The following is a 72,089-nucleotide window of genomic DNA, read 5'->3' as shown; positions in this document are numbered from 1 at the left end:
GTATCACTTTAGATTTACTTTCTTCCTTGATAATCCAAGTAAAGATATTTACTTATCATATCTTATGACAATCAAATACACTGACTGTGTTTTTATATCAAATCAGGATGATCATTTGATGCGTCACATGACTGACCACCATTACATCAGATATATATATTCGTATCAAGACAAAAGGCAAAAGTGACGAGTTCTCAGACTTCCAAGGATGTATGATTGTCGACACTGACTTACTAGCAATTTGTAAACTGAATACTGTTTATATGTTTCACTATTCAAAGAAATCTGTAATTAGTGTCTAAATGAACTACAAACGAAAGAGAATATATTGGAAAACTATCGGTAACAATTCAAAGGTAAAGTACATGGACGGTCTTTTTGTTGTAAACAAATCTAAAACTCTGCTCTACTCAACCAGTTTTTATAAAATAGTCAAGGTTTAAATAATACAACAATACTAGAAGGAGGAAAATACTTATGACATGCAGTTACTGGTCCAAAAACTTACTTCAGACAACAGAAAAGCTCAAACTGTGAACAGTGAATTAGTGGGAATGATAGACGTGGTTTGGTGAATCATGTTTTACCTAAGTTGCTATGAGTGGTGAAATAGTAAGAGATTTATTATTTAGAATAGAAAATAATGTCCACAATGCACTGGAATATTATAAGAGATCGGGTTTTCACACATTACTACATTTTTACCTTCATGAATAAGGGATTCAAGAAATTTAACAGGAAGAAAGAACAACACGCGTCAACACAAACATCGTCACAGTAATATTTTTCCATCACGACATTTTGTCACCAACCTTTCCACACTTATTGTCTCACGTTAAAGGTACGTTTTACGTAATCTTAAATGTAGCATAACGTACTTTTCCTTGGAGAAGGAACGTATGTTTCTTCCACCGTTCCTGGTTGACTTGGATCTAAGAAAAAAGCTTGAAATGTTTACAATATAAACTTTGACAATTAAAAATAAAATAATGGATGAAGTATGTACTAACTAATTTACTGCTTAGTTTGTTCAAAACAGTTTTTCCTCTTTTTCGATTTATTTAAAAATTATAATTCACAAATACTGATACAAATACTGCGGTATTAAACCACTAATTCTCCTGTTTCGTCCCTTTCCTTCAACACCCGGAGATATATCAAGTCAGGTTATCGCCCGGAATTGTTACTCGGTGGAACAATGGTAAATTTAAAGACTTACAATGCTAAAATTAGGGATTAGATTCCTGGTGTTAGGCACAGCGTATCACTCACTGTGATTTTGCTCTGTAACAAAAAGCAGCAAGTACTTCAAAAGCGTATGTGTTATTTTTAAAACTCAATAACATGTATGAGCAAATTCTTCATTAAATCACGTTCAACAGAGGGCGGTGCATGCGTTTTATGAAGAGTTGAAATCTGAAATTATAAATATGTACTTTATTACAACTTTTAATTATGTTTTCCCACGTATGATGAACAATGTCACCTAAGCCTACTGGAGCATGCTTTAAAATATCATTTAGGTCTGAGCATTTAAGAATGCGTCTTCCTTGGCCTAAAATCCTAGTGACTATATCTCATCTGAAAACTTAGTTTAAGGTACCTACAACATTAACACCTCTCCCCAATATTTGTTATGTTCACTTCCAGAACAAACTAACTGATCACTCGTAGCGTTAAGAATAAGAAACACTTTGATCCATTATGGATGTTTCTAATGCTTGCTTACGGTTTAAAGAGATATCTGATGTCTTGGATTTTACTTTAGGAGCTGAAAAAAAATCGCAATCCGCTTCTTAGAAATTTACAGCGGAGTAGCCGGTGTTGGATTAACTACAAAATCCACATTTTCAATGTCGGCTGGCGCTGCTTGTGGCTATGCTACCCAGGCGATTACACATTACTGTATGAGATTATTTCGGGTTTCAGTGTATTTATCTGTATCGTATAGGATATTATATTCATCCGATAACACACGTGTACACTATTTTTTTCTAATCCTATCAGCAACATAACGTGTAATTATTACAGAAAATAGAAAAGAATTAGGAGGGAAGAAAAAAACCAACTACGTTAATCTTAAATCTAAAAATTTTATTTCAGAAACACAGAGAGAGAATAAAATGGCCATAAAAAATATACGTAGGAAAGGACAAAAAACACGTAAAATTTTATTTAGAAAAAGTGTTATTGTGAGAAAATAAGAATTGTATTATCCCAAATAGTAACAGTAAATATCTTACTTTACGCGGATGGCGAGTTCTCAACCATTCACCATACTTACATGCCCTTTTATCTATAACAGTGTAGTAATGTGACGGACTATCCAAGTATTTGATTAGAGGACCTCAAGAGTCTGCATTGGGTGCTATTGAATATCGCCCTCTAGTGTATTAATTGTAAATTAGAATAAACTCGAGAAGCTGTCGACAAAATTCGGAAACAAATAATCGCACTATAATAGACACAAGATGGCATCTAACTACAAAATCCAGACGTAATAACAATGGAGTTGAAATAAGTACTACATAGAATAATTTTGTTTTCTATATTTGCCATAATTTATTCTGTTTCATTCGGTTATACGTTATTACGATAGGCCTTGTTCTTTCATTAATTTATCAAGTATTTGCCGCAGTGTACATTTTAGTAAAAAATATTTCTTAACAGTCGATATGGATAGACAGCTTAATTTATTTATTAACAACGAATAAGCAAAACAATTACATAGAAAGAGGGAGACAAGTAAACTATGATATTAATTATAAAAAAATATATACCAAATTTGTAGCAGACAAAAATTCTGTATCAATCGCTACAACTTAAAGAAGAAATACTGGAACATTTTGAAACCCCTGTTCACGTGATTTCATCCTGATCAGGCTACTTTAGTAGAACGGAAGAGATGCTTGCAAAGGTAAATCAATACCCTTCGAATTGATCTTTGACAACCGAATAACCACAACACGTCCCCATGTTTTCACATTGTTTTTTTACTTAGTCTTATTAGTAAATCAATGTTCACCGAGTTTATTAGTAAATAAATGTTTACCATGCCCTGAAAACATGTTTGTCTGACGCTATTTCTTACTTACTCGGGCTCACACAGTGCTACCCAATTTATTTATATTCACACTCATTCTCGCCCGCCATGGCCAGGTGGATAAAGCGCTCCACACATAATCCAAGGGACGCAGGTTCGAATCCCCGTAACACCAAACATGATCATCCTTTCAGTCGTGGAGGCGTTATAAGGTTACAGTCAATCCTACTATTCGTATGTAAAAGACTAGCCCTAGAGTTGGCGGTGAATGGGGATAACTAGCTGCCTTCCCACTGCTAAATTACGAACGGCTAGCGCAGATAGCCCTCAAGTAACTTTGCACGAAATTCAAAATCAACCCAATTCTCAGGTTTATTATGCTTTGAACTGTCGACACACGCCTTTGTCGAAATGAAAGTCAACAACTCAAACGTGATATTTAGGATAGAAAATTCTGTAACGTTCGTTCGTACATAATCAATAAAACAAATCGACTGGTTTCAGGTATTTTATTAAGACAAGCGTGTTTTGTTCTTTTATTATAAATAACATCATTAGTTTTATTACTATATTCTTTTGCAATTATTCGAGTCTACAAGGCTATCAAAGAATTAGAAAATGATTTAGACTCACTAATTTCACATTACTATGAATTAGGTTTGCTTGCCAGTAAATAAAAAGCTTAATGCTGTTAACATGAAGCTAATGGCAATCAATTATTAAGGATTCTTGGCGTTCTCTTCTTTATTAACACACAAAAAAAGGTCTGATAGTGTAATATATCACCACTAGATGGTAGGAGCATCAAATTTCATGCAGTCTTCGTGGTGGTTGTGTAATGATAAATATATATCACAGCCTGGTAATACCACTGTTGCATCCATACTGATATTTATCCATACATCATAGCTTTACCCTTTCTTGGCGTTCTGAGGAAATGTCACGATGCCTGCGGTCAAAGTTGGCAAAACTAATTTGACCCAAAGCTGTCGAAAACTTACCTCCGGATGTTTGCATCGAAAAGGCGAAATAAAGCAACTATTCGTTGGTAAAACAGAATGAGACCAAGAGTTTGAGATGTTTGTTGTTGATTCGATGTATTTCTCTCCAGTCTGTCACTTCAACATTACAGATGGTTGGAACACATGACACTGCAGTAACTGCCCTTATTACCTCGTAGGTTCTGTCTACATTTCTTGTATTGATTTGTTCATTACATCACAGGTTCTGTCAATATTTCTTTTATTGATTTACTCAGTACGTAGTTCAATCTGTCAACATTCTATCCATTTTACCTGTTTTCATCGTGACTTATCCTTCTCTGTAATTGACTTCCTAAGCTTAATTTATTCTACAGTTGATTTATTCTCTGTTCGTGGTTTTATCACATATTGAGATCTTAATTCATTTCGCTGTCAACTTTCCATGTGTTCATATACAACGTTCTTTCTTAAATATCGGAACTTTTAATGTATCCAGATACAACACCCCTTCTTCTTACGTATCAAAACTTTAACACGTAACAGACGAGTGGCTTTACTCGATGTTCAGCAGAATATTTAGGCTAAAGTTTTCTACTGAAAGTGATGGAGACAAAATGATCTTTACTAAAAAGTTTATGAATGTTGGTTTTTCATAAAATTCCCTATAAGAAACATAAAACTACTACAATAAAGTATATACAAACAAAACGAGTTAATCTATACCAGATGGATACATTTCACCATAAGTCCAACCCCTCCTTCACTTATTGGCAAATATAAACTGCTTCATTTAGTTACATGCGTCGCAGTGCTAACTAATATGCGCCCTCTGTTGGCAAATAAAGAAATATCTAAAATAAGAATTTTAACCAAACATATGTACATGTTTTTGTTCTAGTAACAAATACTCCTACTGATTTCAAACGAATATTTTAATTTTAATTTTAGCTTAAAGGGGAGGTCAATAAAGTTCAAATGGTTCTTCCTGCACGATACAAGAACCCTAGTATACTAGACCAATGTTAAGAGGACGTTTCAGAACCCACGCTTTCCAGCGTCACCCCGAATTATTGGATGAGCACACGATTGAAGACCACATGACAGGGTCAGAGTAATTAATAAGGGTCACATCGTACAGATCGCAGGCTACAAAGTATGAGACGATTTTGAACTTTTATTGAGAAAAAAACAAGTGCAGATAGTACAGAATTGTAAGATATTACAAAATAGAAACAAAATCAAATGATACAGCAAGTATAAATTAAGAATATAATGAGCAAACAAATTAATACATCAAAACCAAAATTACATAATGAAATTATACACTACTCTACGAAAATACATTAAAATTAAAATATTAATAAGATGGTTACTGGTCAAAGTGAAAAGTAGCGAAGTCAATTGTGATAAAATGCAAAACGATCCAGAGGCTGAAAGTCAGCCTCCTGATACAAGAGAAAGCAAACATGGCCGGCTGGAAGACATTAAGACGTTTGTCTCGAGACCTATCATATAGTATCTATTTCATATTAGCCAAATTGCACATCCGAATAGAATTAAACAATATTGAAAGGAAAACACAAGGTGGTTGGACACAATTAATGGAATATATTAAAAAACAAAAGTAGGTGGAATAAACGAAATGCAAAATAAAATTGAAAAAAAAACGCCAAACCTAGACTGAGATAAAAACCAAAGGATTCATAATTGACTCAACACGAGCGTGACAGAGTGGGCAGCACCCAAACGTACTGGTACCATGAAGATACAGATGCTTCCATACATGTAAAATATTGTGAATAATGCACTAACAGAAAACCTACAGGTACAGGTCAAATGATGTAAAGCGACACGAATCCAAATATAATCCCAAAAGAGATAAAGTTGATGTTGTCCAGTTTAGTGAAAATGTTGAGGGAATAGTAAATGATAAAGAGAATGAGGCTACAATGACAAAATATCAAAACCATTAACCTCTCACTGACAATAATGAACAGCAGGTAATACTAGAAAAGAGAATCCAAGTACATGGGAAACAACAAGGAACGTAGAGAGCTAAAAACCCTGAGTTCCACACCCAACGAGTCGCGAGAGAAAGGACAACAGGGATTGCTATCCCAAATCAGATATTACACAGGTAAGATATAACAGTAATGATAAACATTTTATCCTAATACACGGAATCTCAAGATATCCATTATCAGAAGATAAATGTAGAGAGAGCCACGAGACTAGCTCAATCCTATCCATTCTCAAATAAAATGATAAGACGATCAATAATCCATATACAACTTTTCTCCAGGGGAAATGCAACACCTACATACTGCATAAGAGGTAAGACCTGTTGATAATGAAATTACAAATTAGATATAATATAAGCAGGACTGGAACAAAAAATCGTTCATAATATAATGGAGAACACAAAAACATCAAACCAAAGAACGTCAAGAGAGAAAAGGAACCAAACCACAAAGCATTTTAAACCAGACATTGCTAATGTCAAGTCAAACGGAATATTAAAGAAAGATGCAAGATGACCCAGTCATCTGGCCTTGAGAAGATTCGTTTGAGCTTTACTAATCTGAGAGTAACGTCTCCATCACAGCAAAAGCAGGACCAATGGAAGAAGGCCAGATGTAAAGATGTTGACATCATGTGTTTGGCTACACAAGTCCAACAGGAACATCATGAGATAACTGGATACTTTGAAGCGTGATAAAAATAAAAAAGAAACATTCTCAGTGGTCAAGGTATGCAGCAGAAGAAACAATTGGCAATCTTAACACGAACCTTGATGGACGGAGAAATAAGGTGTCAAAAACTCATTCAACACAAGTTTACTGGAAGCAGTAAAATAGAAAGAAAAAAAATAACAAAGAAATACAGGAAGACACCCACATCTTACCAAAGCAAGCCACAAAATATAGTGGTTAAAATGATTAAATGTCTTACTGTTATCATGGGAACGATTACTACAAGGATATTCCTGTTATCAGTGTAATGAAAGAGGTCACACAGAAACATAAGGTTTCACTGCATACTACGACCTCTGACACCACAGGAATGAGTACTACCTTCCCCAGTAATAATCCACTAAAAATAGGTTCACAGAAAAATACCTGGACAAAAATATGACAATATATAATGAAAAACCACTTACAAGTCCAAAGAAGCCTACAAAGTTCAAGAAGGGGCATCGAAAGGTAGGTCAGGAGGACAGGGGGACAGTTATGTTCCTGGACCCCTTTTTGAAGTCTTCATAAATTCGTGGTACATTTATTGGGGTATAATTTTTTTATTCTGGTGGTGGAAGCCAGATGTGTTGACAATTTCCATTTTTTGAGGCAAAGCGATTTTCCGCAGCATCGCTGTATTGCGTTAAGTACATTATTAAAATACGAATGTATTACTTTTTATCCCATATTTCTCCGGGCCCCAGGACTTTAATACCTTTGACCCCCTCCTCGTCAGGACTCAGTCCAACACACACGATTGTCAAATACCGCACATATAATTTCAGGTTTGGGTCTACTGAAGAGTTGAAAAAAGACAACCAGTATAGAACGCATTACTTCGATTATTAAGAAACTGGAGTTATTAAAATTAGACATCAGTAACACAAACACAGACCATTCAGTTGATTGTATGCTTCAACTGCCTAGTAGTTTCAACATCAATTTAAACATTTATTTATTGATAGAAAAATTATTTTGTAACATATGTTCCTGCAATGAAATGTTCCAAGACCTAATGTTCGAAAATTTTGTGCTTTCCCTAGCGACATAAAATTTAACTATTATGAAATACGGAAAGAATATATTTTTAGTTTCATTCTTAGTTTTAAGGCTTTAGTTTCATATGAAATCCCTAACGTCTTTCTTTTACAAAAATATTCTTTACCCTTTTCTCGTAATCTAGGGGTCGATGGGTTCGGATCCCCGTCGCACCAAACATGCTCGCCCTTTCAACCATGGAATCATTATAATGTGACTGATAGTTCTAGTATTCGTTGGTAAATTAGTGGCACAAGAATTGGCGGTCACCTGTGGTGACTAGTTGCCTTCCCTCTAGTCTTACACTTTTAAATTTAGGACGGCTAGCACATATAATCCTCATGTAGTTTTGCGCGAAATTCTAAAACAACAAAACAAATCACTGTTTTAGTAATTAATATCCAGAAATGAATATTTTTGTCATACATCCAGGATCATTTTATCATTTTACAATTATATTAAGAACTTTAATGTTTCATAATCTAATTATATCAAATCCCATAGTAAAATTTATCTTTAAAAAATTATTGTATACGAGACATATCTATACCAATACTGAATAGTATTTCATGAGTGTAAGTAGTTTTACTATACAAAATATCAAGAAAACCTTTAGATATGGGATTGAGAATGAATTTTCAGCTCCATTTATAACAAGATATTATGAAAATGTATTTATTTTTATCTTTTAACACGTTTAATTATTTGCATATCGACCCATCTCTTTGTACAGTTCATCTGTGTCTTTCACACATTGCAGGCTAGTCCTAGAAAGAACAAAGTCAACAATAGACAAGAGGTAATACTTTTCTCACATTCCTCGCATCTCTGTTTATTGTTCAAATAACAAGGTCAGTGGTACTTTACTTAGTGACTGATAAAAGAATTATACAAATAATTCACAACACAAGTATAATAATGTGTTTTACATTTTAAAACTACTAAATAGAACACTATGTTTCTCTTCCCATTTATTCAAATGATATACGAACAATGTGAAATATTATATCGTGGTCAATGTTGCTTACTTACACCATATAGTTAAACATGAAACAGTGTAAGAAAACTGTACTTTTGAAAACAAGTGTTGGTCACAATGAAGAACATTGTAAAATGTCTTAAGTATTACATCTTTATCCAATTATGAATATTATACTTTAACCTGTAAGATTTTACATAATTAATTTATGTTATGTAAATTGTGCTGAATAGCACATTTCATATATTATAGTAAATGATCCAGAAAGACAATAAACATAAAATTGTGTTCAAAATATAATAACATTATACTTTTATAATATTATTAAAGTTATTTGTAAAAATAAAATAAATAACAAATGTCCACACAATAATTTAACAGCTGGTGTTCTAATAGTTAATAATCTTATTTACTGAATGTAATTCACATTTCACTAGATGTCAGAGCAGATTAGATGTATGATGTCACCCTTATAGTGTTTTCAATACATAAATAATTTATGTACAACTTGACTTTAATAACAAGAAGTAAATAATAAAACAATTAAAATGATTTTTATCAAACAATCTGAAACTTTAGGCAATTAAAAAAGGTTTGTGAAACAGGAATTGATCTATAAATTTAGTTAACACCACTGTGTTCTTTAGTAGCAAATCATATATTAAGATGTTCTTTTGGTTAAAGTTTTCAGTGGGGTCCACCCCAACCACTGTGTGGGTATGCGTGGTACTATACTTCATGGCCTAGAATCCGTATAGTGTCCTCCCTATTAAGTGTATGACCCTGGCATGTGGTCATCAATTGTATGCACACACACTGAGTTGGGGTGAAGTGGAGGGGGAGAGCGTGGGTTCTCGAAATGTCCACTTAACGTTGGTTCACTGCTCCGGGGTACTTGTACCGTCCAGGAGGAACCATTCCACCTTCACTGACATCCAAATAATCAAAAAGTAGAAAGTAAAACATATATTTTATTTATTAACTTCATGTGTTAAAAGTGCGATAAAATTTATTCTTGTTGAAATTGGTATTTTAGGACTTTCGTTATCTACCACAAGAGGGGGAACAGTTTTTTAACTGGTTATTTCTCATTGACTACGAAGCTACGGAACGGGGCTATCTGTGTTTAGCCCACATTTAGTATCTAAACTTGTTTTCAAGCATTGTAAGTCTGCAGACATACCACTGTGCTACTGGGAAGACTGGTTTCCTCAATGAACAAGTCTAATATGATAAACTATGCCACAAGAAACAACGAAAACGCTTGTGAATTTTCGTTCCAAACAAACGTGATGTCAAAGAGTCATTTTACATGTACTTGTGTGTATTGCATGATAAATTAATTATAAAACACGAAGTACAAGTTCATGACAGGAATAAGAAACGTTCTTCCACTGTCACCATTATATTTAACAAAATGTTTTCAAACGAAACTTACTGGTTTATATCAACTTACTTTAGTTGAAAAGAAAATCTCTATAAGGTCCAGCATGACCAGGTGGGTTAAGGTGTTCGACTCGTAAACCACGGGTTCGAATCCTCGTCGCACCAAATATACTAACCCTTACAGCCGTGTGGGCGTTATAAAGTGCAGTCAATCCCGCTATTCGTTGGTAAAAAGTAGCCCAAGAGTTGGTGTTGGATGGTGATGGCTAGCTGCCTTGCCTCTACCCTTACACTGCACAATTACGGACGGCTGGCGCAGATAACCATCGAATAGCTTTGCGCAAAATTTATAAACAAACAAAACTTCTACGTCCTTCAATTCACGTTTTGTGAAACAAATAAGTAGAAGAAAATGAGAAAAAAAGGTTAAAAATACAAAATCCCATGTATGGTATTATACCCAGACGTACTCCTATGCCACTAGGGGGAGTTACTTAACATTAAGAAAATCATTTGTTTTAAACATTTATACCAGGCCAGTTCATGAGATTAATAAACCTAATAATAAACCTCACTCGTGTATCACCTGTTGTGGTGGACACAGAACACTAGATTTCCTACCCTTGTGATAACGTTTGTCCATAGTTATTCTGTATTCGACAGTCTCTCTCGCACCTTCTAAGCCTGATATGCATACACCTACCCCACAGCGAAGCTTTGTGATGTGTTTTCTGGCGCCGCCTACCTGTAGCTGAGGGAATTCCTTCCAAATCTGAGCTCTCAACAACACGAGTGTTGAAAATAGTTTCTATTTACTGGTGTTTGTGGATATTTTTCAGACACTAAAGTAACTCTTGGCATATTGTCCATTGTGATGATTCACTCCTAACTACAACTAGGCTCCAAGACCTTTATTCTGAGACGCATATCAACAATACAATAAAAAATACTTTGGCGTAGAGGTCGCACCTACTAAAACGAGAAATCTGTAACCCAGAAATTCATGTTAACACTTGAATATATTATAATGGTATTATTATTGTTACTATTGTAGTTATTTCTTGGTAATCGCAGAGCTATACAGTAGGCTATCTATTCTGTGTTCATCGAGGGGACTGGAACTCCGAATTTTAGACTATAAACCTCATATTTTTCTACTACCCAGCGAGAAATATAATACATGCATTCAACTAATATTTATAACAACAGATAAAAACTAAATGCTCTTTGAAGAGTTTCTTTTTGTGAAAGTATTGAAAATAAACATTCTTTACAAGTTCCCCTGGTGGGACAGAGGTACAATTATAGACTTACAACGCAAAATCCGAGGTTAAATTCTCTGCAGTAAATACAGTAGAAAGTTCATTAGAACTTTGCTTAATTATCCAATCAAATGCCACACTAGTCAAAAAATTCTTGTGGATCTAAATATGTTTCAGGAGCTTACGTTTCTCAATTTTTCTATCTACTCTAGTCCTCTGAACATTCTGACTCTGATGATTTACTTTCCTGAAACAAATCTCGCAGTTCTTTGAAGTAAACAGGTCTCATTGATTTATATTTCGTAAATTTTTTGTGACGTCTACAATGTGAAGGTACCTTTTTCCTTTCAGTTAACAGAGTTTCTGATATATATGAGATTATTGGTTTATATTTATGAGGCTGTGTTGGTATAAAATATTTGGCATGTGATCCTTCCAGACTTGTGATAATGTTTGTTATTTCACTTGAGGCATTGCAATTTTGGATGACCTTCCTATTGGTGAAAACATACGCCTTTGTTTCTTTCTAAAAATAACAAGAATCAGGATAGGTTGATGCTAGTTATCATTATATCGAAATTACCTCTTGGAAATTAATACAATAAAACTACCGATACCTGTGCTATATAAATTTAGTGAATATCAATTAAAATACGTTTTCGAACAACACTAATTGACTCTATAAATTGATTTCTAATAAGTAAAAAGGGAAAGGAATGTTAATCTTATGCATATTGAAATATTTACATCTTTACTTCGGGGAAAAACTCTGTAGAAAGTATCATATTTCTCTAGTACTAAACAGAAGAAAATGTAAACAATTACTAACAAGCGTTATTAGAAAATTGAGAATTTCAAAAATAATCAAACTAAAAAAGAAATTGAAATAAAAAAACGTTGGTACTAACAACTATACTTTTGAGAATGATAAATTGCGTGATGAATATTTTAATTTAGTTGCTGCAATTATCGAGAATTTCACTCTACGTTGATTTTGTTGTTTTTTTTATCAGAAAACATCAAAACGGACTATCTGTGTCTGCTCACCAAGAGCATTAATACCAGACTTTTAGAGTTATAAGTCTTCGGCCGTATTACTGAGCTCCACCAGATGTCCTTAATCTATGAGTGCCTTTGTACTTAAAATTCGAATATTTTAATATTTGTTTGGAAGCAGTTTAACGTCGAGATGGCGCTGCGAAATTCATCAATATCGATTTGAACTAAAGCGCAAGGAGAATACAAACACGATAATAATGATGCTTCATAAAAAGTAAAATAAAATACATTTTAACTCTATGTGGTGCGTGAATGAGTTTTTATTTTATACCTCTTTAAAATTAGCTTCAGTTTCTATATTTAAAAAATCGAAATTTTATTTTTGGAAACCAAGTTTCTTTCTCTACACTGTAAATTAGACATTTATTCACTTTCGAATGGAAACAAAAATTAGTAAATCGTAAATATCGCAAAAACGAAAGACAATTCCAGAATAATATTATACTGAAACTCTTCGCAATTTGATTGCAAGGAATAAAATAAGATAGAATACGGTATCAAAAGCTAAGACTAAATGTACTTTCGTTAATAAGAGAACTTCAAAAGTTTCCGATAGAGGGCAGCAGTCACTCTGGTCATATTCTAAAATATACGTTTGTTTGTTCGGAATTTCGCGCAAAACTACGCCAGAAATTTATATGCAAAAACGGCTCGTTTGGGCTGAGAAAACACTTTACATAGAAGAGCGAACAACGTTTCGACCTTCTTCGGTCATCGTCAGGTTCACAAAGAAAGAGGTAATTGAATATATTATATATTCAAACATCTAATACCGCCCTCTACATTTCGACACACAGTTACACAACCCCTTTCAAACATGTGGTCAGCTTCCGGTCAGTTACCTCTTTCTTTGTGAACCTGACGATGACCGAAGAAGGTCGAAACGTTGTTCGCTCTTCTATGTAAAGTGTTTTCTCAGCCCAAACGAGCCGTTTTTGCATATAAATTTCTCAACAAGTGGGTTTCTCGTCATCACTGATTAAAACTACGCCAGTATTGTCTACGCTAGCTGTCCCGAATTTAGCAATGAAACACAGCTACGGAAGGTAGATAGTTCTCACTACCCATCGCCAGCTTTGACTTACTTTTTTACCAACGAGTAATGAAATTTAGTACAACATTATAGCGTCCCCATTATAATGGCTGAAAAGGGCAAGCATGTTTGGCTGGGACAAGATTTGGAGCCCGTGACCTTCACATAAGGAGCCACGTGCTCTAACTACCTCGCCATCATTTTAATACATTTTACAATTATTAGACTCCATGACATGTTCCATACGGAAGTGAAAATGCACAACCTGTGTGTATGGTATTAAAAGTTTCGTTTTCAATTCTTGGGTACAAATACTTTTTTTTAAAATATCAGTTCCCATAAAACGTGATATTAATAACCAATGATTGAAATAGATAGCTCAGAAATTTTATTGTGTTCTTGGAGTTAGCTCAGAAGTTCTTTTGTAATCCTTCATGAAACTAAATGAAAAGTTTTGCTATATTCTCCAATTAGGTTTGCTTGTTTTGAATTTTCGCGCAAAGCTACACGAGGGCTATCTGCGCTAGTTATTCTTAATTTAGCAGCGTAAGACTAGAGGGAAGGCAGCTAGTCATCACCACCCACCGCCAACTCTTGGGCTACTCTTTTACCAACGAATAGTGGGATTGACCGTCACTTTATAACGCCCCCACGGGTGAAAGGGCGAGCATGTTTGGTACGACGGGGATGCGAACCCGCGACCCTCAGATTACGAGTCGAACGCCATAACACGCGCAAAGCATAACGTAATTAAAGAAACTTTTTCGTAACAAAACAAACAGCAGATGGTTGAATTACGCTTCGGATAATGACAGAAACTTTCACAGGCGCATCATGTTTTTGGAAACTTGACATTCCCACAGGTTAGTTAATTACGATACAATAAATATTAGAGAGTTTAAAAAGTAGAACAAATAATGTGCTGCAGAAAGATTATGATTGGGTGAACTAATCTCTACGTATTTATTGATGTTGATGACGTCTTTACAGGGTATGAATGTATAAGTTTCAGAATGAAGCTATTATAGTCTCTGAGCATGCTAACATTCACAAAGATTGGATGTTGTCTTTATAGTTTTTCCATCTCAATTTCTGTGGTCCTCTCTTCTATCATATGTGCTAAATCTTGATATCCTACATTGAGTGACGGGATTCGAACCTTCAACTTGCACATTGTGAGTTGAGAGCCACAATCATCAGTCCACGACAGCCCTTGATGCAAAAACAATCGTAATCAAATCACTAACTTGTATCGTTAGAAAGTTGACGATTATTTAACCTGTTATTTATTTTCGTCAGCTTTTTCTATGTTCTAATTGACTGACTTACTGAAATAGTTACGTGGAACTTGAGAACAAATCGTTGTTGTTAACTCTACCCTTAGCAACAACTCATGCTTGGTTTGTTTCTCTGTAAGGTCGTTTACTCTCGACAAGAAAACCATGACGTCATAAGTTAAACAACTTTGACAGACTGCTGCACGTGGGATTTGGTGCCGGTTTTGATGCCCAGTGGCCTAAGGGGGACAGTGAAAAGGAAAAAGGATTGAAGTAAACAGCAGAAACAGAAACAGTGGATATGTAAGTAAGGATCGTCCGGAGTTGCTGTTCAAAACCTGGAATGTTTCTTGTTTGTGACTTAAACTTATTTATTATTACATGACGAGCTTTTCAAATAAAAAGTGCTAACGGGTGTACAACAATATCTTGGAAACACATCTAATAACAAATAAACGTAAAAAACATAACAGACTATTGGATTGTTTATTTCTGTTTGCTAGAACTGATGTTTAAAGTGGAAATATGTGTGTGTGTTATTATATGTAAGCATACTCTATATCCTTTGAACTTCTAATTTTGAAAAAAATACTCTATAACTCTTGACTTCGTAACACCTAAAAAGACGCCTTGTGACTTTTGACCTTATAGATCTGGAGAAGTACTCTATAACCTCTGTCCTTCTAAGACATGAGAGAAATGCTCTGTGATACGTTATCTCTACATCTGAAGAAACTATTTATAACCCTTAACCACTTAGACCTGGAAATATATTCTTATGACCTTTGAGTTTCATGTCTGGAGAAAAAATATGACCATAAAATCAGCTTTATATTTTTCATAACAGCGTTTTATGCAAGACTGTGTATGAATATTCTAATTCCAATTTTCCTTTTAGTTTGTTATTCAAGTTTACAGGGGTATTATTACTAGTTCTTATAGTAATAAAAATGCGTTTTCTCCCGATACCATCTGTACTGTCTTGTTTTCAGAATGTGTTTGTTTTGAATTTCGCTAAAGCTACACGACAGCTATCTGCACTAACCGTCCCTAATTTAACAGTTTAAGACAAGAGGGAAGGCATCTAATCATCACCACTGGTCGCCAACTCTTGGGCTACTCTTTTACCAACGAATAGTGAGATTGACCGTATCATTATAACGCCCTCACGGCTGAAAGGGCGAGCATCTTTGGTGCGACCGGGATTCGAACCCGCGACCCTCGGATTATGAGTTGAGTGCCTAAATCCCATGTCCTTGTCGGGGCCCTGAGAAGTATTTCATGCGCACCTAAATTAAGTTGCTTCATTGTTTGTTGTTAAGCAATGGGCTTCCTTTGTAGAGCCCAACCCAGGTATAGAAACCATGTTTTTGGTCTTATATGTTTTTAAACAGCTTATCTAATCAATAATTCATAAAACTAACTTAGCAGCACCAATGCTACATGTCTTTTAAATGCCATATAAACACATGTTCAGAGTGTTAAATAAAAAAACATATATAACACACATAGTGTTGTTTCTTATATCGGAGTTCAGGTCATAACAGTGAAAAATACATAGACTTAGTTGGCTGCTATCTGCTTTTAGTTTCTTTCTATTTTAATATTGGTCAAATAGTAGACCTCTAGCGGTACACTGTGTTAAAAATCTACATAGGAATTGGAAGCATCCAAACGGTAAGTTGTATTAATAATAGAAGAATAAATAGCTAGCCTCGAAACGGTAAGTAGTGTTAACAATACAGGAAGTGATTAGCTCTGAAAGAGAAGTATCCTAGAGAAGGTTTCACAGTAGTCACACTAACCACACATTACATAACTCTAGAACTGTTTCACATTAGTCACACTAACTACACATTACATAACTCTAGAACTGTTTCACATTAGTCACACTAACTACACATTACATAACTCTAGAACTGTTTCACATTAGTCACACTAACTACACATTACATAACTCTAGAACTGTTTCACATTAGTCACACTAACTACACATTACATAACTCTAGAATTGTTTCACATAGGTCACACTAACTACACATTACATAACTCTAGAACTGTTTCACATTAGTCACACTAACTACACATTACATAACTCTAGAACTGTTTCACATTAGTCACACTAACTACACATTACATAACTCTAGAACTGTTTCACATTAGTCACACTAACTACACATTACATAACTCTAGAACTGTTTCACATTAGTCACACTAACTACACATTACATAACTCTAGAATTGTTTCACATAGGTCACACTAACTACACATTACATAACTCTAGAACTGTTTCACATTAGTCACACTAACTACACATTACATAACTCTAGAATTGTTTCACATTAGTCACACTAACTACACATTACATAACTCTAGAACTGTTTCACATTAGTCACACTAACTACACATTACATAACTCTAGAACTGTTTCACATTAGTCACACTAACTACACATTACATAACTCTAGAACTGTTTCACATTAGTCACACTAACTACACATTACATAACTCTAGAATTGTTTCACATAGGTCACACTAACTACACATTACATAACTCTAGAACTGTTTCACATTAGTCACACTAACTACACATTACATAACTCTAGAACTGTTTCACATTAGTCACACTAACTACACATTACATAACTCTAGAATTGTTTCACATAGGTCACACTAACTACACATTACATAACTCTAGAACTGTTTCACATTAGTCACACTAACTACACATTACATAACTCTAGAATTGTTTCACATGGGTCACACTAACTACACATTACATAACTCTAGAATTGTTTCACATAGGTCACACTAACTACACATTACATAACTCTAGAACTGTTTCACATTAGTCACACTAACTACACATTACATAACTCTAGAATTGTTTCACATAGGTCACACTAACTACACATTACATAACTCTAGAACTGTTTCACATTAGTCACACTAACTACACATTACATAACTCTAGAATTGTTTCACATAGGTCACACTAACTACACATTACATAACTCTAGAATTGTTTCACATAGGTCACACTAACTACACATTACATAACTCTAGAACTGTTTCACATTAGTCACACTAACTACACATTACATAACTCTAGAACTGTTTCACATTAGTCACACTAACTACACATTACATAACTCTAGAATTGTTTCACATAGGTCACACTAACTACACATTACATAACTCTAGAACTGTTTCTAATTAGTCACACTAACTACACATTACATAACTCTAGAACTGTTTCACATTAGTCACACTAACTACACATTACATAACTCTAGAACTGTTTCACATTAGTCACACTAACTACACATTACATAACTCTAGAACTGTTTCACATTAGTCACACTAACTACACATTACATAACTCTAGAACTGTTTCACATTAGTCACACTAACTACACAGTACATAACTCCAGAACTGTTTCACATTAGTCACACTAACCACACATTACATAACTCTAGAACGGTTTCACATTAGTCACACTAACTACACATTACATAACTCTAGAACTGTTTCACATTAGTCACACTAACTACACATTACATAACTCTAGAACTGTTTCTCATTAGTCACACTAACCACACAGTACATAACTCTATAACTATTTTACATTAGTCACACTAACTACACATTACATAACTCTAGAACTGTTTCACATTAGTCACACTAACTACACATTACATAACTCTAGAACTGTTTCACATTAGTCACACTAACTACACATTACATAACTCTAGAACTGTTTCACATTAGTCACACTAACTACACAGTACATAACTCCAGAACTGTTTCACATTAGTCACACTAACCACACATTACATAACTCTAGAACGGTTTCACATTAGTCACACTAACTACACATTACATAACTCTAGAACTGTTTCACATTAGTCACACTAACTACACATTACATAACTCTAGAACTGTTTCTCATTAGTCACACTAACCACACAGTACATAACTCTATAACTATTTCACATTAGTCACACTAACTACACATTACATAACTCTAGAACTGTTTCACATTAGTCACACTAACTACACATTACATAACTCTAGAACTGTTTCACATTAGTCACACTAACTACACATTACATAAGTCTAGAACTGTTTCACATTAGTCACACTAACTACACATTACATAACTCTAGAACTGTTTCACATTAGTCACACCAACTACACATTACATAACTCTAGAACTGTTTCACATTAGTCACACTAACTACACATTACATAATTCTAGAACTGTTTCACATTAGTCACACTAACCACACATTACATAACTCTAGAACGGTTTCACATTAGTCACACTAACCACACATTACATAACTCTAGAACTGTTTCACATTAGTCACACTAACCACACAGTACGTAAGACTGGAACTGTTTCACATTAATGACACTAACTACACAGTACATAAGTCTGGAACTGTTTCACATTAATCACACTAACTACACAGTACATAAGTCTGGAACTGTTTCACATTAATCACACTAATTATATATTACGTACCTCTAGAACTGTTTCACATTAATGACACCAACTATACAGTACATAAGTCTGGAATTGTTTTATATTAATGGCACCAACTATACAGTGCATAACTTTCGAAATGTTTCACATTAATGACACTAACTATACAGTACGTAACTCTAGAACAGTTTCACATTAGTCAAACTAATTATATATTACGTAACTCTAGAACAGTTTCACATTAGTCACACTAATTATATATTACGTAACTCTAGAACTGTTTCACATTTATGGCACCAACTATACAGTACATAAGTCTGGAACTGTTTCACATTAATCACACCAACTATACAGTGCATAACTTTCGAACTGTTTGACATTAATGACACTAAGTATACAGTACATAACTCTAGAACAGTTTCACATTAGTCACACTAACTACACATTACATAACTCTAGAACTGTTTCACATTAGTCACACTAACTACACAGTACATAACTCCAGAACTAATTCACATTAGTCACACTAACCACACATTACATAACTCTAGAACGGTTTCACATTAGTCACACTAACTACACATTACATAACTCTAGAACTGTTTCACATTAGTCACACTAACTACACATTACATAACTCTAGAACTGTTTCTCATTAGTCACACTAACCACACAGTACATAACTCTATAACTATTTCACATTAGTCACACTAACTACACATTACATAACTCTAGAACTGTTTCACATTAGTCACACTAACTACACATTACATAACTCTAGAACTGTTTCACATTAGTCACACTAACTACACATTACATAAGTCTAGAACTGTTTCACATTAGTCACACTAACTACACATTACATAACTCTAGAACTGTTTCACATTAGTCACACCAACTACACATTACATAACTCTAGAACTGTTTCACATTAGTCACACTAACTACACATTACATAATTCTAGAACTGTTTCACATTAGTCACACTAACCACACATTACATAACTCTAGAACGGTTTCACATTAGTCACACTAACCACACATTACATAACTCTAGAACTGTTTCACATTAGTCACACTAACCACACAGTACGTAAGACTGGAACTGTTTCACATTAATGACACTAACTACACAGTACATAAGTCTGGAACTGTTTCACATTAATCACACTAATTATATATTACGTACCTCTAGAACTGTTTCACATTAATGACACCAACTATACAGTACATAAGTCTGGAATTGTTTTATATTAATGGCACCAACTATACAGTGCATAACTTTCGAAATGTTTCACATTAATGACACTAACTATACAGTACGTAACTCTAGAACAGTTTCACATTAGTCAAACTAATTATATATTACGTAACTCTAGAACAGTTTCACATTAGTCACACTAATTATATATTACGTAACTCTAGAACTGTTTCACATTTATGGCACCAACTATACAGTACATAAGTCTGGAACTGTTTCACATTAATCACACCAACTATACAGTGCATAACTTTCGAACTGTTTGACATTAATGACACTAAGTATACAGTACATAACTCTAGAACAGTTTCACATTAGTCACACTAATTATATATTACGTAACTCTAGAACTGTTTCACATTAATGACACCAACTGTGGAGTACATAAGTCTGGAACGGTATCACATTAATCACACCAACTATATAGTACATAAGTCTGAACTGTTTCACATTAATCACACCAACTATACAGTACATAAGTCTGAACTGTTTCACATTAATCACACCAACTATACAGTACATAAGTCTGAACTGTTTCACATTAATCACACCAACTATACAGTGCATAACTTTCGAAGAATTTCACATGAGACAAAATAATATTTTAAGTGCTTCCATAGATCAATTTTCGTACTAAATTGTAGATTTGAACTCCATGAGTCGCATTCGTTACCCTAAAAAAAATCGCAGTCTTCACTTGGGGTTAGCAGATATGTAGTAAGAGTAGCTGTCAAATCCTATTATACAGTCTGAGAAGAGTAGTCCAATCGTTGACGGTGGGTGATGTTGACTTCATTCAAGTCTGTTATTTTTAAAATTAAGGACGGTAACGCAGATAATAATACCTCCTGTACCTTTGCGCAGAACCAAATAAACCAATCAAAATCGGTTATACATTAGTTACACTGACTCTACGACAACAAGAGAATGGTTTGTCTCACCGACATTATGATAAACACAAAGTGGATTTACCCTTACCCAGAGGTTTTAATAACACTTAAGGTCTCCTCTGTAATTTGAGTTAACCCTAAGAACCCGCATTTTGTCCTTCGACCTACTTCTGTTGGAAGAGCGGCATGTCTTTGTACTTACATTGCTAAAAACCGGGTTTCGATACCTGTTTTAAAGATATTACAAATAGCCCATTATGTTGCTTTGTGCTTAACTACAAATAATTAATCAATAATACTACCGAAATATTCTATTAACAAATTTTTAAATTTATACATTTTGACTCTATGACCCCAGTCACGCAACGCTGGTTCTGTGAAAATGCGAAAATAAAAACGGAATTATTGTTTTACGTCCTCAGTTTCCAACAACAGAAAAACTGTTAAAGTTTCCATGTTTAAAAATCACGTGGAACACTCGTATTTCACTTCCGTAAACAACTTATGAAATCAACGTCACAAAATTAGGCTTAATAATCGAGAAAGCTCATATTAAGCAGAGGCCAGGTGGGTTAAGGCGTTCGACTCGTAATCTGAAGGTCGCGGGTTCGAATCTCGGTCGCGCGAAACGTCCTCCCCTTTTCAGCCGTGGAGGTGTTATAGTGTGACCACTATTCGTTGGTAAAAGAGTAGCCCATAAGTTGGCGGTGGGTGGTGATGACTCGCTGCCTTCCCTCTGGTCTTACAATGCTAAATTAGGGATGTCTAACACAGATAGCCCTCATGTAGCTTTGCGCGAAAGTAAAAACAAATAAACTGTATAGATGAACGAAGGCCGATGTCTTACTTTCACTGTTGATACACGTGGTTTCATGTAATAAACCACGTGGATTCACATGGTTCATCTAGTGGATAACTATTGTACTTCTTCATTCATTTTTAAAATTTAAATTTTGTTTCGAAGTTCTTTGCAGACATAATTAGCTTTAGAATCAGGGTAATCAAATAGAAATTTCGCTGTGTTTGTATCTATGTATGTGGCATTCGTTTACTAAGTGTCCCGACATGAGTAGGTCAGCTGAGAAAGGTAATATCCTTTAAAGTGTAGGGTAGAGACTGATTGAAATGATCCGGTTATGCACACACACTAAGTTTGTGGTTCAAACTTACTGAAATGATCCGGTAATGTACTCTATGTTTGTAGTTCAAACTTACTGAAATGATCCGGTAATGTACTCTATGTTTGTAGTTCAAACTTACTGAAATGATCCGGTAATGTACTCTATGTTTGTGGTTCAAACTTACTGAAATGATCCGGTAATGTACTCTAAGCTTGTGGTGAGTGTGTGGTTCAAACTTACTGAAATGATCCGGTAATGTACTCTAAGCTTGTGGTGAGTGTGTGGTTCGAACTTACTGAAATGATCCGGTAATGTACTCTAAGCTTGTGGTGAGTGTGTGGTTCGAACTTACTGAAATGATCCGGTAATGTACTCTAAGCTTGTGGTGAGTGTGTGGTTCGAACTTACTGAAATGATCCGGTAATGTACTCTAAGCTTGTGGTGAGTGTGTGGTTCGAACTTACTGAAATGATCCGGTAATGTACTCTAAGCTTGTGGTGAGTGTGTGGTTCGAACTTACTGAAATGATCCGGTAATGTACTCTAAGCTTGTGGTGAGTGTGTGGTTCGAACTTACTGAAATGATCCTCTAATGCACTCTATGTTTGTAGTTCAAATTTACTGAAATGATCCGGTAATGTACTCTATGTTTGTAGTTCAAATTTACTGAAATTATCTGATGATGTGTCGTTATTGTGTGCTGATTTTCACGCCCTTAACTTTGAATTAGAAGAAAGGGAATATCTAAAAGCACCCACCGCACGCTCTTTGGCTACTCCAACAATGGGGCCTGTCTGTCACGCTCGTAACGAACTCAAAACTTCAAAGTGTGTAATGATTTTTTGTGGGATGGGGATTGAACTACAGAACTTCGAAAGGATAATCAGTCATGTTAAACAATTGGGCCGCACTCGACCTAGAAAATGACTCACATAACCTTGCAATGTATTCTGAGCGTGGAGTATAGAGAGATGAACTGATGGTGGGCTCTACGCGTGAGGAACATAGCATTAGAAATCGTTGAACTTTTTGTTTAAAATTAGATCCAAACCTCTAATACTTTGCGTTTCTTTCTTTTATATAACAGTAAAAACAATTTATAATTATGTTTGTTCAACCATAGCTATCAAAACTCGGTTTCTCGCACTGCAAGTCCACAGACTGTGGAAGAGAGGACTTTTAAATTCGAATTCCAAATTATGATTTCTGGATCAGCTACTAACCACGAACTTCTGATAAAAGAATATTTACTGACATCAAACAAACACCCAAGAGTAAACAACAATCGTAGATCTTTAAAAATTCTATATTGATTCTTTTCTGTAAAATACATAAAAATATTTTTTTTTCTGTGAAGCTTACATCAACGCATGGTACAGCTTGCCAGATTTCAATATATCATAACAATTGATATTCTCGGTGTACAGTAATGGCAATATTTATTGAATCACACAAGTGATTGAGTTATGGGCGCCGCAGGGGGTAGGCACACTGCCCCACCAAAATGAGAATCACAATCATTTCTTTATACATTCAGAACTTACATCTGTGTTTTTCTCATAGCATAGCCACATCGGGCTATCTGCTGAACCCACCGAGGGGAACTGAACCCCTGATTTTAGCGTTGTAAGTCCGTAGACTTACCGCTGTACTAGCGGAGGACCTGAATTTACTTATGGGTAGTTTATTCATTTCCCAATTTCTTACTACTTTGCCCCCATCTTAAAAACTTTGGCCCTACCTGGAAATATTTTTGAGGACTCCTCTGGATACAGAAGTCACAACTAATCAGAAGTGATGAATTTAGTAGTGGTCCAGAACATTATGACACAAACGTCACGCCATTCTTAATAACAATAGCTTGTTTCCTTGTTTTAGATTTTCCAGTGGGTTTTCCGTTGAGACAGTGGTAAGTTTACGGACTTACAACGCTAAACTCGAGGGTTCGATTCCCCTCTGTGGACACAGCAGATAGTCCAATGTGGCTTTGCTCTAGAAAAAACACATCTTCCAGTGGAACAGCGGTACGTCTGCGGACTTACAATGCTAGAAACTAGGTTTCGATGCCCGTCGAGGGCACAGCACAAATAGCCCATTGTGTTTAAATAAAAACAAACAAAAACCTTATTTCAGAAAAAAATAATTAAAGTTTTATTCCAGTCTCCAGGCAACAATCTAAGCACGTTGCTGTTGAACTGACGTTTAAAATAAAAATGTAAGAATGGTGAATAGAATGTTACGTTTTGGATCGGCATATTCCAGTCGTTAGGGCACCAGGATCGCAACCTATGGGTCACGGGGGTAGAATCCCCTCACCGAACATGTTCGTTCTTTCAACCGAGAAGAAGTCATAGTGTGACGGTGAATCCAACTATCCGTTATTAAAATGATAACCCGAAAGTTGGCGGTGGATGGTTTTTGACTAGCTTCCTTCCCTCTAGTCTGTGACTTTAAAATTAGGAAGAGCTAGCACAAAGTTTGAATAAATAAACAAATAACGAACTCTAGCATTGATGTGGAGAACTGGATATTGACGGATCCCCTACACATTCAAGCAAAACGTACATACCCAGCGAGCCATTTTATCTGGATCGTGTTCTTGGAACACCATATTTTAGTAAAACTTAACCAAATATTCAAATACGCATTTTTAGCCTGTATTGCATCGTATCTCACTGCAACAAAACTCTGTAGTATTTCTTGAGTTAGGCCCGGCGTGGTCAGGTGGGTCAGGGCGTTCGAATCGTCATCTGAAGGTCGTCGGTTCGAATCCCCGTCGCACCAAACATTCTCGCCCTTTCAGCCGTGGGGGGCGTTATAATTTAACGGCCAATCCTACTATTCGTTGGTAAAAGAGTTGGCGGTGGGTGGTGATGACTAGCTGCCTTTCCTCTAGTCTTACAATGCTAACTCAGGGACGTCTTGTGCAGATTGCCCTCGTGTAGCATTGGGCCAATTTCAAAAACAAAACAAACAATTTCTTGAGTTTTACAACTGTTTTTATTTTTATTCTACCAGTTGTAATAAACAAGTTTTTTATTAAATCTCGTAATCAGGTATTTGGTGAAAACGTTTTCAAATCGCACCAGACAAAAGACAGTTGTGATCAAGGCGTTGTTTATATCAGCAACTGCAAAGTGTAACCATTTTCATTTTTCCCTTTAAAGTCATCCACCAATTAAAATTAGAGTTTAATAGCACACACACTACAAATATTAAATGTCTGTGTGTGTATGTGTGATTAGAAATGTTGCAAAAATTACTAGGAACAAATCTTGAGGACATAATAGTGGTTTTATTTCGTGCGTTTTAAAGCTATATTGGTAAAGTTTGTTCTGGTACTAATAACTCCAACCCGGATTCAATTAGTAACTAGTGCTTTAAAACGCCTGAAACAGTTTCATCCGTACATTGTAGGGAACATGATTGTTGTATCATTACTAATCAGAAGATCACGTGACAAGTTAACACGTAACAGGTTTTTTTTATAACGTATTGACACCATATCTTTTTCATTTTAAAGGCTTGTGAAGGTCACCTTGGCTTTTAAAAGGTTAAAGAGTTCAAAGTGAATCATCTCGTGCCTCTTTAGGTTTTCCTTTGAGGTAATTGCAAATGAGGTCTCATTATAAGTGTGAAATAATAGTATACTAACACTTCCATGTCTAATGTGGAAACGAAGACATTGATAACTGGATTATATATGTTCAGCTCTCCATTGGCTCAGAGGGGAAATTTGAAGGATTATAACACTAAAAACCGGTTTCTGATATCCGTGATGAGGTCTCTGTCTTGGTCAAGATAAAACCCTTTCCTCTGTACCATTATGTGAGATCTGATAACGATAGGTTTGTGGATGCGTTTAGCGTGTCTGATGTTATTGTTTATCCGATAAACTCGGTTAGTCACGTGCCTGCAAAACTTCTGAGAAGATAGAAGGTTTCAGACGTTTCTCGAAAATTAATCTGTTTTCCAGTTCATGTTAAAGAAAGTCCTTCTAACCAAACACTGAAGAAATCTCGCCAATATTTCAACCTGTGCGTATAGCGAAGCACAAAAGATATAAACTAATAAAGTTGCGGTTGGTCCCAAAATATGAAATATGGAAAAATATCCTTCCTTCTGATTACAATGTTTGAAAGGGCGCACTTTTTTTTTAGACGTAGTGTAACAATAGTTTTAGTAGGACAGTGTTTTGTTTTCAATTTCGCGCAAAGCTACACGAGGGCTATCTGTGCTAGCCGTCCCTAATTTAGCAGAGAGAAGGCAGCTAGTCATCACCACCAATCGCCAACTCTTGGGCTACTCTTTTACCAACGAATAGTGGGATTCACTGTAACATTATAACACTCCCTTGGCTGATTGGTGCGACGAGGATTCGCACTCGCGACCCTCAGATTACAAGTCGAACACCTTAACCCACATGACCTTGCTGGGCCTAGTGTATTTTTTCTTATAGCAAAGCCACATCGGGCTATCTGCTGAGTTTACTGAGTGAAATCGAGCCCCTGATCTTAGCGTTGTAAATCCGTAGACTTACCGCTATACCAGTGGGGAACAGGACAGAGCGAAGAAGGTGAGTGGAATATGTCTTCATATAAAACAACTTTAGTGTGATACCAGATGTCGATATATATAAATCCTTCGCGATGTCAGATGTTCTGATTTGAAGATAAGCTATAGCCCAACACAACCTGCTTAAACGTTTTTTTTTGCGTTTTTTTTGGGGGGGAGGGTTTAAGAAAAAAACTAAACCACGTACTCACGTGCTGCAAACGGATCGGTTAAGATGAAAGTTCTTTGTACTTTACAAAACGTTCCCGGATGTCCTTCTAACTGTCAAGGTCAGAGTTATGAAGCGTGCACTTTAGATGCATGAAATGACTCAGGGATAAGACTTTCGTAACACCAGAATGCAGTTCTTTTCGAAACTTATCTTGAACGATTGAGAAAGGCAGAGCTGTCTTCAGGTGGGATAACTTTCTGGACAAAAAAAAAAATTATCTGGTGGCGAGTTTAATCCCGAATCTTGAATTCTCGTGCGTTGTTTATTCTAGGTCACACAAAAACTCCCGCCTTCAAATTAAAAATAAACCCGATATCTATTTTGCGGTGTCGTTTAGACATTTCAAGTCCAGAAATTTATTTACTAACGCTTAAAAAAACGTTAATTAGGGACGTGAGTTAACGAAAAAGTGAATTTATAAGCACGTTATTGCTTACGTGGAACAACTCACCACTGTTGATCTGAAATCCATGGTTGGCGTCCCGTTGTGGCAGAAAATAAAAAAAAACGACTTCCGCAACTTGGAATCGCGGGTACTATGACGTAATGTGTTTTTCTTTTTCCAGCGCTTTCGAATTGTTCAGAATCCATAATATATTTTATTTTCCCTAATTTAGCATTGTAAGACTAGAGGGAAGGCAGCTGGTCATCACTACCCACCGCCAACTCTTGGGCTACTCTTTTATCAACGAATAGTGGGATTGACCGTCACATTATAACGTCCCCACGGCTGAACGTACGAGTATGTTTGGTGTGACCGGACTTTTATAAAACGCTCGAGTTTTAGGTCTCGTGTGAAAACCTCTGCGACTTTTGTATGTAATCCTGTGTGTTAACTTTTAACCAGAAAGGTACCTGGAATCAATTTTTGTTGTACTAAGGAATTATTTTCAGTTTAAATGTATAAGACAAGATATTGTGAGGATTTAGAAAGTCAAAGAATAAGACGGAATACGGAAGAGAAAAACTGTGGACTTTCTTGACTGAAGTAGTTTTGTTTCTGAGAAACTTAAATACGTATTTCATTAAAGTGTTGTCATTATTTTGTTATAGTGATCGCGTATATTCCTGTTTGTTTTGTTTTGTGTTTGAAACAGAAATAGCTCTAATTATTTTTTACTACATATTTTTATTCATTAACTTGACCAAAGCTCTTTTTCATTTTTTTCTCGTTAATGACTGCTTCTCTCTTTACTTACATGTATATATTGATAAATTTCTCGGGAAACTTAAAGGAGAAAATACAAAACCATAAATAAAGTCGATGATAGTGCCATCTCACGGTATAAAGAAAAAGAAATAATAGCTTTGTTTTCTGGTTTTCTGAGAGTTCCTCCTGCGGGACAACAGTAACCATACTGACTTACAAAAGTCAAAATAGGGAATTGTTGTTGTTGTTTTGAATTAAGCACAAAGCTACACCATGGGCTATCTGTGCGCTGCCCACCACGGGTATCGAAACCCGGTTTTTAGGGTTGTAAGTCCGCAGACCAACCGCTAAGCCACTGGGGGGGGGCAAATAGGGAGTTAAATCTTTTACGGAGAATACGGTAGATGGAGTGATGTGGCTGGCTTTACTATAAAACAAACAAAAACTCAAAGAAAATTTTAACATGACTTTTTTGCTTGAAAACAACAAAAGTTTTCCAAGCGATTTTTGTTTTGTTAATCAAAATTTCAGGTAATAAAAATTAAATATTAATTTCCGCAAATGTCATTTTGGTACGTAAAAATGCCAAGAAAAATAAACATCGATTTATTGTTAATTTTAGTTATAACGAACAAATATAACTCAACAAATATTTCATTTTTCTTGATCTCTGTCAACTGCAGAAAATTGTGGGAAAAGGAACTCACGAAGCGAACGAAAGAGAAAACAGCGCCGCCAAGTGAGACAAGTGATTTTATCCGTGCGATAAAAGGTAAGTACACATAACTTTGGGTCGAGCGTGACCTAGTAGCTAACGTGCTCCAATAATGAATCCGAAAATTCGCGATTTGCGACCAATTGCCCCCAAAATGCGCTCCGCACATTGGATGGATAGATCACATACCAAAGTAAAAATTAAATTTCACTACTAGGTCAGAGAATAGTAGCTTAAGTGTTGGCGGTGGGTACTTTTGAGTAGCTTCCTTCGCTCTAAGATTTTTCAGTTTAAAATTAGGGATGGATATACATAGCCAGGCCTTTATTAGGCTGTAAGTTAAAGTTCTGTAACAAATATGTTAACCACGTGGCTATTCCATTGTAAAGCTATAGCTGGTTTTCCACTGTAAGCTCACGAAATGTATTTAGTACAACGGGTGTATTGGGAATTTCATATCACAATCTTTGTAGAATATTGTTGTTAGCTCCAGTAATCTTCTTGTAGTTTAATGGAGACAATTTGTGTACTATAAACAGGAAACATGTAATAAGGAGTAATGCTGTGTGTACGTATCTTATAGTAAAACCATATCGGGCTATCTTCTGTGGCCATCGAGGGGGAATTGAATCTCTGATTTATCTTTCAGACTTTTCTAAAGATTATTTATTTGTGTTTTTATCAGGCTTACTAAACACATCTTAAATAAAACAAAGTGCAGTTAATAGTTAACATATATCAGTGTCACTGCTATTTTAACAAGATATTTGTGTCTTAAGTGGGACTCATGATGCAAAACAATCAGGTTTCGAAACCAGTGGTGAGTATGACATATTTTGTAGCTCTGCATTAAACAAAAACAAACAAACACAGTGGTCAAAATATTTATTAGTGTTAAGTGTTATAGGGCAGGAAAGCCCATGTATCAGATATGGACACAACAAAAACTAATAATAACAAATTCAGTCTGTTTTGTCTCTAATTTAGAACATAAACAGCTCGTGGTAGGTTCATGTGACAAACAAGATTTCGTAGCTAAAAGATTTAAGCCTGGCTGGAAAAACAGGTTACAAGGCTACTCTCCTTCTGAGACAACTTTGTAAGACAGTTTTTATGATGTATCCTCTAATAATCTGTGCTCATGAGCAAAGGCACTGTAAGTGTTCATTTTGTTTCAAGTTACCAGTTATAGTGTTTCTATAGAAACAAGCAACTACCAAAGTAATAACTTCAACAAAATAAATAAAACAAGCAGGAAACCAATAAACTGATTTACTTCCCTTAAGTACCATACAAAATCTCAGAGCCATGATGTGGTTAGATTATTTGAAGGCATGTAACCAGTGGGATTTCTAATATAATAACTGAAAGTTTAGAAATTTACAATTGATACAAAAAAGAAAGAGAACTCTACAGTAAATAGATTGCAACAAAGAAAGTAATTCCAGGTTTCAGATAATATGTTTTGGATTTTGTTAGCTTTAGAAATTTAAAAGTTGTAAAGCAGAAATTATAGTAGCTAAATGTTACAATTTTTTGATAAGACTAACCTTAAAACTTCACTGTTCTCAAACTATTTGAGTTTAAAAATAAGCAACAGACATGTACAAAGACCAGATATTTTCATCTGTGTTTTCTGAATAGATGGGAAGTTGAAATTTTTCTACTCTGAAATAAAATTTTCAATTTTAAAAGTGTTAATAAAATTTATATAAAAAAAAATTAAAAATTTGAGCATTTCTTTTGTAGTTTATATTGTATCTGTTTAGAGGGAGAAGCGGGTAATGTTTGAAAACTTAAGGCAGGCATGTAGCTCTCTTTATAATCATGAGGTCCTGTATAAGTAAGTAGTAACACAAAAAGTAATTTAGAATGTATAAGAGTGGTATTCAAATGCAAGTAATAAAGTAATACCACCCTAACCAACAATTTTATGGAATTACAAGAGAATGATTGTCACATGCATTTAAAAAAATTAATGTTATGTAGTAGTTAGTCTTTGGAAATTCTTAAAACTGTTTAACACCTTAAAACTTCCCCTTGTGGAGACTGCCAAATAAAACTGATGGTCCAAAGATTTTGAGATGCTTGTTAAAATGTTCTGGGATATTTGTAATCAGTATGATATTATGGTCAGGGTCGTGTGTAATTCTGTGATAAAATACTTAAGTCCTGTCTGTTGACTTGAAGTTCCCTTGTATATTTGGTCTGGCATGGCCAGGTGGTTAAGGCACTCAACTCATAACACGAGAGTCGCGGGTTTGAATTCCCGTCACACCAAACATGCTCACCCTTTCAGTCATGAGGTTGTTATAATGTGACAGTCAATCCCACTATTTGTTGGTAAAATAGTAGCCCAAGAGTTAGCAGTGGGTGGTGATGACTAGCTGCCTTCTATCTAGTCTTGCACTGCTAAATTAGGACTGCTACTTCAGATAGCCCTCATGTAAATTTGCACAAAATTCAAAACAAACACACAATTTATGCATATTTACTCTTATTTAAAGGAACTTTGTAACTTTGGACAGTGACATACTGGAAAAAAAAAAAAACCTGTTTTGTTTATTACTAGTAAATTTTGTTATTTTCGTGCCATTGAAAAATAATTTTGTTTCTCTCTTCTTCTTTGTTTATTTTTCAGAGGTTTCTAAAGAAAATCAAGGAACGATCTTTGTCACGTCGCCGAGTGTGTAGGAGAAGAATACGAAGTAGTACTAGTCAGGAAGATTCAGAATTAAGTGAAGGTGTAGTACTAGTCAGGAAGATTCAGAATTAAGTGAAGGTGTTAACATTTGTTTATTTTAATTTAACTACTACATGAAATAAAAGTAGATAACTACCAATTCTGTAGTGCCTCGCTGGTACAGCGGTAACTCTACAGATTTACAATGTTAAAATTAGTGATTCAATTCCCCTCGGTGGACTCAGCAGATAGCCCAATGTGGCTTTGCTGTGAGAAAAAACACACACGCCAGTTCAATTAGTAAAAGGTAAAAAGATTCTTACACAATATAGTTATCATAGAAAACTTTAATTCAACATTTTCTAACTCAAAAATACTTTAGAATTGGTTATTTTATCATTTTGTAACATTTTTTAAATAAAAAATTGGAGAGAAAATTTAAAAAATGTTAACACTTGTTTGCATACAGCTTTGAGGGGAATCTCTTGTAAATGGTGCAACTTTAAATTATTTTCAAATTTTCATTCCATCCCAAAACATTGGTTTATAGATAAATAAACTATCATATTTTAAATACATAATTAAACATTTTCTGTTTCTTTCCTTATTTTTATTATTACAGTTTTTCAATTCCACCCTTTTATAATGTCACAGCATGTAGTCTGAACTACAATGAAGAAAAGCATAAAGAATATAGCTACAAATAAGGTTTGAATGCCATTAGATGGAGCATATTATAAACTGTTTCCATCAGTGTGAAGCAAGTAAAATATTTAAGCAGAGGTCCTCAGAGATGAACAGAGGAATCTTGTGAAAAGTTTAGTAAACATAAAACTAAACTAGAGATCTGATACTTTTATTTTTAGTTTCTTTAGGTGTGTTTCTCATTGTTAAAAGGTGTTTTTTTGTATTAAATTATATCTGATTGAAAGCTATGAAAAGTTTCTCTTACGACCAGACATTAGTTAAATTTAGAGGGTAGTGAAGGTAACACCAATATATTATTTTGATTCAAATCCTTATTTATTTTGTTAGGTTTATTGTATGTAAATAACACAAGTAAAATAACTTGATGAAACTTACATGAATAGATGGCAACTGCCTGTTGGAGAAAAACAAGTGTAGATGATAACATTTGGAAAGTCTTCCACCTCTCGTCTTCAGGTGGAAGACTTCAAAATGTCATCCTCTACACTTGTGATTTTACAGCAGTTATCGTCCATTCAACTAAGTTTCATCACAAATACTCTGTCTAAACAAACAATCAAAGAATAGTAAAACAACGTGTTATTTTGTGAAGATAGATTGGTCAAGTCTAAGAATATGGTTAGCAAACATATTTTTAACTACTCTGACCACTGTGGTGGTGATACCTTTGTTAAAGTTCATGATTGTAGGTTATGAATAAATCTTTGTAATAGAAAGAGCCAGAAAATTTGAAAAGTATTAATTACTGAAGAAGATATACAACAAATCTCAATAAAAAATGTATTTATTTTCATTATGATTGAATATTCATATCTTTTATCAGGCTTGCAAAACTGTGTCAATAAAGCACCAACTATCTGTACAAATGTAGCTGTTCTGTTTTCACAGTTTTCAGAAAATATTTACAGGGTCATCACTGTGACCAGTTGTACTTGGGCACAGTTTATAATTTGTCAAATTAGCTCTTCTGAGCCATTAGGTTTAAATGTTTGTGCTTTAGCACAGATGTGACACCATTTAAGAACTTTCATGAAATTGTATTTTGTAAACATGAAAATGTAATTATATAAAGCTGTATGTTTGAATTTGGGTATTTGTCTGTAGTTTGCACTAAATAGTATATAAGTGATTTGGAAGTCAAGATAATGAAATTTCATATCCAGAAGTACTTAAAATATTATAATTGTAAATTATTCATAGTGAAATGGTAAAACACCCTTTATGTTAAAAATGTAAAACTGTAACAGTTATGCTGTACAAGATAGTGATTAAATGCTAACAAAGCTTTGTATAAACTTAACGATAACCACGATGTCACATTACATTTCCCAGATAAATATTCTTCAAGATTTTAATACATTTCACCATTTCAACTTGTGACTGGTTAGATATCTCACAATAATGTTAATATGATATTTTTATTTTAAAAAAAAATTTCAGGATTGGTAATTTTCAATTTTGTTTGTATAAAATGCATCTTTACTATAAAAAATATTGTCTGGTCATTAGTAACTTAAGTGACACAGATTTTATCGTATCATTATTATTTATCTCAGATGCATTGCATGGTATTTTTAAATATTGTAAGAATATATTTTAAAGTGTCTAACAGATTGTATTATTTCTTTGTTTTTCCTTGTCACATTTTTCAGGTTTATTTCAGTAATAACTTTATATTTTTTCATTTATCTCTTTGTTATGGATATTTAAATATAAAACTTTGTAATTTCTCAAATGTGTGTCAAAATTCTTTATCATGTAAATTAGGGTTTCCCAGAGTGGTTGATATTGATCCCCTTGGTTTGGTGAGACAGTAAAGGGGTGAATAAGGACTTAAGTGTTGATAGGAGGACAGAAATAACTCCTGTGCTAAAGTTGGCCTATGCATCTAACTGCTGTATGACTCTCCAAGTTTGTATGTTGTTAAAACTGCAATTAGTCATGTAAATGGTTGGACTTCTGAAGAGACAGAGAAATAGGTTTAATGTTAGAAACTTCAGGGACTTAAACTCTGAACCCTACAGTCCGATATTCATCAGGCAACTTTTAGAGAAAATTAAAACCTCATTCTTTTTCACATTTTATGTTTCCTAATGATTGCATCATAAAAGTTGATTATATTTTGAAGTTTCACTTCTAATTTATGTTCTAAAAATTTAAGAATCAGTGACCGCTTTATAAGTTTGTAAAGGGGTCAGCATCTCAAAAGGCTTTAGGAAATCCTGATATTATTTTGGTACATTTAGGTGTATGGTATACGACGTACTTGTGCTGTTTATGACCTCCAAGTTCTTATCATTCATGTTCTATGTAAAGTATAAACTCAGTGGCCTTTTTTTAATCATTTCAAACCAGTTCATGTGTTTGGTCGAATAAACGTACGACACAAAATTTGTCATTATCAATTGCTAACTAATTTCTGTGTGTTATGAAAACAATGATTCAGGTCACTCTGAGTCAGACTTAGAAGAGAAGAACAGTAGTGACACAGCTAGTTGCACCAGTGGTAGTATAACTGAGCATGGAGTCGAAGAAGAAGAGTTGAGTGACTACGGTGAGCACAGTGGACTTAGTGTTGAGAGTGTCACGAGCACTGCTGTTGACTGCAATGGAAGACTAGAAGAAAACTTGACCAGTAATAAGGCAGTTCTGCAAAACGGACTTGATTGTATTAGCAAAAGGTAATAATTGTTAGCATTGGCAAAAATATACAGTTTCTGAATGAAGGTACACAAATTCTTGAATGGCTATAAGTAGGCAAACTATGGCAGCAAGCGTGATAGTTAAGTTTTCCTAAGACCAAGCTCCGTAGCTCTTAGCCATATTCAGTTGTATAAATGATAATTTATAGAACTGGAAAATTAACTTGATTAATCAATATAATCAATTACCTATGAGTATTTATAAATTATGCCATATAAAATAATTCATTAATTGGAGTTACTGTAAAATCAGTTGGTGTTGCAAAAGTAATCAGCTGATGAAATTAGTCTTTCTTATTTATTACTGTTTTCAGTTATTCCAACTGTCCAAGTCCCATGTTATTATTAAATTCCACTAAGTTTAGTTTAGTTGTTTTTTTTATAGTTTACTGAAAACTGTAGCTGTTACTGTAAACAGTAAATAGTTTTTTTTTTTCAAATTGAACACTGATAATTACATCTTTTATCTGAGGTGTGCAAGTCTAAAGAGAGAGGAAATTTATTTAAAATTAAAATATTTAATTATCAGAACTCAGTAGTCTTGAAAACAGATATTTTAAATTACAAGAACATTTCTCTGTGTCTGTAGCACCACATCAGTATCACTAGAAGATAAAGATAATACAGAGAATGAACACTCATCAAATGGAGATGTACAGAGTAAATCTGAGGGAAGTAACTCTGTTTCTGGAATAGTGACTCTTCAGTAAGTTTTATTTCTGATTATACTATGTAACATAAATTTTGTTCCTGGACAGTATGTGTTATTTCTTCATTGCTTATGTTGTAAAAGTACAGAAAATGACCATTATTCCCTTTGAATTTTGCTTTTGTGACCTGGATAATGAAATTAACCTATTTTCTATGTAAAATGGGCCCATTTGCACATTTTCATTTACATGAGGTCTGAATGAAACAACATATGAATCAAGATTTATGTGTATTTATACTAAATTTATATCAGAATGAACACAAATGTTTAGAAGTGAGTAGATTTTCAAGATTTGTGACTGTAATATAAATCACTTTCACGTATCAGCCCCCAAATATAGTCTCCCATTGTGTTTTTGTTATATGCTCCCAGGTCACAAAAGCAAAGTTTGAAGAGAAAATTAGGTCTTTTCCATTTACTTTAGGCACAAGCAATTGGGAAATAACACTTTTTGCCCAGGAACAAGAAAAAGTAAAAATTTTGTTACATAGTGTTATTTTATGCTCAGATTGATAAAAATAAGTGTCTGGTATTTCAGTTTTAAACTCTTTAGTTTTGTATAATATTTTAATATGATGAATGTTTTTGTCAGTCTTTGGATATAGCCAACACCAAAATATCTTTTTGAGTAATATCATCCTAAATATAGGTCTCTAGTGGAACAGGAATTGACACCCTCAGTAGTTGAAGTCATTAAAATCATCAACCAAGAAGGACTTTTGCCGGGTATCAAAGTTGTTGCTGATTGGCTAATCATCAATAGTGACATTATTGTAACTTATGGAGAGGTGATTAAAGCTGTTACTTTGTTTGTTTAAATTCTGGTATATTTATGTTAAATTGTAATTTTTTCTGGAGTGTTATTATCTTACCACAAGTTATTTTAAACTGTGGCCTTCATATATGAAAACGCTAATTTTGCTTTAAATAACCAATTTGTTCTAGCATTTGATTTATATAGATATGTATGACTAATTGCTATTTGCTTATTTGATATCGTATGGTAATTTTATATGGAATCAAACTTTTGATATACACTGCTGGCCAAAACCTTAAGATCAGTGAACATGAAAAAATATGCATTTTGCATTGTTAGACTCAACCACTTATTTGAGTAGAGCTTCAAAAGATGAAAATAAGAAAAGGGAAAATAAAAATAAAAAACTTTTTAGCATTTAATAGGGAAAATGTGAACACTATGAAATTTGCCTAAATACTAGCTGGTCAAAAGTTTAAGACCATACAGAAATGAAGCGTTAATCGGTAAACACGTAATGAAATTTAGTCATTTGTGTTCAAGCATTAGCATTGTCAACATCTCCCACTGACATCTCCTGTGTTACATTGGGTAAAAACATGGCAAAGGCTAAAAAGTTGACAGAGTTTGAAACTTAGCAGAATTGTTGAGCTGCAAAAGCAAGGTCTCAATGTTGCAAATTTCTTAAAAGACCCTGAAAGATATAGAACGAGAATTTCAAGTGGTTGGGCCAAGAAAATTTCACCGGTGTTGAGCAGTGTTGATGCAGAATGTAGATCAAGAACAATAAGACGGCATCTGTGAGAGAAAGGCTTTGAAAACCATAAACGTCTTCAAAGGCCATGCCTCCTTCCACACCATGAAACAGCTCAGTTAAACTTTGCTGAGAAGCACCAAACATGGGACCTAGAAAAGTGGAAGAAGGTTTTGTTCTCTGATGAGAAAAAATTTAACATGGATGGTCCAGATGGCTTCCAACGTTACTAGCACGATAAGGATATCCTGGGGTACTTTAAAATTTAACCTGGATGGTCCAGATGGCTTCCAACGTTACTAGCACGATAAGGATATCCTGGGGTACTTTCTCCTTCCAGTATTATACAGGGGCATCAAACAGCAGCTGGTTACATTGGCATGTTGGAGAGAGCATCCTTATTGTCCATCTCTAAATGTTATTGTGTTATTGACTAGTTACTGGTGTCCATCTCTAAATGTTATTGTGTTATTGACTAGTTACTGGTGTCCATCTCTAAATGTTATTGTGTTATTGACTAGTTACTGGTGTCCATCTCTAAATGTTATTGTGTTATTGACTAGTTACTGGTGTCCATCTCTAAATGTTATTGTGTTATTGACTAGTTACTGGTGTCCATCTCTAAATGTTATTGTGTTATTGACTAGTTACTGGTGTCCATCTCTAAATGTTGTTGTGTTATTGACTAGTTACTGGTGTCCATCTCTAAATGTTATTGTGTTATTGACTAGTTACTGGTGTCCATCTCTAAATGTTATTGTGTTATTGACTAGTTACTGGTGTCCATCTCTAAATGTTATTGTGTTATTGACTAGTTAATGGTGTCCATCTCTTTTTCATAACTGTTTCTTTGTACACTTCTCTTTTGTTCTTTTTTTCTGTTTCTGTTATAAGCATTAATGATAAACCAAAAATTTGAATTTGATGCCGACTGAAGAAATGTGTAAATATTATGATAAGACAGTTAAAGAGTAAGTGAATATTTGTTTGAAACTTCCTGATGAAACCATAAACAACAGAAGAGTTTTGGAGAAATCAGCACATAGTTTAAGAGATATTAATATAAGCTGTTGACCTGCTGTTTTCACAATCGTCAAGCTGTAGCAGAAAGAAAACTAACACAGGAAGTTTTTGGCTGACTTGTATGCACCATTATTCCAAAAACTGAATTGTGAATTTTTTATTAACTTTAGAGAAGTATTGAATTAATTTCATACTTCTGTTTTATGTCATTACACAAGAAGAAACCTTGCACTAATTACTGAATGATATATATGTATATATATAAATGTATGTGTGTGTGTGTATAGTTTCTAGACAAAGATGATACTTGTTTAGTTTAGTGCCTGGGTTTTAACAAGCAGAATAAATTACTTTGTTTTTATTTAACCTGTTAAATTTTACTCAGGTATTTGTTGTTTTCAAGAGTATTTTTTAGTGCTAATCTTTTGAATTAATTATATTTCTCAGGGAGTTGAGCAACCTGTAGGTCAAAGAAAACAGATGATGCGGAACATGGCTCATCTGTGGTTGAAGGTAGGAATGTTGTGCAAAATATATTGTTCATGACTCTATAGTATTATTACAAATATAAATATATGTTAACTGTCTTGTGTTGTATAAAGCATATCAGTTTATGTTGTCAATTTTTTATATATTTTTTGTTCTTGTTTGCAAATTCTACTTGACTAATATTTTAATGTTAGTGAATTTTCCTTTAGTATACAAATTTTTTAAATGATGAAACATATCAGTAATATTTTTTTGATTCATATGTCTAATATTTCACTGATATGAGTATGTGGATCTAGGCTGAAGTGAATGATTTGGAATCTAAAGTAAAAAAAGGAGGATTTCCCCAACTTTCCCCTTATCTGGTTCCTGACATTAGCTCCTTCTGTCAACATTTGGCATTGTTAAAGCAGCTGAGATTGTCCAAGAGATTTGTTATTGTTGTGGCATCTGTTGGTAAGTACATTCAGTAGCACAGTTTACTTCTACTATTAGTTTTTGCTTCGTAATTAATAAATAAAACTGAAGGTTATAGATACTCTTGTTGAGTCAAGTTACTCAGCACAATATGAAAGTCAAACATAGAAAATTGTGTTATTCCCTTCTTACTCAGAGAGGTTGTTCCACTATAATTACTTCTAGAACCTTCTAAATGTGTATTGAAAGTTTTTAATACAAATTTGTATTTCATCTGCTATTTTCTCAATTTTTAACACTATATGGGTGCTGTCTGTTTGACTGGCCTCGTAACCAACACAACAAAACATGATATCTTAATTATCCTTTTCTTCTTTTTAGGATGACTGCAGATTTCAGCAGAAATTACAATTATTTATCCTAAATGGCAACAAGCTTGTAACAGTGTACTTCTGTTTTTAATTTTGTTGGTTTGTTTCTCTTTTATTCATGCTTCATTATAATCTATAGTAACAAAGTGCAGAGATTTTATTTTAAAAACAATTAGGATACGTCACCTATCATCTAACAACATATATTCTTTGTGCATTCCTCAAGGCAACAAAATTCCCATTTACCTTTTTTTTTAATCTAACCTATTAAATTTTTAATTTGTACATTTTAGGACTTTTTGGTTAAAGTTTACACATCTATAAAAAAAATAACATGTTAAAGAAAAAAATTCAACACTTCAGGATTGAAACCTTTTTGATCTTGGAAGCTGATCTTCATCGAACCTAAGTTGGTTGTCCCAAAAATAATTGTATAATTTTCAAATACTCATTCTGGAAATAAAGTTCAAAGAGTAAACCAGAATTACTCATACTTATCTTTCTTTCTAACTTACCTACTTATGAAAAGGTTTAAAACATTTCATTACCTAGTGGAATACTGATATCCTTTTACTAAAATGAAACAAAGACATTACAGTCACGTAGGTCATAGAATGGCTTTTTTATTGGTCATAAATATGTAATGTTAACAAGAAAGCATGAGTAAATAAATAATTTAGAAAGAGATCAGACATTCTTATTTTAATTTCTGGCCTGTTAGTACCTGTAATCAGAGTATCTAATTATGGAATATTGTAACACTTAAAGGGAAGAAAGAAAACCTAAAACAAATAATTCAGAGCTAAAAGGTATTGTGTGACATGTAGAAATAAAGATTAAAAATTGACATAAATATATCCTTTTTTAAACTAATTGAAACTTGAATTGCAAATTATGTATTGATGCCAAGCATTTTTACGTGCATTGACAATAAAGTTGTTTAATTGCATTTTAACTGTAATTCAGTAAAAGTTATGATGTGCACTGAACACCACTATATGACTTGAAACAATAATTCAGAGTTCAATATTCATTAAGTATTTTTTTTTCCTAATTATAAGTGCTTTCTTGTGTGTTGTTTGACACATGTAAGACATGATAGTTTGAATGTGATTTTATTAAAACTACTTTGTTTCCTCACTTGTTATTAGTGACAGCTAGTCTTGATGAACGTAAGAAAGAATGTGTGGGAGTAAGAGAAGCAATTAGGTGGCTGGAAAATGAACTGAGGCATGGAACTAAGCGAATAAGGTTTTTTAGTTTTTTACTGCATAACCTACAAGTAAAAATGTTGTGTTGGAATACAAGAAAATGTCTGCAAAAGTATAATATTTATCCAACCATATATTTTTATATTCAGTTAAAAAAATTAAAAACTAACATGTAATATACGTGTATTGTGTGGGAAAACATACTTTGATTCTGTAACCTCCATTATTTTGGTTAAATAATTCATAGTTTATAATGTTAAAAACCATGTTTTAATACCTGTGATGAGCGCAGCACTTATTGGTAGCTCATTGTGTAGTTTGATTTTAAACACTAACCCGTTACCATACTCTTTGGTTTGGAAGTATAATTTGTCATCGGTTATTATTATTATTATTTGTTTGTTTGTTTTCAATTTTTCTGTGCAAGTTTCATCTATGTTTTTTATTCCCAATCTTGAAAATTGAAAATATTCTTTCCAACTTGTAAAAAAAAAATAATGCCCTACGTCGCGAATAGGAAATTATCTCTATTCTTATACTTGCACTTGTTATTTCAAAATTCTAGGCATAGTTAAAAACATTCTTTATCTTTCAGAAGTCAGACTCCGTTTGTCACCTTGTAATAATTTTCATCTTTCAAAAAAAAAATTAAATTCAATAAAACTATTACTGCTATTTCTTAATATTTTCAGCTGGAAAATGATTGTTATAAGGCAAATATTTTTGACTTAGTTATTACTTGCCATCGTATCATTTATAAACATCTAACTAGGGTTACACTACCTCTTTGTTTATTTCTGTATATAAATATATAATAATAAATAAATTCGAAACATTGTTTTGAATTGGTTTGATAGTATAAAAGGTACTAATATTGTTGAGTTTGTTTCTATGTATAAGTGTAATGATAATTAGGTTTAGGATATTTTCAAAACCTCATTAAAAAAAGAGTAATTTCAAGTAACCAATCTTGGATTGAAGACCAGAGCTTACAAGTGTCTCATCCTGGTCCTCTAGACAGAGGTTGGTGTCAAGGCCGAGAATGTTTAAACTAAGAGCAGTGGCGAGAATTTTGAAGACAAGACCACAGTCAGTAGTGCAGTTTTATTAAATGAGATAAGTTTGGTTTAAAATAGACACTTTTGATACAATCATAACAGTCATAAATAGAAAAGTCTTAAAGAACAGGCTTAATAAGTTTTTGGTCAAAACAAAGATAAGGTTTGCGTCTTTACAGAATATACTTCGTTATAGTGGTACTCAAATGTTTTATGTTACTGCCAATAACAACAACAGATACACAAGTTTTACAAAGTGCAGTCCATCCCAGAATTTGTTGGTTGGAATTTCATCTTAACATCTGATGTACTACAAAATGGGATACTTCTCTTTGACACTGTATTGTGATTATTATTATTATTATTGCTTGCCTATTAATAATAATAGTCAAAAAAGAAGTACCATTTGATAAATATATTTTTATAAGCTATGTCAAAAAAATTACCAGTTTATTACATTTTGTATAGCATTGCCAAATCAATGTGAAAACGTTTTTCTCTAACTTTATTGTTATTTTGAACTAAACCTCTGAAAATTAATGCAAAGAATACCTGAGCACATCCCTGTAATATCAGGACTACAACACAGGAATCATTTTTCAAAGTTCCTTAACAACTATTGCCATCCTTTCATAGGTTTATCAGTGACTTTTGGAAATTTGTTTTTGTTTGTTTTTTCAAATTTAGCTGTTGGTTATTTATTGAAGCCACTTGTGTGCATTTTACATGAAGAGAGGTTAAACAAAAATATTTATTAAATCCGTTTATAATGTGTTTGGTCTCGGTGATCTTTGCCTTTCATTTTTAACACGTTGGACTCTGTTTTTTCTACGGAGAAATTTGAATATGCAAACTTGACAATTTTGGGCTGAATAAAAAAAATAAAATAAAACTGTTCATTTAATTCTGAGGAATTGTTTTTGTGTATGTTTTACTAGGTACAGAGTATTACTAGTGACAAATAGAAGGTTAAATGTGTGTGGTGTTTATCATACCACTCTTACTGTAGAAGTTTTACCTCAGAACTGCTTTCAGTATTGGTAAAGGTAATTCATCTTTCTTCAGAAATTTATATTGATTTTAAAATAGTGAACTTTGGTGTAGATAACTGATTTTTAGTGCAAACTGGGATGCATGAGACAGAAGAGACATATATCTTTGCTTAAGTTATAATTATTATTGCAAGCAGAAATCCTATGCTAAATGCCATTTTCATTTAAACAGTGAGTCAAAATATGTATAAGGTATTTTTAATTGAGTACAGGTATCATACTTTAGTAACTTGGTATTCATTGAGCTACCACAATAAACAAATTCTGTAGTAGTCTTAGTTTTGAATGGATGTCGTAAATAACTTCTGGATACTTAGGTGAGAATCTCTGGTTTGTAACAAGGCAGTTTAAGTTATTGTTATATGTTATATTAGTATTTTCAAAATACAGTAACTTTTTCACACAAATAAGCTGTGAATGAAGTGCTTTTAAGTGAAGGATATTTCTGTCTATTATAAGTAAAATGCTGTTCCTTTCAAATCGGAATTTCAAAATTTGATTTTAATTTGTTATTAAGATCATTGATATTTATGAATATCAAAAACCAAATTATCTATATTTATTGTAATCACAGAAAAATAAGAATAAACAATAACTCATAATAACTGCCTTTGCCTTTAACATTTTTTCGTTCTTCATGTTTTGATACTGAATTTATTTACATTTATACATACACAAGGTGCCTAGTTTGGTAACAAAGTAACATATTTAAATAATGAATGTATTTTGTTCTGTTTTTCTGTGACATTTCAGACATTTTTCAGGAAGTAAATACCATGTGACATAGAAACTGTCTATTTTGTGGTTAATATAAGAAACCTATTTTCTACTGGGTTGGATATTGCTGCAGCATAATACTACTGTTTTTATAGTACACATGAAATCTTTTTAACATTATAGTAATATGTGCACACAAAAAATGTATTTAATTTTTAGAAAATATGAGGCCTTTCCTCTAACGTTTTAGCTTTCTTATTCATTTCTACTGTAGATTTTTTGTTTATTTCATTTATTTCTTACTTTATGTATTGATCAACACTTGCCACAATCAGGTCAAACTGTGAACATCATGATTTTTTAGAGTTACATTCAAGATTTAATTAAACTATGGAGTTATTATGTATGAATAAAGTTGGCATCAAAATTTAATTAGTATTTTATAAACTTTAAGTTCTTAACTTTACAAGGATTTATTTTTAAAATGCAGAGTTTCTTTTGATATGAGAATGTGATACTTGCTTTGCAGGTTTTTCTTCTTCTCTGATTTATTTATCAACTCTCTGAAAAGTACAAAATTTAACATAAATTACTCATTATGATATAGATATTTCTCAGGCAAAACATAATTTTCACAACTTTTTTGTCACTTGTTTACAGAGCCATAAACCAGAAAATCAGAACCACCTTGCAACACCCATCTGTCATATCCTGTCTTACACAAATTGCCAATAGTTCACTTGGATATTTTATACCATATTATTTATAATGAATGGAAAGCCAAGGCTGTAATCTATAAAATGACGTATTTTTGTACATTGTCTGTTTCCATTTTTAGTTTCACATTTGTTCTCACTGGCATCACATCAACAAGCTCAGCTGGATTTTGAGGCTCTTATCACATAGTTACAAAGCCGGAAAAATTATGATAATTATTGGAGATGTGTAATTCATCCATGTAATTTTCCTTTATTTTCTGATGTACATCATATAATAACAATTACTAAGTTAGATGAGGTAAGATAAAGAGAAACAATAATAAACATTCTTCACAAGATTTTTCTTACTGTCATGTAATTTCATATGGTAATTTAAGCTTTGAGTTTCCAAGTAACTTACTACTTGTATGTGATGGGATTATTAGTTGGAGGCAGTTCAAAGGGCAATAAAATTTAAGTAAAAACAGATGTCTACTGTTTTAGTATAAATGTATTTTGATGTTACATGTGAAGTTGCTTGAGAAGGAAACATGAAAAGATAATTTAGGTCAAATTGACCAACCTTGTATGTAGGGTACTGAAAAGTAAATTTTATAATGAAAAGATAATTTAGGTCAAATTGATCAACCTTGTATGTAGGGTACTGAAAAGTAAATTTTATAATGAAAAGATAATTTAGGTCAAATTGATCAACCTTGTATGTAGGGTACTGAAAAGTAAATTTTATAATGAAAAGATAATTTATGTCAAATTGACCAACCTTGTATATAGGGTACTGAAAAGTAAATTTTATAATGAAAAGATAATTTAGGTCAAATTGATCAACCTTGTATGTAGGGTACTGAAAAGTAAATTTTATAATGAAAAGATAATTTAGGTGAAATTGATCAACCTTGTATGTAGGGTACTGAAAAGTAAATTTTATAATGAAAAGATAATTTATGTCAAATTGACCAACCTTGTATATAGGGTACTGAAAAGTAAATTTTATAATGAAAAGATAATTTAGGTCAAATTGATCAACCTTGTATGTAGGGTACTGAAAAGTAAATTTTATAATGAAAAGATAATTTAGGTCAAATTGACCAACCTTGTATGTAGGGTACTGAAAAGTAAATTTCATAATGAAAAGATAATTCAGGTCAAATTGATCAACCTTGTATATAGGGTACTGAAAAGTAAATTTTATAATGAAAAGATAATTTAAGTCAAATTGACCAACCTTGTATGTAGGGTACTGAAAAGTAAATTTTATAATGAAAAGATAATTTAGGTCAAATTGATCAACCTTGTATGTAGGGTACTGAAAAGATAATTTAGGTCAAATTGATCAACCTTGTATGTAGGGTACTGAAAAGTAAATTTTATAATGAAAAGATAATTTATGTCAAATTGACCAACCTTGTATATAGGGTACTGAAAAGTAAATTTTATAATGAAAAGATAATTTTGGTCAAATTGATCAACCTTGTATGTAGGGTACTGAAAAGTAAATTGTATAATGAAAAGATAATTTAGGTCAAATTGATCAACCTTGTATATAGGGTACTGAAAAGTAAATTTTATAATGAAAAGATAATTCAGGTCAAATTGATCAACCTTGTATGTAGGGTACTGAAAAGTAAATTTTATAATTATTGAAAAGGTTTTTAGAGATTACATAAATTAGTAAATTGTCAAATGAATAAAAGTATTTTTAATTTTAACATGAAAGTCACTTTGCACTTGGACTAGTTAATAAAACTACTTGATAAATTCAGAGGCAAATCTTTATTAACAAGTACTTCATTAAAAATATGTATTTTTTATATACAGAGGTCTTGTAATGTTTACTGCCAAATTGTGTGAAAATACTAAAATATTAATAGTAATAGTATGGAAATGATAATGAGTATAAAATGGTACAAACTATTTTATATGGTAAATAGTAATAGTATGGAAATGATAATGAGTATAAAATGGTTACAAACTATTTTATATGATAAATAGTAATAGTATGGAAATGATAATGAGTATAAAATGTTACAAACTATTTTATATGGTAAATAGCAATAGTATGGAAATGATAATGAGTATAAAATGTTACAAACTATTTTATATGGTAAATAGTAATAGTATGGAATTGATAATGAGTATAAAATGGTACAAACTATTTTATATGGTAAATAGTAATAGTATGGAAATGATAATGAGTATAAAATGGTTACAAACTATTTTATATGGTAAATAGTAATAGTATGGAAATGATAATGAGTATAAAATGGTACAAACTATTTTATATGGTAAATAGTAATAGTATGGAAATGATAATGAGTATAAAATGGTACAAACTATTTTATATGGTAAATAGTAATAGTATGGAAATGATAATGAGTATAAAATGGTACAAACTATTTTATATGGTAAATAGTAATAGTATGGAAATGATAATGAGTATAAAATGGTACAAACTATTTTATATGGTAAATAGTAATAGTATGGAAATTATAATGAGTATAAAATGGTTACAAACTATTTTATATGGTAAATAGTAATAGTATGGAAATGATAATGAGTATAAAATGGTACAAACTATTTTATATGGTAAATAGTAATAGTATGGAAATTATAATGAGTATAAAATGGTTACAAACTATTTTATATGGTAAATAGTAATAGTATGGAAATGATAATGAGTATAAAATGGTACAAACTATTTTATATGGTAAATAGTAATAGTATGGAAATGATAATGAGTATAAAATGGTACAAACTATTTTATATGGTAAATAGTAATAGTATAGAAATGATAATGAGTATAAAATGGTACAAACTATTTTATATGGTAAATAGTAATAGTATGGAAATGATAATGAGTATAAAATGGTACAAACTATTTTATATGGTAAATAGTAATAGTATGGAAATGATAATGAGTATAAAATTGTTACAAACTATTTTATATGGTAAATAGTAATAGTATGGAAATGATAATGAGTATAAAATGGTACAAACTATTTTATATGGTAAATAGTAATAGTATGGAAATGATAATGAGTATAAAATGGTACAAACTATTTTATATGGTAAATAGTAATAGTATGGAAATGATAATGAGTATAAAATGGTACAAACTATTTTATATGGTAAATAGTAATAGTATGGAAATGATAATGAGTATAAAATTGTTACAAACTATTTTATATGGTAAATAGTAATAGTATGGAAATGATAATGAGTATAAAATGGTACAAACTATTTTATATGGTAAATAGTAATAGTATGGAAATGATAATGAGTATAAAATGGTACAAACTATTTTATATGGTAAATAGTAATAGTATGGAAATGATAATGAGTATAAAATGGTACAAACTATTTTATATGGTAAATAGTAATAGTATGGAATTGATAATGAGTATAAAATGGTACAAACTATTTTATATGGTAAATAGTAATAGTATGGAAATGATAATGAGTATAAAATGGTACAAACTATTTTATATGGTAAATAGTAATAGTATGGAAATGATAATGAGTATAAAATGGTACAAACTATTTTATATGGTAAATAGTAATAGTATGGAATTGATAATGAGTATAAAATGGTACAAACTATTTTATACGGTAAATAGTAATAGTATGGAAATGATAATGAGTATAAAATGGTACAAACTATTTTATATGGTAAATAGTAATAGTATGGAAATGATAATGAGTATAAAATGGTACAAACTATTTTATATGGTAAATAGTAATAGTATGGAATTGATAATGAGTATAAAATGGTACAAACTATTTTATATGGTAAATAGTAATAGTATGGAAATGATAATGAGTATAAAATGGTACAAACTATTTTATATGGTAAATAGTAATAGTATGGAATTGATAATGAGTATAAAATGGTACAAACTATTTTATATGTGGTAAATAGTAATAGTATGGAAATGATAATGAGTATAAAATGGTACAAACTATTTTATATGGTAAATAGTAATAGTATGGAATTGATAATGAGTATAAAATGGTACAAACTATTTTATATGGTAAATAGTAATAGTATGGAATTGATAATGAGTATAAAATGGTACAAACTATTTTATATGGTAAATAGTAATAGTATGGAATTGATAATGAGTATAAAATGGTACAAACTATTTTATATGGTAAATAGTAATAGTATGGAAATGATAATGAGTATAAAATGGTACAAACTATTTTATATGGTAAATAGTAATAGTATGGAATTGATAATGAGTATAAAATGGTACAAACTATTTCATACGGTAAATAGTAATAGTATGGAAATGATAATGAGTATAAAATTGTTACAAACTATTTTATACGGTAAATAGTAATAGTATGGAAATGATAATGAGTATAAAATTGTTACAAACTATTTTATACGGTAAATAGTAATAGTATGGAAATGATAATGAGTATAAAATTGTTACAAACTATTTTATACGGTAAATAGTAATAGTATGGAAATGATAATGAGTATAAAATTGTTACAAACTATTTTATACGGTAAATAGTAATAGTATGGAAATGATAATGAGTATAAAATTGTTACAAACTATTTTATATGGTAAATAGTAATAGTATGGAAATGATAATGAGTATAAAATGGTACAAACTATTTTATATGGTAAATAGTAATAGTATGGAAATGATAATGAGTATAAAATTGTTACAAACTATTTTATACGGTAAATAATAATAGTATGGAAATGATAATGAGTATAAAATGGTACAAACTATTTTATATGGTAAATAGTAATAGTATGGAAATGATAATGAGTATAAAATTGTTACAAACTATTTTATATGGTAAATAGTAATAGTATGGAAATGATAATGAGTATAAAATTGTTACAAACTATTTTATATGGTAAATAGTAATAGTATGGAAATGATAATGAGTATAAAATGGTACAAACTATTTTATATGGTAAATAGCAATAGTATGGAAATGATAATGAGTATAAAATTGTTACAAACTATTTTATACGGTAAATAGTAATAGTATGGAAATGATAATGAGTATAAAATGGTACAAACTATTTTATATGGTAAATAGTAATAGTATGGAATTGATAATGAGTATAAAATGGTACAAACTATTTTATATGGTAAATAGTAATAGTATGGAAATGATAATGAGTATAAAATGGTACAAACTATTTTATATGGTAAATAGTAATAGTATGGAATTGATAATGAGTATAAAATGGTACAAACTATTTTATATGGTAAATAGTAATAGTATGGAAATGATAATGAGTATAAAATGGTACAAACTATTTTATATGGTAAATAGTAATAGTATGGAATTGATAATGAGTATAAAATGGTACAAACTATTTCATACGGTAAATAGTAATAGTATGGAAATGATAATAAGTATAAAATTGTTACAAACTATTTTATACGGTAAATAGTAATAGTATGGAAATGATAATGAGTATAAAATTGTTACAAACTATTTTATACGGTAAATAGTAATAGTATGGAAATGATAATGAGTATAAAATTGTAACAAACTATTTTATACGGTAAATAGTAATAGTATGGAAATGATAATGAGTATAAAATTGTTACAAACTATTTTATATGGTAAATAGTAATAGTATGGAAATGATAATGAGTATAAAATGGTACAAACTATTTTATATGGTAAATAGCAATAGTATGGAAATGATAATGAGTATAAAATGGTTACAAACTATTTTATATGGTAAATAGCAATAGTATGGAAATGATAATGAGTATAAAATTGTTACAAACTATTTTATACGGTAAATAGTAATAGTATGGAAATGATAATGAGTATAAAATTGTTACAAACTATTTTATATGGTAAATAATAATAGTATGGAAATGATAATGAGTATAAAATGGTACAAACTATTTTATATGGTAAATAGTAATAGTATGGAAATGATAATGAGTATAAAATTGTTACAAACTATTTTATATGGTAAATAGTAATAGTATGGAAATGATAATGAGTATAAAATTGTTACAAACTATTTTATATGGTAAATAGTAATAGTATGGAAATGATAATGAGTATAAAATGGTACAAACTATTTTATATGGTAAATAGTAATAGTATGGAATTGATAATGAGTATAAAATGGTACAAACTATTTTATACGGTAAAATAATAATAGTATGGAATTGATAATGAGTATAAAATGGTACAAACTATTTTATATGGTAAATAGTAATAGTATGGAAATGATAATGAGTATAAAATGGTACAAACTATTTTATATGGTAAATAGTAATAGTATGGAATTGATAATGAGTATAAAATGGTACAAACTATTTTATATGGTAAATAGTAATAGTGTGGAATTGATAATGAGTATAAAATGGTACAAACTATTTTATATGGTAAATAGTAATAGTATGGAATTGATAATGAGTATAAAATGGTACAAACTATTTTATATGGTAAATAGTAATAGTATGGAAATGATAATGAGTATAAAATGGTACAAACTATTTTATATGGTAAATAGTAATAGTGTGGAATTGATAATGAGTATAAAATGGTACAAACTATTTTATATGGTAAATAGTAATAGTGTGGAATTGATAATGAGTATAAAATGGTACAAACTATTTTATATGGTAAATAGTAATAGTGTGGAATTGATAATGAGTATAAAATGGTACAAACTATTTTATATGGTAAATAGTAATAGTGTGGAATTGATAATGAGTATAAAATGGTACAAACTATTTTATATGGTAAATAGTAATAGTATGGAATTGATAATGAGTATAAAATGGTACAAACTATTTTATATGGTAAATAGTAATAGTATGGAAATGATAATGAGTATAAAATGGTTACAAACTATTTTATATGGTAAATAGCAATAGTATGGAAATGATAATGAGTATAAAATGGTACAAACTATTTTATATGGTAAATAGTAATAGTATGGAAATGATAATGAGTATAAAATGGTTACAAACTATTTTATATGGTAAATAGCAATAGTATGGAATTGATAATGAGTGTAAAATGGTACAAACTATTTTATATGGTAAATAGTAATAGTATGGAAATGATAATGAGTATAAAATGGTACAAACTATTTTATATGGTAAATAGTAATAGTGTGGAATTGATAATGAGTATAAAATGGTACAAACTATTTTATATGGTAAATAGTAATAGTGTAAAATTGATAATGAGTATAAAATGGTACAAACTATTTTATATGGTAAATAGTAATAGTATGGAATTGATAATGAGTATAAAATGGTACAAACTATTTTATATGGTAAATAGTAATAGTGTGGAATTGATAATGAGTATAAAATGGTACAAACTATTTTATATGGTAAATAGTAATAGTATGGAAATGATAATGAGTATAAAATGGTACAAACTATTTTATATGGTAAATAGTAATAGTATGGAAATGATAATGAGTATAAAATGGTACAAACTATTTTATACAGTAAATAGTAATAGTATGGAAATGATAATGAGTATAAAATGGTACAAACTATTTTATATGGTAAATAGTAATAGTATGGAAATGATAATGAGTATAAAATGGTACAAACTATTTTATACGGTAAATAGTAATAGTGTGGAAATGATAATGAGTATAAAATGGTACAAACTATTTTATATGGTAAATAGTAATAGTATGGAAATGATAATGAGTATAAAATTGTTACAAACTATTTTATATGGTAAATAGTAATAGTATGGAAATGATAATGAGTATAAAATGGTTACAAACTATTTTATATGGTAAATAGTAATAGTATGGAAATGATAATGAGTATAAAATGGTTACAAACTATTTTATATGGTAAATAGTAATAGTATGGAAATGATAATGAGTATAAAATGGTTACAAACTTGGTTTTTTTGACCAAGCTCATGTGATTAAGATTAATTAAAAGCAGCTACATACATTTTTGTTACCAATATGGTTTACACACTTCCAATTCCATCTGGAAGGTGCACACATCCCTTTAGTAGCTGAAATAGATAGGTAGTCTAAGATTTATACCTTTGGCCTACTTATTTAGGCAAAGTTGACTGAGATGATTCTGACATTTCATCCTGCTACAGCTCATCTCACCATGGATTCTTGCTTTCTCCACTTGTTATTCCTTGAGTCACCTAAAGAACTTGGATACTTCTGCCTGAAAGCACAGTGGCATTTATTTAAGAAACACTTTTCAAGTTACTTTTTTTTAACAGATAACTCAATATCAGTTGACCATGGGTTCATCTGTGGTTTGCAACAACTTTGTATTAGTTCAACAGTTTCCTTCATGCTCTGTGTTCATTATTCAGTTGTATGTAATATCACTTGCTCTGAAATGTATAGAAGTTAGCACTACTCTAATTGTATAATCTCTACTGACTCTCTTAATACTATGAAGGCTGTGAAACCACTTAATATTAGTTCTCATTAAGTTGTCTTGAGTGTTGTAAAATGAATGTACTATTTCTCCCTATCACTTCTTTCTGTACAGTTTTTTAGCCAGCCATTTCTCACTTTTTTAACCATTCCAATCATGATCACTTGTTATGCCTGTTAGGACTCTGTAGTGTTAAGTGACTCATACTGACTCATATTGATGTGCTAAGAATCAATTGTTCATTTATTGGATCCTTTGTTTTCCTGTGACTTATCTTCCATCACCTTCATAAGGTGGCTTTGTAAATGATTTACATAAGCCTATAATAAATTATCATTACAGAAGAGGAATCTTCTGTAGGTTGTATCTTACTAGATTTATCATATTTCTATGTCATTAACCATCCCAGTTGAATTGCCCTCTATAAGACATTGAGTGGGCTGATATGTGGACTACTACTACTAATTTTCTATTTCAGTTCTTACATTATCTGGCAGTTTCCTTTTCTGAATGCTTTCAACTAACCAATGTACCTATTTTTACTACATCTGTTAGACTCTAACAGGTAATTTTCTCAATCATATAGTATTTCATTCCAGTATACCTTTATTTTTTGCTGGATCTCTTCTCTGTTCTACACTAACAACAATTTTTAATTATAATTACTATGGGCTGCAACAGGCTGTGTTGAAATGAGGTGTTCCATAAGACTATCCAGACACCTATTGGATGGTATCACCTTATTATGGACTGCCACTCATGGACAATCACTAGTAGAGCTAAAGAAAATCCTGGTTGTCCCTGCCTATCATCAGGTTGTATAAACTGGGATCAGTTTACTTTCAGACATGTAGGAAACTTGGTTCACATATTGCACAGATTTCAGAGTACTGTTCCTCAGGTCCCTCCAATGCTTTTTATCTCCCAGACGTTACCAGTGGTCCTTGGGAGTCCGTGTTAACCATAGTTTCCTGTTGCTGGAGTGGCAGACAAAAGCTTTTCCTTCAGATTGTTTGAGCATGCTGCAGGCCTCTAACAAAGCTCTCATTCTTACATCTGTTAATGTGTATTGTACCAGTCTGTTGTTTCATCATTATTAAACCATAGCCCCCCAACAGTAGGAGGGTGACACATCTTTTATGTGTAGTAGTCACCACAAACACAAGTGTAGTCTTTCCTTTCTTCATTATCAGGTAGAATAATACTAAGTTTAAACTTAACAGTTAGAACTTTCATTTGAATTACGTTGATTTTGATTTTCTTTTAATTCACCTTTTATTGTTAGGGGAAACATGTCCTACTACCTGTTATTGTTATTTAATCCAATGTACAAGTTTCATCCAGTAATCTTCAAGGTCATTATTAGATCTATGACTATTGCCATACTTGTTTTAGTGTATTTCTAATTATTGCCGTTATTTTCTTTCTTTATGATTTAAGAAAAAGGACTATCATAATATGAGCTTCATGTTTTAAACTGAATGTTCCCACATTCACGATATCCTTCAAGGTTTTTAAAACTCTTTGACAGAAGTCATACTATACTGTAATGACAACTACAGACAATGATCAGTGATATTACTGCCATTGTGCACAATTTGGCTGGTTTGATTCTTATCTCTGATGTAGGATACCAACTACACTTGATTTAACTTCTCATTGAAGTTCTACTTTTGTCTTTTTATACTTGGGATTTACAGTTATGTGTCTTTTGTTTTCTCTTTCTGCAGTTAATTTCTGCTAAATCTTGAACACCTGCATGGTCCTCTTTCACTTGATTCTTTGAGTCTTGAGATATATTTTTCTTACATTTTTCTCTCAATATACCCTTTTTCACCTTATTTCAATTTCTTTTTTGTTCTTCTGCTCCTTTTTATCCATCATGACCCTTCCAGCTTTTGTGAGGCAGCTTGCACATATCTGTTTTCCACTTTGCTCTGGGTTTTCTTCCATTTGTTCCATTTAGTTGGATGTTTTTTTTGGACTGCTCCTTGTTAGGTTGCTTTATTTTCTGTTTAACCCTTACCCAGGACTTCTGTCTTGGGTCTTTGTGATATGGTGTCTGGGTTTTTTGTGTTTTTTTTAAATTAAGTTGGTATCTTTAGCTGATGATGCAGTTCTTCAGCAGTGTTTGTATTCACCAGATTTTTATTTTGTATGTCTATATATATTGTTTTATTGGAGTGATCCTCCTCTTTCTCTTGTCCTCTTCTTACTATTAACTATCTCCCATAAGCCATGGAGGCAATTCATTCCTGGAGCTGCTTGTTGACTTCAGTCCTGTAAAAACTTTTCCATTGGTGAATCCCTTTGCTACATCCTATGAAGTTCTGTAGGTTCTTTCTCAGAGGTTTTTCCTTCCATCTTTTACTCTGCACCTCTCCTATTGAATAGGCTGTGAGGTAATTCCTCTGCTCCATTCTAGAGTTCTACTTCTGTATTTTTTTATCATTCCAATGAAGGCAGAAGGCTATTAGTCTGTCCCACTTAACCCAATTTTGGTCTTTCTTTTGGTCAGTTTTCTCATCATGATGGATAACTTCCACATCTTGATTTGTCTACATATTTTTTGCTTTCTTTGATTTACCTCAGTGATCAAATATTTGATTCTCAATAGTTCCTTTTAAGTTGGTTATGGCCCAGACGTTTTTTTTTTTTTTCTCTGAGGTCATATTCTTGAAGCCTATTATATCACTAACCTATAGACACTTGGTCTCCACTTACCACACCCAGTGTGGCTTATTTTGTTTTGACTTCCCTTTTCCTTCAGGAGTAGTCTCATTTCAATCTCAATCCTCCTCTAACTACATTCGTGGAGAAGGCACAGCCTACATTTTTTGTCTCTGTCACTTGGAGGTTTTTGATACTGGGACTCTTGTGTTTCCTTTGTTTCCTGCATGAGTTATTTTGGAGGATTCCCTCTTCTCTTGAATCTTTTGTTCCTCTTAGATTTGCCCATACACATTTCCTTCAGTAGTTTATGACCTGTCAATGCAGGTATCAGTTGATCTCACATGGCCCTGGATACCCTTTTTTTCCCATTTATACAGACTTGCATATGATTGGAGCCTTTCAGATCTCAGATCAGTGACTGTGTGCACCTTCTACTTATAAATGTGAGTTTCTGTAACTTTGGTGACTGTAGGTGGTACTTAGTGCTTAACACCCACCAGTTCTGTAACTACACCTTTCAGCTGCTTCTGTTCCAATGAGGTACAGCTCTGGATGGCTGATCCATTTCTGATGCCAAGGGCAAGGTTTCTCTGGTTCTACATTTTTGAGCTAGTCTCTCCTCACAGTCTAACCTTCATTTTCTGTCTCATCTGTTTGGTATTCTTATTGTGATCCATTCAAAAACATCTGTTGTTCCCTCCCCCATTGTGGAAGTACTCACTCTCAGAACTTCTTTTGTCTTGGTTCTGGTTTTTCTCATATACGATCATAATCATCACATTTAGTTACTTATGAATCATGTCTTGAAAACTTAAGCTTAGGTAATAGAAGAACAACTCTCTCCTAGATCTGGTACCTTTACATACAGTGGTTTCTCTATCTTCTGGTATTTGTAGTGGATTTTTCTCTCACTTTTGACCTCCTATCATTACTGCCTTTCCACTCACTTTACTTTCAATCTCAGATACTATAGGATGTGATACAATAGTGTCCCATAACATACACCACAGTAACGTTTCATGTATCCTGGCTTTTGTCTCCCTCTTGTTGTCAGTTTTCACTCCACAGAACAACTCTCTCCCAGATTTGGAACCCATCCATACAGTGGTTTCTCTATCTTCTGGACTGCTTGTTTGTTTTTTCTGGTCTTATAACTACCTTATTCAACATATATATATATTATCCAGACAGTGGGATGTACCAATAAGCAGTTGGTGTGCAACAGGAAATACTTACCCAAAATATGCATTCAACGGGTAGCATGGAAAATGTTAAGCCATCTGTCTCTGCTTATTGCCTGCTGTTGATATGGAGTTTTATACAAAACCAGCCAATCATTAATTGACAAAAATGGAAAACAAATTGACAGTCAGGGGGTGTATATACACAAACACCTGGTGTCTTTAGTTGTAGTAACCTTTGTGCTGTCTCTAAGTAATGGACCTAATTCCAGGTGATTGTGTCTGATGACAGTGGTCCATTCATATCTTCAGTATTCTCCCCATGCAAATTTATCTCTTCCCCTATTTCTTATAGTACACTTGTTTTGTTTCTTTTGGAGGGGGTGGCTTTGCTTCATTAGTTACAAGCTGCTGAGGAAGTAGATATGGAGAATTTCTCATTTAGTGATGTGATTGCTATAATACAAAACCAAGTGAACACACACCTGTATTCAGAAGTAGAGCTAGAGTGTTACCTGGTTGTGTAATACAAGACATGTCATTAAATTATGAATCAAGCCAATCTTGACTGTTAGATCCAGACCAATGAACTGTGGGATGATATTCTTTGTACATCTCATTTGTATGATATCCAGTATTGAATAGCCTGAATTATAGCTTTAATCACACTGTATGCTCATGCCCAGCTATCCATCTGCAAGTTAATGAACAGTTGAACAGTCTGCCATTCTGTCCATCTCAGTGATATGTTGGCATCCAAAAAAAAGAAAAAAGTTTTCTATGGCATTATGTTTTGCTCTACTACCTCTATTGGGCAAAGAGTATTCTCAACTTGAGATGGACATAGTCTTTCAACAAATGCTGCTCATTAACTTACCCACCTTATGGATATCACACCCCATGGGCTTTCCCTTCCTGGTGCTGTTTCCAGAAAAGAGTTCATCATTGTAATTTCTTTCCACCATTTCAAGGTGAGAATTTAGCTCTTAGTGATGCAAAAAAGATTAGTAACATTTCTAAAGTTAACATTTATTTTACCTGTAAATGTATTTCAGGTTGATACACCACCTCCCATTCTTCCTTCACTTTTGGTGTATTTAGTTTGCCTCATGAGGCAGATGTTTGTATGGATTACTAAGCGTGGATGATGTGTTGCTCTCTTATTGGTGAAAGTATAGTTAGTTATTATTACATTTTAAGAACAAAAGAAGTATGTGATCAGTTAAACCACCAAAGACAACATGACGTTTACTACAGATATATTTATTTTTTAATATATACTATTGTAGATACAGTCCTTTGGGCAATGCCCTTCTTCAGTTATCTGTAGTTCTAAATCATCAAAGGTTATATGACTTTAATAAAGAAATGTGTACAGTAATGATAACAAATGGTTAAAATAGTATAATAGAGAGTTAGTGAACACATGTTATAAGAAAAAAAATCTATGAATAAAATGAATCATTTTAACCACATATAAAAATGCATCATATATTCCATCATATTCATGTGTTGTAGAAAATTATAAATAGGAAAAACCAACATATTATTCATACATTTTGGGGTCACAGTAAGTCTCTATTGGTGTGTTGTTTTCTTTTATTACTTAGTAAAAATATTACTAATTCCAGTCTGCTTACAGGAAAAAATGATTATCTCTTTAGCTGAAATCTCTACAACTTACATAATTTCATGAACTAACAATAACTAAGGGATAGGTCTAACTCACATATAAAATAAACTTTCCTATCTGTGGTACTAAATCAAATCTGGCTGTTTAACCTCCACTAATTCAGTAAGTGATTGAGAACATGGTAACAGACTTACTAACTAATTAACTGACACATTATGTGACAGAGTAACTATGTGATACATGTTTCAATATTAAAATATATTTTTTCCAAGTCTTCAAAAACTTAAGATGCAGCATGTAAATCACCCCAACTGCAAACACTTAGAACATTTATAGACATCACAAAATACAAAACATCTCAATTAAAATTATAACAAGAAAAACATATCTCTAAATTTGTATAACTGAATTTTTATTGTAATAAAGCTAACTATAAGTCAAGGTAATTTTTTCATTGCTTTTTTTTATATAGATTGTCACTGTTTATTACTTATGTATATAAGCTTGAACCATTTTGTTCAATTGTATGTACAGGGTTCCAATCGAGCTTGGCAGTATGCTAATCAACTCCACGGACCATCTACATCTTTTGTAAGTCCATATATGTTGAACTGACTCACTCATTTGTCTTTAAAATAATGTAAACTCACCTCTCAGTTCTTAAATAATTTCTCAAAAAACAAAGAGTACATATGTTTATGCTAATATGTTATTTGGTTTACTCGCTTGCAAGGTTATCCCACAGTTTGCAAATGTTTTCAGACAAATAACAGAGAAATTTACATATGGCATCACTGTGATGAACATCATTTTGTACACACATCTGTCAGAATTTGTAAATATTTTCTCAATAATATATTAGTGAATTTACAATATAATGCACACAATTTCCAACAATCAGTGAACAGTATCATTGTAATATTTTCTTTTATCTGAGTAGTCATTTTTCCAAACATCACTTATATGAACTTGTGGCTACCTTTCTTCCATTCATTGCTCATTTAATGAAAAAGATATGTATCAGGTTTTAAGTATGTATGGACTGGATTTTTTGCAGTAGGTGTTTGTAACTTGTTGGCAATAAATTTCAACAGTAAACAAATAGCACACATCCACTTGCTTTTAAAAATGTTTTAAAATAAGTCAAATTTACATACAAATGTTACACTGTTGGTTATCAGAGTTGTATCCAGAGCTTTAAATAATTGTTTCCTTTCATCAAAGTCCACACAGGCTGATTCAATTACTTTAGAATGCAGTTGATAAGACAAATTATTTTTCTCTACTCTTATCACAAAAGTACCAGCAAATAATTCATTTATATTACCCTATGGGTTACCACAGTTGTATCAGGCTTTATAAACACTCCTTAACAGTACAAATTTTTTCTTGTTATCTGAGTTAAACTGTAAAACTCCTTTTAAGACATCAATTATTAACAATTTTAAAATATTTCTTTTACTTAACTTTGTTTGGTGATTGCCACAGTTGTATCCAAGAAAAAAAATAGTTTAAAGTTTTAAATAAAATTGTGATTTCCTATAGTGAAAAGAATATTTTGTAAATATATTTGACTTGTTTTGATTATTTCAAAAGTCAATTGAATGCCACCCAGTTTGTGTTCAAAATTTTAACAAATGCTTATTTTTAAAGAATTCTTCCCTCTTTTGCTATTAAAATCCTGATAGCATGACTAGTCTGTGTGATAAATGGCATTTGCTAATTGATTAGTTAATAAGCTCATTAATCAACTAGGTTTGATTAATTAATATGTGCACGCTCCCTACAATCTATGCAACCAAATTGAAAGAAATTTAAAAATTGGCTATGTGCTGTCTTTATAATATTTTTCAGCAATGCTCTTTTTTTAAAATATGAAACTTCCTGTTTTTATTCACATTGTTTTGATTTTGTTAAACAGTTTTGAATTACTCTTAATTTTGTATGATAAAACTCTTCCAAATACCCTTGTTTGCATATTTTTAAAAATGTGCTTTCATCTAGAAAGAAATTTGTTATAAGTTTTACAGATATCCCCTACTTAACAAATTTATTATCATTATTGACTAAATACCACAACAAGGTTGATATTATATTTGTTTTCCTAACAAATAGTAATCTTAAGTCTTCTGCAAATTGAAAACATTTTTCCCTTTCACAAATAAAGGCAGTAATGTGTTAATTTATTTATTTTGTTTGAACAGGATTAACAAGAAACTAATATCCAGTAAAGATCTGAGTCGTCAGAATATGTTTAACTGCATTATCGTTACACTGAACGATAGACTTATAAATATTGCAACTCAATAACACTGTAGTATATCATTCAATTAGTAAAAATTTAATTTTAAACAAAAAATCAAAACAATAGTAAAGTGTCTTTATTGAGCCTTTAACAGTGTTCATGTGATGTCTGTGTTTCATACATTTACATATGCTCATCAAATTATAGGAAAATTTTAAGCCAATACTAGATACCACTATTTAGTGTGTTTGTACTAAATATCATGCACTTTGATTAAATAGTTTCTACTTTGAGAAGTAAAAAATCAAAAGGTATCAGTGACATTGCTTTTGTCTAGAAATGGTTAAATGAGCTAAACAAAAGCTACTGTTTAAAATTAACTTTGATGAACATATTGTCTGCCTCAGTGTTCATCTGTCTCCCATTCGAAAACTGCACATGCAGGCAAAAATTAACATTCACATGCAGGCAAAAACTAACATTCACTTCAGAAGTGATGTGAGAACAAGCAGGAATGATGTTGACACCAGGTGTTCTTTCTTGCAGGATATTCTAAACTAAATTATTAAGAATTAATAATACTGTCATTCACATTTTTAAATTGTGACATAAATAATAAAAATGTTGATTTATTATATGTTATTATTGAGCAGCTCTTAGCCTGACTTAAGTGCTGTGCAGTTACTTTTCATGCTGGGTAACATAAATAGCTCAAAGCTTTACTCTAAGTGAATAAAATCAAGAGTGCAACACAACTAACCTTTTTAAAGTCCATAAAATAATTTTAAAAAAAGATTATCTTAAATGTTTCTGTCACTTGTAATGGGTACTTTTGCTTCTAACTTACTATTTTACTTAATTAAGATTCCAGATATTCCACCACTACCACCTTTTCCTCTAGATGATGAAGGTGTCGCAGATGACGAAGCTCTAGCTTCAATGCTGATGTCATGGTATATGAGTGGATACCATACTGGTTACTATCAGGTACATTATAAAGAAACCTTATGAAGTTATCAAACATTTTTGGTCAAAAAATTGTCCATTCTATTTTACTATTATATCCTTCAGTATGTTCAAAAGTTCTGAGTAACTGTTTTTGACCCTTTTACTAAGGATTGAGGATTAATGTCATCTAATTCTTAATGTATGTACACTTGAAAATTTCGTTTTTTAAATATCTGCATAAGTATTACCTCTTTTGTATGGCCTAATAATTAGTATTTCAGTTTATGAGGGTGGATAACTTGAAATTGTGAGCAGCAGAACTTGAATTATAAGGAAGTGTTTGACTTAGCTGTTTAGCATTCATGTACATAAGGTGCATCTTTAAGTTGAAAATTCAAATTTTCTGATTTCTTATCTTCTTTTTTATAACACATTGAGCAGTTTTATCACTAGTATATGATTCCATATTGGATTTTGTTTACAGCTAAACAATACCAATAAGATAAATTCTCTGTTAATTTATTAAAGTTACATTAATTACACTGCACAACTATTTTTTTGAAAAGTTTTGCTTTCCAAAAAGTTGTTGCTGATTGTGGCAGATACCTGGTGGGTATGCAAAGATATAGTTTTGGTTTTGTTTCATCACATTGGAACTCTGAGAAATAGTCAGTTAACTGTTTATTGGCAATAACGTATTTAATTGCATTTATGTTTCTAATACGCTATTAAGTTCAACATAATTAAAAGTGTTTTGCTCCTGATTTTCGTTTGTATTCAATGTCCGGTGCATCACGTTGCAGTGTCCAACAGTAGTCAGCAAGCATTGACGGATTCCAGTTGCCCAGATAACATTTTTCCATTGTAGCAAAACTGAAGATTTCAATGAAACTGTACGTGATGGGCATATTTGGATGTGATTTTTGTGATCAACAGCCAAAAACCTATAAGGAACACCCAACAGTGTTCAAGAAGCAAAAATTTGTTGTGCAGTGTTATTAGTAGGATCGTAACAGACATTATTGTGAGGCAATTACCATGTTACAAGTAGTACTTAAATCACTGGATATGCTGTCTGTGATAAGTGTATGGATCACCAACTCCAGAAGATTTATACAGTAATAAGGAAATGAGACAGAGGTGAAGGTTTAAATAATAAATGAAATATGTATTCAGACCCTTCCTTATCTACTTTGTTTTAGTAACCTTATACTTTTAAGCATCTGCTGGTTCTCATTACTTGAAACATTTTTTAATAAAAGATTAACAAAATCATTGTAAGAAAATAAAACCAAGTAAAAGAAAATGCTTACTGGGAAGCAGAGATTTGGTTGGCAGGAAGAATATATGGCTGTGATGACTGGCAGTGTTTGACTCACTATAATTTTACTCTAGCATTTATATAATTTAGTAATTTAGAAGTTTTGGATTCTGATATGCATATGAACTCAATGAAAGTTATTGGTCATCCCAAGAATTACTGCTAAATAAGGACTGGACTGTTCCTCTTGGATGATTTTTGATAAACGTGCATGAATCAGTTAATGCTGTCTATAGACCAAGGATAACTACATGATTGAAATTTCTTATCACAAGTTTACTAGTGTCTCCATTTTATACTTTGACAGCTTTGCTGTTTCTAAGCCTTATTATATATGATATATGTAGAAATCTTAATGCATATAAGTAATTTGTATCCATGTGAATGCTTACATTCCATTGTTCGGTTATATCACTTGATTAAACATAGCTGCATTTCTTTGAGTAACTTATTGTATCTGTATTTTTACATGTGTAAAGTCTAGGTATGTGATAGATATCCCATTTAACTATATGCATGTGTTATCAATTTCATTATAGATAACACTCGTTTATTAAATATATTTTGGTTTCATTTTAATCTTCTAGTATGTTAACTCTCGAGACGTGTTGAATGTTAAGATCTCAGGCATTCTTTAACAAGGTTATCTCAACCATTAGATCAGGGGAGCCTTGTTAGAAGTAGCTTGGGATAACATTAATTTTATTTCATCAATTACATTTTCATGTCAATAGGTTGTGAACCCCTGCATTAGATAATACATTACTGTTGGATAATGTTTCATGTCAAAAGGTTGTGAACCCCTGCATTAGATAATACATTACTGTTGGATAATGTTTCATGTCAAAAGGTTGTGAACCCCTGCATTAGATAATACATTACTGTTGGATAATGTTTTCTCATAATAACTATTTACTTTCCTTCTTTTTCTACCCATAATTATTTCAGGGTGAACTTTGAACCTTAATCTTTAACACATGATAGTGACATTATTTTTATTCTTCTTGTTCTAGGCCTTACGATAAATGCGTACTGAAAGCTGTGAATGTCAAGAACATGGCAATAAAAAATGTTGTCTTCGTTGTTCATCATGAATTATTGTATCAAAAAAAAAAGAATTAGTTCTTTCAAGTTTTTACTGAAATTGCTCTGTCTTATTCATGTAAAGTAGTGTTCTTGTAAATTCTTTAAGAAGAAATTATGCAGGTTATGTATTGTTTTTATAAATAAATATTTGTGTTTTCATCAACTCATTGCATGAAACATCATTTGTTGACAGTGTATTACATATCTATATATTGAATATTTATTACTTTGTTTTTACTATAGATGTTACAGAAATGAATATTCTTAAACTTAAGTTTTTTGTTGTTGTTGAAATATTTGTGATATACACTTTTCTAATTCCTGAAAATCACTACAGGGTCTAGATAAGGAATTTTAATATTAAAAAGTACAATAGGTATAATACTGCGGTTGTATGACAAGTATAATTATAATTATGCTTCACACCATAAGAATTGCAAATTGCTCATTATAGCCAGTTACTTCTGTAATTATGATCAATAATGTTTTGTCATATTGTCTGCTCACTGAGTTATGAGATTCACATTGAAATCCTGTTGTTGAGATATTCATATGTGCTGAAGGAATACAGATATGTTGTAAGCTATATAAAGCATGAACCTGAAGTGAAAAGATGAATACTTTAATCAGACTGGACTTGCTTCATTAACTGATTAATACAGTGTTCTTAAATCATGGTATGTACAAGTAAAACCAGAAAAGTTGGCAGTGAGTGTTGCTAGCTGTTTGTCTTTCCTCAAGTCAGTAACTCAAAATGAGTGGCACCAACAGAGATAGCCTTTGTAGTTTTGTCATATCAAACAAATAGTGAGCAATTTTGATGTTAGTTGGAATCAAATTTGAGATCCTTGATTTGTGAGCTCCCTCTCTCAAATTGCCAAAGCTTAAAATCTTGAAGTCAAAAATAAATAATGAAGCTGAAACTCGACATCACAAAATATACCATTATCTAGCTCTGTACTTAATAACAAACAAGCATATATATATTTATAATTCAATTTTTTAAATATTGAAATAACCAAAATATCTAATTTTAACAGGTTTATAATTTCATGACAATTGATATGATTGCAGTTTTTATTAACTCTTTAAGTTCAAGTAAATACCTCATTAGGTTCTTGCTCATGTAGAGAATGATACACAATTTAGCTGTGTCCACATACATCCTTTACTGCACGTGTCATGAGGATTTTAGTGATTTGCATTCAGGATTTAATTAAACTATTTTTTACGTTCTACTAATTAGTATAGCATAAAATTGTAGCTAAAAATCTATATTTTACAATAGTATAAGTTTTAGTTTCTTACTTTTATAAAGCAATATTCTTTAAAATCCCAAATTTCTCCTCCTGTGACAAATGTGACAGTTTTTATTATAGACTGTCCCCTTTTCAAATTTATTCACAACTATAAGTACAAAATTTAACATATATTACTCACTATATTACCATCATCACTGAAACAAATTTATAGCTTTGTATCTTGTTTAGTTACAGAGCTATCAGATAGAAAATCAGACACCTCTTGCCACACCCACCAGCATACACAACAATATTACACTTTCCAAAAGCACAGAACATAGTTAGTAGAGCAGAGAGATTATGTAAAAGGTTTATGAGATGTTTGTTGGACTCTGACAAATTGTTGCTGACTTGAAATGCTTCCCAAACACTGTCAAGTACACCATAGATCAAGAGACTGAGATGTGTAAATTTGAAAATAGGAAAGGAAAAGTAGAACACCTAAATTAAATGATACTGATGTTTTTTAATATCTTTGTTTATGCAGTCTTTGAAGCAGAAGGAAGACTTTTGTTGATCTCAAACTATGAGATAAACGACCATGTATCAAACAACAGAAAAGTGACCAGATCTACAGTATCAAGGAGACTCAATGAGAATGGAGTATTTGGTCATGTAGCAGTTAAGAAAACCTTCACCTCATCTTTCAAGTATTGTCAAGATACTGAAATTTGCTAAAAGTAAATAAACTGTACTGTTGATGATTGGAAAGGGGTGTTATGGACAGTTGAGTTAAAGTCTGCAATATTTGGTTCATAACATAGGTTATACATCCAGCAGAAGAAAAAAAAAAGTGAAATATATTTACCTCAATATAGAGCATCTACCATGACGTACGGTGGGGAACCAGTGTGATGGTTTGGTGGTGTTTTTGTGCTGAGGCGACAGAAGATATCTGTAAAATAGCTGAAACAATGGACCAGTGCAACTACCATCAGATACTGATCTGTCAAAGTATACCCAGTGGTTTGCATATTACTGGATTGTACTGTCAAGAAGTTAATGATTTCAAACACTCATCCAACCTAAGCAAAAATTACTTAGCTAAGAAAGAAACTGTTGGAGTGATGGTCCCCAAAGAGCTCTGATCTCAGCCCAGTTGAACAAATCTGGAATTTTATAGATCAAAAACTTGACAAATCAAAAGTTAATTCTGAAGAAAATTTATGGAGTGTGTGAGAGGGATTTGGAGTAAAGTCCCAAAGGACAGTTTGATTAAACTTGTTGCAGAAATGCCTTACAGACTGTCTGCAATTATTAGTGCAAATGGTAGACATAGAAAATATTAACTGTGCTAAACTCAAGCACTTCCACTGAGTTTCTGTTATACTAAATATGCAGGTGAATAAACTTTTAATGTTTCACCTGTGATTTACCTTCCATTATTATTGGCCAGGTGATTAAGGCACTTTCGACTCGTTATCTGAGAGTCGAGGGTTATCCCGTCACACCAAACATGCTCGCTTTTCAGCGGTAGGGACGTTATAATGTGAGGATCAATCCCACTATTCGTTGGTAAAAGAGTAGCCCAAGAGTTGGCGATGGGTGTTGATGACTAGCTGCCTTCCCTCTAGTCTTACACTGCTAAATTAGGGACGGCTTGCACAGATAGCCCTCATGTAGCTTTGTGCAAAATTCAAACCAAACCATTATTTTTTAAAAGTAGCCTGAAATCTAATTTTTGACAGACGTTTTCTCAACACTTTTCTATAGTACTGTCTACATTATATAATTTGATACAAACAAATTATTAAATTCATCTTATAAAATAATTTCATGGAAGAAACTTTAAGACAGTAAAACATTGAGCTCTGCAAGCTTTCACTGATTACAGTCATTATTCTTTCCAGTTTTGGTTAACTGCCCAAACGATATAAGATGGAGATAAATTGTGTTATTAGTTGAAATTGTAGAAGACTAACTCCTTCAGAGGACACAGCAGATAACCTGAAGGGTCTTTGCTATAAAAAAATACACGTGATCGAGAATAAAGATTTTTCTTTAACTTATTCATTTGCTTTCGCTAAACTTTTCTTGGGGCAAGGCGTTATGTCTGCAGATTTACAATGCTAGAAAGCAGATTCAAATACCTGTGGTGGGAAGGACATTGACAGCCCTTAAACACTTTGTGCTTAACTACAATCAAACGAACTGTCGTTGAAAATTAAATTGTGTGTATTGCTGATTTTGCATTCTTGTGAATATTAAAATTTAAATATACACGATTGATATCAGTAGATTAATATAATACGACACAAATGCGACATTTGTTATATGTGATTAATAAATCACAAGTGATTAGCTATTAAATAAAGTATTATAGTTCTACTATTTCTATTTTATTTATCAGTAGGTAATTAGACTGAGTTTTGGAAAAAAGTTATATTTCCATTTTTTTATCAATGGGTGATTAGGTATTGGAAACGTAATGTGTTTCAAATAGCCACAAAACCTATATGAGTGGAAGTCTTGCAAAGTGCTATATATCCACCTGGTATCACAAGCTTTCTTAAGGTAAAAGAACAACAACAACAAGATGTGTCTTGAAAAAGGCTTCCTTCATTGAAGTTTCAAGTCAAATCAGGTGGTCCACAGTGAAGCTCTGTCATCAAAATCCACATTGGGTTGGTTAGAGGTTGATTGACTCAAGGAAACAAACGAGACTAGTGTTAGCCATCCTAAGATTTTACAGAGACAGCTTCTCAAAGGAAGTGGGCAGTAGATTGAAAGTATGTTAAGATCCTTGCATTTATTCTTGAAATATAAACAAATGCAAATTTACAGTTTGTGTAACTATTATAAAACACACAGATGTGTTACTCATAACAACAGCTGAGTCTCTGCATTTTGTTTTTTAGTATTTACAAATTTAGTTTCAGGAATAGAATATGTAGCAGAGATCTTTGACACTGTTCATGAAGTTTACTTTTGATGTTCCTTTTCACAATGCTTGATCCACAGATGATACTTGCTTTTCTTTCTCACATATGAACGTTTGTGACGTCTGTACATGTCATGCTTATTTAGTAAGTAGTACTTCTATACTTCATCCTCTGATGAGACTTCATTGTTAGTCTACTGGAGGTTCATGAGGATATGTTTTTGTTCCCAATTTTGTGTAAGCTGCTCTCGAGAGTTATGTATGGTAGCCATCCATAATTTAGCAGTTGTAAACTAGGGTAAACACAACTAGTTAACATCACCTTCTTCACATCATGGAGTTATGACGTTCTGAAGAAGGTAATGTTACTCTAGTTCAAGTATAGTAGTAAATTACATAGTATTTCTAAACCCAAATAAAATTTTATTTCTTATCCACAGAATCTCTTGGAAATAAGAAATATTTTTTACTTACAGAATCAATGCCTTTGGATGATCATTATTCATCATATAAATATTTATCTTCATCCCTTGTCTGATTTGGTAAAAATTTTCAGCTTAGTCAAGACAATATTCACCTATAGGGCCAAAAGCTCTTTGCTTCCCTGTATGTGCAGAAAATTTCAACCTCAAATTCTTGATCTGGATGTTTCCCTTATACAGCAGAAACCCAGATACTGTTCATGCAAATTTGTTCAAGAAAGAAATCCAGTCAGAACTGCAACAAATAATAGATTATTCATCTCAGGAAGGAATCACAATTACACTTTTAATCTTACTCAAGAAACTGGTGTGTTATGTTTTCCTTGGATGAAGTCTGGCAGCCACACTTTGCCATTTAAAATACTTCACTCAAAGTTCAGGATATCAAGGAGTCATAAAGTAGATACCACAAAACATTCTGCTGACAAAATCAGGTATTGTCTCAGATAAGTACTCAGCATCCCTTTAAATCTTCATTCAATATCCCAACTAAATTGATATTGTTATACCTCGCTTAAGCTACCAAGATGTCTTTACTTGGTTGGTTCACACTGTTTACAGATTGACATTTTGCTGATAAAGATATTTAATATCCTTCTAGAAATACTAACGTTTTAATGTTAATTCTCCAAGGGTAGAAATATTCTAAATTTTCAGCAGGACACCTCAAAATTTTCACCGGACATTACCGAAAACAAGAAGTAGAGACAATTATTATATAAAACAGAATCATTTTATTCATAGCACTGAAACATTATTTCAAAGCAAGTGGCAACAAGCCTTGTATCCATTAAAAATGACACATCAATCAAACTGGTAGATTTAGTCATCCAGCACTGAGACATAAGCTGATGTAGACTCAGTATCTCTGTTGTCTTTACGTGTGTGAGTTCCATGTGAACTCACAAATTGTCTGTTTTTTGTTTTTTTACTGTTTTTCCACCAGGATTCCACAGATGTGCACAGTAATTCTATGCTTGCAAGATCACAGGTCTTATTTTTAGCTAATTTTATTGTCATCAAGTCATTAAGAGAATCATTTATTAGTTTGAACCACCAATCATCCTTAATAACTGCCATCTGGGAAAATCCATGTTCTGGTTCAGCAGAAGACACGAAAATCACCTGCATGCAGCATACCAAGGCCAACACTGTTGATCCAGGAAAAGGTTTACCATCCTCAACAGTAATTTAACTTGCAACTGACTCTTTCGTGGCACTTTTTGAGCATCTGGCTCTTATCTGACCACTAATAACAATCACCTTTCCTCTAAGTAACCACTTGCCAGTTTGTTCACATGTTGTGAGCTCTTTAACAGTTTTCTGGGATCTCTCAACATAATTCAGATTGCCCAGCTTCTCTTTACAAACAGCGAGTTTGTCAGAAACAATGTTCACAGTAGCAAAATTGTCTTGCATTTTGAGACTAAGAGATGTCAAAACAGACAGAACTGCCAAGAGTATGTCCATGTACAGGATGAATTTCAGGCTTGTCAAAGTACTGTATAACCCTGCAGCTTTGTGTCCATGTTCCCCTTTGTCATGTAGCTTTACTTGATACAAATGCTCCGCTAAAGCTCAGCAGTTATGAGAAACTGACTCCAGAGCATGCTCTTTGTAGGCTACTCATTGGGTTCCTGTCCCTTTTGTTGGCTTTCTAACACCAATGTTGTTGGCTTTACCAGCTTCTTTGAAGCCAGCCCAGTTCTGTGGCAAATTGTCATAAAACTTCCATAGGTTTTCTAAAAAGGTTTGGATATTATCAAGGTAAGGGATGTTCTTGATGGTCTTCTTAATTGCAAGTTCCAATCTGTGACTAACACAATGGATCCCTATCAAATAAGGTTTTGTGCCTTCAATCTGTTGACAAGTCCTTTATTTGTGCCAAAATTGACAGCTGCCCAATCAGCTGTCAGGCATACAATTGATTCAAGCCAGTCGGGAAACTTGCCATATATGGGGACAATGCTGCAAATACAAAAAAATTAGTACCCAATATTAGTTACTTTCTGTAAAAAAAAATGTAAATTTGTAAATCTGAATTAAAACACAAATGTACATGAAATATTGTCCATTTTAATTTTTCTTAATTAGGAATTCAGGATAAATCCAGAAAATTCTCATCCCAGGTAATTAAGAAACCTTTACCTGAACTAAGTGCCTGTAGCAAGTGTTCAGAATCAGCCTTCTCATCTGACTGCAGACATAGAAAGTGGGTTACTGGGTAACAGCCACTGTCCAAGTATCTTAAATAGACTATCTCCTGCTCAATGTCAGTCATAATGCCAAAGAATAATGAAGTGTGCAGATGAGATCTGACATTAATTCTAATTGTTTCTGCAATATACTTCGTAAAGATAACTGCTTGTTTGTCATTGGCATAATGTTCTGTTAAGTTCATATCAAAGTTGTGCTCCTGCAGCAACAGAAGCTCTTGAAAATTGCTGAATGGTTGGGCATTCAAAGCCATATAAATGGCAGTCCTGGACAGTACAAGTAAACAATCCTTCTCAGTCTGGTAAGTTTGCTCAATTCTTTCATCATGGGAGTTAAATCAGGTGTTTCTTTTGCTGTCTTAAATTGACAACTTAGACTGTGGGTGTGACTGTTTTCATGCTCCTTAATAGTACTTGCTCTCAGGTTGGAAGATCCTGTTATGAAGGTGTTCTTCTGCCTTCCACTACTTTGGTCATATTCCTGACAAATTGAGCAAAACATCAGTCTGGTAACGTTATTATGCTCCAGCCATGGTCAGCCTCTATTCCATTCATTCTGGAAACGACAAGTAAGCATAGCGCCAGTACTAACAGTAACAGTTTATGGTTTAACACTTAGGCTTGGGTCAACAAGCTTGGATTTTTCACTCGGGGTTCCATAGTGTTGTCTTCTGATTCATTAGTCTTGCTCGTGAAGCCAAACTGAAACAGATAGTGAGACTTTCCGGTTTTTTTACTGTCAGATGCCATGGTCAGATTGTCACGAATGTTTGGCGGTCACATGACTATCCGGGAAGGCAAGGATAAGGCGACCAAAAAAGCACATTTTGTGAGCGTTCGCGACCGTTTTTAAAAATTGTTTTTTTTGTCTTAAATTAAATCTTAAATTTTGCAAGTTATTTTCCACTCATTATAGAATATACTTTTAAGCAAAATATTCGGGCTGTGCATATACAGCTTTTGCCTCACTTATTTTTGAGGGGACGATGTATTTGTGTCGATACGTTAGAAATATGACCACCGGTCACGATGTCCAGTGATAGATGGGAAAGTGCGGTCAAACTTGATATTTTAACAGACATGTCCGGCTTAAAATAGAAAATTTCAAACCCTGATTCTCTGAAGTTGAACCGTTCATAATGTT

At 32.5% G+C, this 72,089-nt stretch overlaps 1 protein-coding gene across 5 annotated transcripts; it reads left to right on the top strand.

Annotated features, from left to right (window-relative positions):
• Positions 1 to 29,306: 29,306 nt before the first annotated feature.
• On the top strand, positions 29,307 to 64,248 carry LOC143222374 (uncharacterized). 5 transcript variants are annotated; one of them, XM_076448823.1, is made up of 12 exons: positions 29,307 to 30,031; positions 31,853 to 31,955; positions 35,049 to 35,283; positions 35,894 to 36,010; positions 36,666 to 36,804; positions 38,998 to 39,063; positions 39,339 to 39,495; positions 40,979 to 41,078; positions 42,056 to 42,127; positions 59,000 to 59,056; positions 61,575 to 61,697; positions 63,993 to 64,248. In XM_076448823.1, the coding sequence occupies exons 1-11, from the start codon at positions 29,999 to 30,001 to the stop codon at positions 61,609 to 61,611; spliced, it is 1,116 nt and encodes a 371-aa protein (XP_076304938.1). In that variant the 5' UTR covers positions 29,307 to 29,998; the 3' UTR covers positions 61,612 to 61,697; positions 63,993 to 64,248. The 5 variants fall into 5 exon arrangements, with proteins under 5 accessions (XP_076304938.1, XP_076304939.1, XP_076304940.1 ...); XM_076448824.1 differs by lacking the exon at positions 63,993 to 64,248 and adding an exon at positions 62,462 to 63,986; XM_076448825.1 differs by lacking the exon at positions 42,056 to 42,127 and having other exon boundaries at positions 63,993 to 64,247.
• The last annotated feature ends 7,841 nt before the right edge of the window (positions 64,249 to 72,089 follow it).

Source organism: Tachypleus tridentatus, chromosome 8 (genome assembly GCF_004210375.1).
Source record: "Tachypleus tridentatus isolate NWPU-2018 chromosome 8, ASM421037v1, whole genome shotgun sequence".
In the NCBI taxonomy this organism is placed as follows: domain Eukaryota; kingdom Metazoa; phylum Arthropoda; class Merostomata; order Xiphosura; family Limulidae; genus Tachypleus; species Tachypleus tridentatus.
This window is presented reverse-complemented; position numbering and strand designations above follow the sequence as displayed.

What these genes read in the sequence shown, in the direction of transcription:
- LOC143222374 (XM_076448822.1), top strand. Translation starts at nt 29,999, where the DNA reads ATGATGCAAAACAATCAGGTTTCGAAACCAGTG. An exon ending in AGATTCAGAATTAAGTGAAG is followed by an intron (nt 31,956 to 35,048) that starts GTGTAGTACTAG and finishes ACAATGATTCAG; the next exon opens with GTCACTCTGAGTCAGACTTA. An exon ending in TATTGTTGTGGCATCTGTTG is followed by an intron (nt 39,496 to 40,978) that starts GTAAGTACATTC and finishes ACTTGTTATTAG; the next exon opens with TGACAGCTAGTCTTGATGAA.